This window comes from Salvelinus sp. IW2-2015, linkage group LG1 (assembly GCF_002910315.2).
Source record: "Salvelinus sp. IW2-2015 linkage group LG1, ASM291031v2, whole genome shotgun sequence".
Classification (NCBI taxonomy): Eukaryota; Metazoa; Chordata; class Actinopteri; order Salmoniformes; family Salmonidae; genus Salvelinus; species Salvelinus sp. IW2-2015.
The window spans coordinates 47,660,195-47,732,283 of NC_036838.1; the positions used below are offsets into that span (position 1 = coordinate 47,660,195).

At 42.3% G+C, this 72,089-nt stretch overlaps 1 protein-coding gene across 1 annotated transcript; it reads right to left on the bottom strand.

Moving 5' to 3' along the window:
* Positions 1 to 3,406: 3,406 nt before the first annotated feature.
* Positions 3,407 to 52,691, bottom strand: LOC111971592 (cadherin-4-like). Its single transcript, XM_023998473.3, has 3 exons — positions 52,604 to 52,691; positions 51,527 to 51,638; positions 3,407 to 5,781 (listed from the first exon to the last, which is right to left on the bottom strand). Exons 1-3 carry the CDS (start codon positions 52,658 to 52,660, stop codon positions 5,717 to 5,719), a joined length of 234 nt encoding a protein of 77 aa, XP_023854241.1. The 5' UTR covers positions 52,661 to 52,691; the 3' UTR covers positions 3,407 to 5,716.
* Between the last annotated feature and the right edge of the window lie 19,398 nt (positions 52,692 to 72,089).

Genomic DNA, 72,089 nt, shown 5'->3' on the forward strand with positions numbered 1-72,089 from the left:
CCAATATTGCTGATGCGCGTGACGAGGGAAGGCAGGTGTGCGTAATGGATGATAGGAGTGCGTGATGCAGGGCAGCCTGGCGCGGAAGAGCGGGAGCAGACGTGACAGTACCCCCCCTCTAATGTGCCACCTGGCATCCCACCATGGCGAACCGGCAGAGACATGAGCGCTGGGCAAGCCGGTTGGAGCGTGGAAGCCCAACGAACCGGCAGGAGCGTGAGAGCCTGGCGAGCCGGCTGAGGCATGGAAGCCCGACAATCCGGCTGAGGCAAGACGCCTGTCGATCTCGCTGCAGAGAGGGACACCGAAGATCCGGTGGAGTGTGACGTGGGATGGGAAGCCGCAGAGCCAACCGAGGCAAGGAAACCTCTCGAGCCAGCCAGGGCGTGGAAGCCCGACGAGCTGGCTAGGCACCCCCGGTTCCATCGGTGGCGACCCAGAGCCGATGCCACCATACCAACCGGGAACGCCGGGTACTCCCCGATGCTTCGTGTGTTGGCTTCTGCATTCTGTCACATGGATGACGCTGGAGAAACGAAGCAGGTACGGGGAGTCAAACATTTAATAAAGAACGGACATGGAACGAGACAAGAACAGCGTCAGCAAACTAATAATACAGACAAAAAACAATCAATGCAGAAGCGGGGAACAGAACTGGGGAACTGACAAATATAGGGGAGGTAATAACAGGTGATGAGTGAGTCCAGGTGAGTCCAATATTGCTGATGTGCGTGACGAGGGAAGGCAGGTGTGCGTAATGGATGATAGGAGTGCGTGATTCAGGACAGCCTGGCGCCCTCAAGCGCCAGGGGGGGGAGAGCGGGAGCAGACGTGACAGCCAAAGGATATGTAAGAGCCATCTCTAGATTTAGCCAAGAGAGAAATATTTKTATATCCAGTTGCAATTCATTTCCAGATCCTTACTTACAATCTCTTTCTCTCAATCTCCAATTCTCTCAATCTGATCGCTATACTCTCTAAATTGGTAAATCGTCTCACCCAAAAGCAATTTAAAAGTATAACTCATGCCCCTATAGTCTGTCTTTGGGAAAATGAGAGGCATTGCATGGTGAGGAGTCCATTCACCTGGCGGTGCATAAGGGGGACAGGTGCTGTTAGGTAATTACAAACACAGCAAGCTATTAATTACCTTCTCTACTATCAACTGTTAATTAATGTAAACCCCCTGCAAATGGCACTGTGGCACCATTACACACACACACATACATGCACACACACACACACACACACAAAATACACAGTCTATTAAAAGAGTTAGAGTGGCATCAAGAGTTAGAGTGGAATCAACTAACCGCAGTGCAGAGAACCCCCATGGCTCAGCTACTCTACCTCTCCCATCTTAATCCCTCCTGCTGCTAATGACAGAAAGGCTAGTTACTACAGAGGGCAATAACCTGCGCTGAGCTTTCACACAAAGCCTGACCTGAAGAGCCTAATTTAATCTACTGTTATCAACTAAACCACCAGTGGTACACACCATAGGACCTAATGGGGCTTTAAATGCAACACTGATTGAAGGAGAGTTCTATCTGTGACAAGGGGCCTGAATATTGGTGATGTTCCTTCCCTGTCTGTGACTTATCTCTTAACATCCCTCTTTTCACTCTGTCTTGTTCCACGCCACGGAGCGTAATCCCTCTATCCCTCTAGCTCACCTGCACAATAAGGCCTGAAAGCTGTGAGTGCACTGGAACGGAGGATAATTGATTTGATGGAAAATCCCTGGTATGTTTTTTGTGTGTTGTGTGGTATTGTTTGTTGTAGAGTTTTGCTTCATCGCCACAGAGCAGAGAGAGCAGTGGCTGAAAGGACAGAAATTAGTGGAGTGAGCTAAGCCAGCCATAAACATGTTGGAATAATGTAGTTGAGAGGATGACTGGGTTGAGGAGACTCAGTAGAGCCCGTCTCTCTGTTGGTCTGTCTCCGTCAGTCCACTGATCTCATCTCCTGGTCCCACAGATCCACTCTGAATGGAGGGATACCCAACTAATCATGTCAAACAGCAGCCTTAAAACTTTTATAAAGACACATAAATAGGCTGTAAATCGGATTAGGGTGGAGTAACTCTTTCCTTGGTGATAACACATCGGGGATATGGTGAACATTGTGTGTGCAACAGTAAAGAGGCACTGTGTGAAGAGAATACTGATACCTGAAAGGAGATACATTTCAATTTGCAGAGAAAGAGAGAAATACACACACAGACAGACAGACATACAGAGATACTAAATACATGCAGACATTCATTTAGCCAAGGAAGTGGCTGTGTCTGTGTCTGATTGTCCTCTGCAGGTACAGAGGGAGCCAATAGAGCCGTCCTGTGCACCACACACTTCTCATCAGAACCCCCATAGGTCAATGAGAAAGAAACCCTGCATGGCCTCTGTCTGACTCAGTCTCGGCCCTGTCTTTGTAGCTATGAAAGGTATTATACTAACAGAAAGGGATACAATGACATACAGTATGTGGGCAGACTGGACAGAAAATCATGATGTGTCAGACCGACTATGACTGACATATTATATGCCAAACTAGGAGAGAACATAAGGTTGGAGCCAGCAGGGGATCTGTATACAGATGTCGGATTTTAATATGACCCATTTTGTCGCAGGAGGAAAATAATCCTGCAGCAGGAGGATTTGAATAAATATTTCAAATGTGTAATCACCGCCAGGGAGCAGCTGGAAGCAGTTTGTAGGCTATACAACATAGTACCGTACCCAGGGGGCTATGGTTTGGGGAAGGCTCTGCAAACCATCTGACCTCATACCATCAAGCGTCATCAAGTATTGTCACAGCTTTCTAGTGCATTGTGAAATGCCGTAGTGCAGTGGTCTGCAMGGCACGCTTTGGCTTTGAGCATCACAAGTTCGCTGAGCAATCATTTTTACCCTTTCTATGAATGGAAACTAATGTTGTTGTAGCATTCTGTTATTACTTAACCAATCTATTGAGTGTGAAAAATCCAGCAGCGTTGCAATTCTTGATACACTCAAACTCAAGGCTACTACCATACCCCGTTCAAAGGCACTTAAATATTTTGTCTTACCCATTCATCCTCTGAATGGCCACATACACAATCCATCCATGTCTCAATTGTCTCAAGACTTAAAAATCCTTCTTTAACCTGTCTCCTCCTCTTCATCTAGACTGAATKAAGTGGATTTAACAGGTGACATCAATAAGGGATCATAGCTTTTACCTGGATTCATCTGGTCAGTCTATGTCATGGAAAGAGCAGGCGTCCCTAATGTTTGGTACACTCAGTGTATATTCAATGAAATGAATACAGCATTGTAATAATATTGATGCCTCAAAACCAGAAACATGTGGAGACATCAACACTTGTAATTTTGAGTAAATGTTAAAATTTGTATTGGTTTTCTTGTATCTGTGCATGAGTCCTTAAAACACAGTCCATTGTACAAAATAAGTCATTCATAATTGAGGGACATCTCAAGGAGATTAACCTCCAACATTCAAATCAAATCARATGTTAATGCGAGYRTAGCGAAATGCTTGTGCTTCTAGTTCCGACAATGCAGTARTATCTAACAAGTCATCTAACCTAACAATTTCACAACAACTACCTTATACACACGAGTGTAAAGGAATTAATAAGAATATGTACATAAAAATATATGAATGAGTGATGGCCGAACGGCATAGGCAAGATGCAGTAGATGGTATAGAGTACAGTATATACATATGAGATGAGTAATGTAGGGTAWGTAAACATTATATAAAGTGGCATTGTTTAAAGTAGCTAGTGATACATTTATTACATCAATTTTTCCATTATTAAAGTGGCTAGAGTTGAGTAAGTATGTTGGCAGCAGCCACTCAATGTTAGTGATGGCTGTTTAACAGTCTGCTGGCCTTGAGATAGAAGCTGTTTTTCAGTCTCTCGGTCCCCGCGTTGATGCACCTGTACTGACCTCATGAACAGGCAGTGGCTCGGGTGGTTGTTGTCCTTGATGATCTTTTTGGCCTTCCTGTGACATCGGGTGGTGTAGGTGTAAGCTTGTTCAGTACATGAGGGCACATTTAGTCATGACAGCCACAGGTTTTTTTTATACACAGGACAGAAGTTTACAGGTTTTTGTTCCAGCCCATCACTAACACCTAATTCAACTAATTGTGGTCTAAWTTGAAGACTTGCACACAATGCTATTCCCTGGGACAGATATCATGTCTGTATTTTAGAATGAGCTTCATAAGTTACAATGTCCTGACAAATCTGCATGATAAACAATAACATGGGTGAATCTATTTCTATCTATCACCAGGATACGGTGATTAGCCTGGTGGTGTCCTTTTTATCCATGCCAAACTTGGTGCAAAACCACGCCCACGAGAAACCTAGCAACATTCAAAGCCACGCTGATTGGTCAGAGTTCGTTTGTTCCCTGTGATAAGTAAAGGCGCGCGAGAGAAGGAAGAACGATAGAGATGGAATCCTCACCAAAACAAAACATTCCCATCCATAACGTGCATTTTCCAGAATTTGGATATGAAGTTGCATTAAACTGTGTAGCTTTTTAGTGAGTGACATGATGGATAGTTGCATTATTTTTGGAGATAAATTAAGCTGTGAATTTTATCAAGTGTTATGGTCTTACAACGCCAATTGGGCTGAAGCTGTCTAGTAGTGTGCGTTGTCTAGCGTTAGCTTAATGTGGTTATCTAAGTGTAACACAAAAATGACTATTGAGATACTTAGCTACATGACATTTGTTCTAGTTGCCAACTAAAAGAGATGCTGCATAGCGAGCTCTTGCTGAATGGGCAAAGCTATCTCAATTGATTCACTATTACTGACAATCATGTAACGTTAGCTATCTACAGAGTCACTTGTTGCTTGCCTTTCGTTTAGCTCATTACAAATGAGCGGTCCAAGGCAAGCAGGCATGAGCACTGGTGGCTAGGAGGTTCACAACAAGTGATTTACATATTTTTTTATTTTACCTTTATTTAACTAGGCAGGTCAGTTAAGAACAGATTCTTATTTACAATGTTGGCCTACCAAAAGGCAAAAGGCCTCCTGCGGGGACGGGGGCCTGGGATTTAAATAAATAAATAAATAAATACAATATAAATATAGGACAAAACACACATCACAACAAGAGACAACACAACACTACATAAAGAGAGACCTAAGACAACAACATATCAAGGCAGTAACACATGACAACACAGTATGTTAGCAACACAACATGGTAGCAGCACAAAACATGGTACAAACATTATTGGGCACAGTCAACAGCACAAAGGGCAAGAAAGTAGAGACAACAATACATCACAAAAGCAGCCACAACTGTCAGTAAGAGTGTCCATGACTGAGTCTTTGAATGAAGAGATTGAGATAAAACTGTCCAGTCTGAGTGTTTGTTGCAGCTCGTTCCAGTTGCTAGCTGCAGCGAACTGAAAAGAGGAGCGACCCAGGATGTGTGTGCTTTGGGGACCTTTAACAGAATGTGACTGGCAGAACGGGTGTTGTATGTGGAGGATGAGGATGAGWTGATATCTCAGATAGGGGGGAGTGAGGCCTAAGAGGGTTTATAAATAAGCATCAACCAGTGGGTCTTGCGACAGGTATACAGAGATGACCAGTTTACAGAGGAGTATAGAGTGCAGTGATGTGTCCTATAAGGAGCATTAGTGGCAAATCTGATGGCCGAATGGTAAAGAACATCTAGCCGCTGGAGAGCAGGGTGTCAGGGTGGGATGTCCTTGTGTCGGGGTGGGATGTCCTCCAACCTGGAGCAAGAAGAGACAAGGAGGGAGACATTAACCTCACTGCTCAAATTTCAGTGCTGGATCAAGTTGCTGAAGCCACAACTACCTTTATTAATGTGCAATTGTTTTGTAACAGTTTTGCATATTTGTAGGCTTGATCAAGTTGTTTACACTAAGAGTAGAATAACAGCCTCTAATTTTAACTAGTAACACCAACCTCAATGGTGCAACACAATAGGGGAAGGAGTGGCTAAATAAAGTTAGCTAACGTTAGCTAGGTAAACAGACACTTCATGCAGCTAGCTAGCAAAAGAGACTCATCCCACAGAATGCACAAATAACTTGGCAAGCTAGCAAGCCTAGATTGACCAGAACACAGCTGGTACCATTTCCTACATTTTTCATTAGATGTTGTTAAAATACCTTACCTCSAAACAAGTCGGCAGGACTATTTTGTCCTGCCAAGTCAATGCAATGGAGTGAAACACGATCAGGTGGCCACTTTAGCATTTCGCTACACTCTCATTAACATCTGCTAACCATTTGTATGTGACAAATAAAATTTGATTTGATTTAGTCCCTGAAAACAAATGAGGAAAAACAATTTGCTATATGTCTCTCGCTGGCTAACAAGTTCACCAAATCATGATTTAAAAACTGTSCGGGTCTTCACAATTGACACATTGCTGAATCTATGATTAGTTGTTAATCTCTAAACAGCCGATAAGCAGGAAGAGATCGCATGCTAGCTAGTTTTCGCATCTGACGTGTTAGCTAGCTAGCTTGGCAACGGGCTGATAAACACCAGTTACAAAAAATTTGAATTCACAATTCATATGAAAGTAATTTGTTGAACATTTTAACATAATTTGTTGAATATATAAATGTTATACTTGCATTTTGAAGTTATTCCTTATTCTTCTGGAAATCTTACCCCAAGCGGGGACTTCTGTCGGCCATTAATTCATTTTTTTTTTTTTTTATTCGCTGTGCTATGGGATAGCCTCCATGGGATTGGGACATGCCAATTTTGATGTCCTGCCTAGAAATTCTCGTAATGATGATGTCTCGTAAAAAAAAAAATCGATACACACTAAATTCACGCACACTGTTGATCTCAATTGCAACCATTATTGGTCACCTCATTACCGCCCCCTAAAAGATTATGTCGGTGTCCTTCTTGCGACCAAAGTCTTTCAAGATATATTCRCCCTCTGGTTGGTATTGTCACAACAACTTTGTCTTCTTTTTTTTTACTTAAAAAAAAATTGAATATCCAAAACATACAATATACTTGCAGTGAAGTCGCTCAACAACTACACCACATCAGTCATCCAACAGACTCCCATTCAAAGCGACACACAAAAGCATCCAGGGTCCTTTTTTTAACAGACTAGGGGTAATGTATCTATTTGACAAGCATTCCGTACAATAAAAATAAAGTATTTCCTCATTTACCACAGCAAATCTATTGTGGCAACTTACCCGACATTTTGTATGTGTAAGGACCGATGCTGGAGAAGAGAAGCAGGTACGGGGAGTAGAACATTTCATATGGAACAGACATCAAACAGGACAGAGACAGCGTCAGAACCGGGTATGCAAAGACAAACAAACATTAATCCTGAAGCAGGGAACAGAGCTTGAAACAGACAGATATAGGTGAGGTAAAGACACAGGTGATACCACCAATACCAATACCACCAATAATTGCTGATGCGTGTGACGGGGAAGGCAGGTGTGCGTACTGATGGTGGCAGGAGTGAGTAATGCTGGGGAGCCTGGCGCCATTGAGCGCCAGGGAGGGGGAACGGGAGCAGGCATGACAGTACCCCCCCCCCCCTCTTGGGGGTCCACCCGGCGTCCCACCTGAGCGAGCCTGGCGGGCTGGCCGAGGCCTGGGTGCTGGACCAGCCGGCTGGGGCGTGATAGCCTGATGGACCGGCAGGGGCGTGGGAGCCTGGCGAACCGGCTGAGGCGTGACAACCTGATGATCCCGCTGGAACGTGGGAACCTGATGAGACGGCTGAAGCGTAGACACCTGGCGAGCCGGCTGAGGCGTAAAACCCTRGCGATCCGGCTGAGGGGTGGGATGGGCGCMTGCCGAGCCAACCGGTACAAGAAAACCTCTTGAGCCAGCTAGGGTGTGGAAGCCCGACGAGCTGGCTTAGGCACCCCCGGTTCCATCGGCGGCGGCCCCCGGACCACCAACCGGAAAGCCAGCACTCCMCGATGCTTTGCATGATGGCTTTATTTAACCATTATTTAACTAGGCACGTCAGTTAAGAACAGATTCTTATTTACAATGACGGCCTACCAAAAGGCAAAAGGCCTCCTGCGGGGACGGGGGCTGGGATTAAAAAATATATATATTTAAATATATAAATATAGGACAAAACACACATCATGACAAGAGAGACAACACTACATAAAGAGAGACCTAAGACATGGATTCAGGATTCTGTAAGGACCGATGCTGGAGAAGAGACACAGGTACAGGGAGTAGAACATTTAATATGGAACAGACATCAAACAGGACAGAGACAGCGTCAGAACCAGGTATGCAAAGACAAACTAACTTTAATCCTGAAGCAGGGAACAGAGCTTGGGAACAGACAGATAAAGGGGAGGTAATGACCCAGGTGATTGAGTCCAGGTGAGTCCAATAATTGCTGATGCGCATGACGGGGGAAGGCAGGTGGGCGTACTGATGGTGGCAGGAGTGAGTAATGCTGGGGAGCCTGGCGCCTTCGAGCGCCAGCGAGGGGGAGCGGGAGCAGGCGTGACAGTATGAATGAAAACGAATGTTGCCTACTGACTGTTATTATTTTATTTGTTTCCTATTTATGTTATCCAAAATTGTCTGGTATGGTCATTTCTTATCATGATTGGGGGTAATTAACACTGAACTGTCCACATTTGAAATGTGTAACTACATCAAGTCAATTTAGTTATTTGTGCCAGAAGGGCGTGGGCCAGAATCAAACCCACATCAACACTTTAGGCCTATTTGTGAGCACTAAAGGCAGCAACCGTAAATGCTAGGCCACCACCCCAGGCCACGATTGAACTCAATTTTGAGTTAATTTGTAACCTTAGGATAAACTAGAAACGTACTGTATGTCGCAGGCTTGTGTTATTAAGCTATATAAAACAATGGTTGTTGATGTGTATGACTGCATTTCAGATATTTGTTTTACATTTGAATGTTGCGGTAATAGGACCTAGGCCTAGCGTTTGAGCATGCCATGATCCCAATGAGAACTGCTCACAACACTCATTTGAATTTCCTGATGCATCAGGAACATTCTCCACGACAAAAGAGTGATCAACTACTCTTAACTTTATTCTTTCAAATTGTTGACATTTTGTAAAGTCCGGAGATGGATGGTTGTGCCAATGAAGTGGAACAGCAGAGCAAACTCCATTTGATAATCAACTGATTTGTGGCGAGGGAAGTCGGAGACACTGAGCAGATTTTAGTGTACATAGTTTAGCTGTGAATACTTTCACTGAATAAGGAACGCTCTACTGAATGCCGAGCTCCACGGGAGAGGAGGCAAATTGATGGCCTCCTGCTCCGAGCTCGTCTGGGACAGGCCATTGTTGTGTGCATGCTCCAATTCCAGAGTGACAGGCGAATTCCGCTCACTCATTAACGCTCCGAGTGGGAGACAAGCGGTGCTGGAATTCCATTCACTCACTCAATGGTCGACATACCCAGGCTGATGTGAAGTGATTCAGTTTTTTSAGCAAAAATAACCCAGAGAAAGAGTACAACTCAAATCCAATTAAAGTGTAATGATTTAGAGTTGCAGTTACCCAATATATTCTGTCTCTGTGCACAGTGTAATTGCGATTCCACACATAGCAGTAGTGTGCTGATGTGATGCTTCTAGCTTAGGTAGAGGTCAATATGAGAAATAGATAGCATCAACATGTGCAGTGAGGGTCCTGAGAATTACTGTTGCAGTTGAAGCAAATCACAACCCATGCCAGTTAAGCCATAATTGACACACTGTGTGGCTTAACTGCTAGATTACTAGGCAATTTAAATTGGAAAACACTGCTCTAGGCAGATTAAATCATAAACAAACAATAGCACTGTATAGTACTTAATACTTAAAATAAGGAAACTTAAATATAACATACTATTCAAAGAGAAATGGTACCGTACCGAAGGAGCATAATGCAAACCCAACTGTTGACCCTCCTGCCAGGATGAATCTATTAACCCACTTTCACTATAACGTGTTTATTCTAAATATCTAAACGGAGGCCAGTGGGGAACAATGCATAGTAATGCAGAGAAAGAGAGAGTGAAAGAGAGTGAAAGAGAGAGAAAGAGAGAGGGAAAGGAAGAAAGGAGAGGTCGAGGGAAAGAGACAGATGGAGAGAGAGAGCGGTCATGACAGGCCCAGTGCTCTCAGAGGAGGGAGCAGTAATCCGCAGCAATATACAGTTGAAGTCAGAAGTTTACATACACCTTAGCCAAATACATTAAAACTCAGTTTTACACAATTCCCGACATTTAATACTAGTAAAAATTCCCTGTCTTAGGTCAGTTAGGATCACCACTTTATTTTAAAAATGTGAAATGTCAGAATAATATATTTATTTATTTCAGCATTTATTTCTTTCATCACATTCCCAGTGAGTCAGAAGTTTACATACACTCAAATAGTATTTGGTAGCATTGCCTTTAAATTGTTTAACTTGGGTCAAACATTTCGGGTAGCCTTCCACAAGCTTCCCACAATATGTTGGGTGAATTTTGGCCCATTCCTCCTGACAGAGCTGGTGTAACKGAATAAGGTTTGTAGACCTCCTTGCTCGCACATGCTTTTTCAGTTCTGCCCACAAATTTTCTATAGGATTGAGGTCAGGGCTTTGTGATTGCCACTCCAATACCTTGACTTTGTTGTCCTTAAGCCATTTTGCCACAACTTTGGAAGTATACTTGGGGTCATTGTCCATTTGGAAGACCCATTTGCGACCAAGCTTTAACTTCCTGCCTGATGTCTTGAGGTGTCGCTTCAATATATCCATATCATTTTCCTACCTCATGATGCAATCTATTTTGTGAAGTGGACCAGTCCCTCCTGCAGCAAGGCACCCCCACAACATGATGCTGCCACACCCGTGCTTCATCATGGTGTTCTTTGGCTTGCAAGCCTCCCCCTTTTTCCTCCAAACATAACAATGGTCATTATGGTCAAACAGTTCTAATTTTGTTTCATCAGACCAGAGGACATTTCCCCAAAAAGTACGATCTTTGTCCCCATGTGCAGTTGCAAACCGTAGTCTAGCTTTTTTATGGCGGTTTTGGAGCAGTGGCTTCTTCCTTGCTGAGCGGCCTTTCAGGTTATGTCGATATAGGACTCGTTTTAATGTGGATATAGATACTTTTGTACCTGTTTCCTCCAGCATCTTCACAAGGTCCTTTGCTGTTGTTCTGGGATTGATTTGCACTTTTCGCACCAAAGTACGTTCATCTCCAGGAGACAGAATGCGTCTCCTTCCTGAGCGGTATGACGGCTGCGTGGTCCCATGGTGTTTATACTTGCGTACTATTGTTTATACAGATGAACGTGGTACCTTCAGGCGTTTGGAAATTGCTCCCAAGGATGAACCAGACCTTGTGGAGGTCTGCAATTTTTTTTCTGAGGTCTTGGCTGATTTCTTTTGATTTTCCCATGATGTCAAGCAGAGGCACTGAGTTTGAAGGTAGACCTTCAAATACATCCACAGGTACACCTCCAATACACACTCTCTACCTCTATCTTTCCTTCTAACGTCACTTTACCAGGTTAATTTTATTTTTTAATTACAGTCAAAACAAACATGATAACTTCTGTTCACAGGGAGGCCACTGTCCTCCCTCCCACTCATTAATCGTTTTATAAAAAGGTTATTTTAGGTTTGGCAACCCCAATCCAGTCGCCTAACACAATTGCTTTTCAAAACTATACAAACAATTACTCACAATATTAACTCCAATCTAATTTCTTGTCACCCCTCCTCCCTTTCGTCAATTCTATAAATCTATTTCAGAATAAGACCAAACAAAATGTCTCACGAGATTAAAAACCCCTAGGGTTTTCCTGCATCTGCGAGGAGTGTTTGGTTGTGCCAAAGAACATATTGTTCCTACTTGATCACGTGTAATGTGCTTCGTGACTTCCAAAATCGAAACCCCCAAATATGTAATCGCTTGTTTCGCTGGTTGTACTTTCCCATATGATGCCTTGTGACCCTGCTCTGTCAAATAGTTTACTAATGTGGTGATGTCTGGCATATGAGTTTCTTTGTCTTTTTACGGCAAAAAAAATTCACTACATACTGTCCCAACACAGAACCCTCATATTTACGCCCTTTAGCGATTATTTAAATGCAGCGTGATACAAAGTTGGATTATTTGTAAACATAATTTGTGCTCTCGCCCATATATCATGCCAATTTGAATATGTTACCTAATATACACGGTCTTTGATTCTCACAAGGATTATTCAACCCCAAAATCGTAGTCTGCCCGTTTCCCCACTAAATATAATACTTTTCCTGTCATAAATGTAAACAATTTCGAACACTATTGCCCCACTAAACTCACTTTTCCAATGACCAACAGCCTCACACCTCAAACAGGGTGGCTTTCACTGTGACCATATTAACCACACGCACGGCTGCAAAGTGAGCGGAATTGGATTCCACTCTCAAAACCTCCTTTACTATTTCTTCCCAATGAAAAATGTTGGCCCACTACCCCAACAATATCCATTTTGATAACAGGTTTCCAACCTGCCATCAAAGCATACGTACACATTTTATCAACATACTCACATACCCAAGCTGTGTTTGAATACCCATACCGTTTACTACATACTTAATGAGTATATACTACATACTATATACTATCAGCTGAGACAAAACGCTGGTTGATTTGACAAACAAGACGATCTGGCAACAGACAAACAGAACACAGGTATAAATACACAGGGGATAATGGGGAAGATGGGAGATACCTGAGGTGGGGGGTGGAGACAATCACAAAGACAGGGGAAACAGATCAGGGCGTGACACTACACCCCCCCCCCGGGACACCACCTGGCGTCCTACCTGGACGGATACCTGGTTGAGCGGTATACCTCATTCCGTCAGCAGAGGATGCCTGGTTATTCTTTAAAAGTGCTTTCCTCACCATCTTAAATAAGTATGCCCCATTCAAAAAATGTAGAACAAGGAACAGATATAGCCCATAGTTCACTCCAGACTTGACTGCCCTTGACCAGCACAAAAACATCCTGTGGCATACTGCATTAGTATCGAATAACCCCCGCGATATGCAACTATTCAGGGAAGTTAGGAACCAATATAAACAGACAGTTAGGAAAGCAAAGGCTAGCTCTTTCAAGCAGAATGTTGCATTCTGTAGGATAACTCCAAAAAGTTCTGGGACACTGTAAAGTCCATGGAGAATAAGAGCACCTACTCCCAGATGCCCACTACACTGAGTCAAGCAAACACTGTCACCACCGATAAATCCACGATAATTGAGAATTTCAATAAGCATTTTTCTACGGCTGGCCATGCTTTCCACCTGGCTACCCCTACCCCGGTCAACAGCCCTGCACCCCTCACAGCTACTTGCCCAAGCCTCCCCCATTTCTCATTCACCCAAATCCAGATAGCTGATTTTCTGAAAGAGCTGCAAAATCTGGACCCCTACAAATCAGCCGGACTAGACAATCTGGACCCTCTCTTTCTAAAATTATCCGCCGAAATTATTGCAACCCCTATTACTAGCCTGTTCAACTTCTCTTTCGTATCGACTGAGATCCTCAAAGATTGGAAAGCTGCCGCGGTCATCCCCCTCTTCAAAGGGGGAGACACTCTAGATCCAAACTGCTACAGACCTATATCTATCCTACCCAGACTTTCTAAGGTCTTCGAAAGCCAAGTTAACAAACAGATCACAGACCATTTCGAATCCCACCGTACCATCTCTGCTGTGCAATCTGGTTTCCGAGCTGGTCATGGGTGCACCTCAGCCACGCTTAAGGTCCTAAACAATATCATAACCGCCATCGATAAGAGACAATACTGTGCAGCTGAATTCATCGACCTGGCCAAGGCTTCGACTCTGTCAATCACCACATTCTTATCGGCAGACTCAACAGTTTCTCAAATGACTGCTTCGCCTGGTTCACCAACTACTTCTCAGACAGAGTTCAGTGTGTGAAATCGGAGGGCCTGTTGTTCGGACCTCTGGCAGTCTCTATGGGGGTGCCACAGGGTTCAATTCTCCGGACTACTTTTTTCTCTATCTACATCAATGATGTCGCTCTGGCTGCTGGTGATTCTCTGATCCACCTCTACGCAGAAGACACCATTCTGTATACTTCTGGCCCTTCTTTGGACACTGTGTTAACTAACCTCCAGACAAGCTTCAATGCCATACAACTCTCCATCCGTGGCCTCCAACTGCACTTAAATGCAAGTAAAACTAAATGCATGCTCTCCATCCGATCGCTGCCCGCACCTGCCCGCAAATCCAGCATCACTACTCTGGACGGTTCTGACTTAGAATATGTGGACAACTACAAATACCTAGGTGTCTGGCTAGACTGTAAACTCTCCTTCCAGACTCACATTAAGCATCTCCAATCCGAAATTAAATATAGAATCGGCTTCCGAGTTCGCAACAAAGCATCCTTCACTCATGCTGCCAAACATACCCTCGTAAAACTGACTATTCTGCCGATCCTTGACTTTGGCGATGTCATTTGCAAAATAGCCTCCAACACTCTACTCAGCAATTTGGATGAAGTCTATAACAGTGCCATCCGTTTTGTCACCAAAGCCCCATATACTACCCACCACTGCGACCTGTATGCTCTCGTTGGCTGGCCCTCGCTACATATTCGTCACCAAACCCACTGGCTCCAGGTCATCTATAAGTCTTTGCTAGGTAAAGCCCCGCCTTATCTCAGCTCACTGGTCACCATAGCAGCACCCACCCGTAGCACGCGCTCCAGCAGGTATATTTCACTGGTCACCCCCAAAGCCAATTCCTCCTTTGTCCGCCTTTCCTTCCAGTTCTCTGCTGCCAATGACTGGAACGAATTGCAAAAATCACTGAAGCTGGAGACTCATATCTCCCTCACTAACTTTAAACACCAGCTGTCAGAGCAGCTCACAGATCACTGCACCTGTAAATAGCCCATCTGTAAATAGCCCATCCAACTACCTCATCCCCATACTGTTATTTAAAGAAATATATAATAATTCTCTCCGTTGCACCCCAGTATCTCTACTTGCACATTCATCTTCTGCACATCTATCACTCCAGTGTATAATTGCTCAATTTTAATTATTTCGCCACTATGGCCTATTTATTGCCTTACCTCCCTTATCTTACCTCATTTGCACACACTGTATATAGACTTTTTCTATTGTGTTATTGACTGTATGTTTGTTTATTCCATGTGTAACTCTGTGTTGTTGTTTGTGTCGCACTGCTTTGCTTTGTCTTGGCCAGGTCGCAGTTGTAAATGAGAACTTGTTCTCAACTAGCCTACCTGGTTAAATAAAGGTGAAATAAAAAATAAATAAAAATAAAATTGCCTTCCCTGTTGGCCAGCTTCCTGGCTGATCCTCGAGGGACACCCCTTCAAGCTAATTAATTCTGACTCAACATTCTAACAGTGTAATTAATCAATTTCATATATACTATTGCAAAAATTATAATTTGGTTGTGTTTATGAAGGCCTTTGTTAACTTTACAATAAAAAAAAAATAGTTTGGTACAAATTTTTTTTTTTAACAATACAAAACGACAGCTTACCTGCCCAGACCCACCTGCTCACATCCCCATCTCCCGCATCACTCTCTGCCACATGGCCTCAAACGGCACCATTTTGTTTCTCTCTGTCGCCCACGCACATTCAACATTTAGATAATTAAGCATTTGATCTTTCCATTGTGTTAATGATGGAGGATCGGTTAATTTCCAGTTTTTAAGTATCCATTTTTCAAGATGATTGACGAGAAAAGTATCATCCAAACCATTGGGTATCTCACTGCACCCGTCATATACCATGTCTTGAAATATGCAGGCAGATGCATTAAAAGTACGTTTATATTGTAATTCTTCTGACATCCAACTTTCTAACTCCGCCCATAACTTTTGGAATTTATAGCATTCCCAGAAGGCATAGATTATTGAGTCATTGTTAGTTTCACACTTCAGACATGACTCTGCCGTTGTGCTGTAGAATTTGTATAATACATTTTAAACATTAGCTTATACTGGATTAAACATACATTTCAGTTAACTGTAATTTCGTTAGTTCCCCATCATCTGAGTTGTTTTCATTCAGATTTTGTTAACGCAGCATGTGCATTCATACGTCTTCTTGCCATTTAAGGAAAACCACAAATAACATGGCCTCCTAAAACTGGTTATAATTCCAGTTCTGTTTGTAATATTAAGATTCTAAAAATGACAGTGTGTTATATAGACTAATTTCAGGAAAAGTCAAGGACAGAGGGGGACATGACTTTAAAAATGCCAGAGTAATATATATTTTTTTTATTCAAGAACAGTCCAATTGACTGCTTTAGCGGTTCTAGTGTTAAGCCTCCTTGAAGCTTAAACAAGCCAACTGAGCCGATCTGAGATCAATCACAGGCCCAAGCATGATGGAGAGGGCTGTCAGCACAGGCTGCTGTGGCCTTGACTCAATAAAACAAATAAAACTAACAGGCAGAAACAACACATGGATGGCCTCCAAAGCCTAGACATGAGACCACACTGCAGAGCATGAGAGAGAGGGAAAAACAGTGAGAGAGAAAGTCAGAGAGATAGAGACAGAGGCAGACAGAGAGAAAGAGAAGCACGAGAGATTGGGAGGTGAGAGGAAAGCCAAAGAGACACAGCACTGCTCTGTTGTCTGAGTAAGTTTAACTTTACGGAGATCCTCTCTCCTCTCGTCTCCTGGTGAGCCCCTGCTGGTGAGCCCCTTCCTGGGGTCCAAACAAAAAAATTATATAATACACCCATTCCAAAACGTACTGCAACTCCTTGTTAAGGGTTTCATTGACTTCATTAGCTGTGGTTGCTGGCACGTATATGGTTAAATCAGCAGCATACATGGACACACAGGCTTTATTTAATCCCAGTGTCAGTTCATTGGTAAAAATAGAAAAGAGTAGAGGGCTGTTGTGTCTTTGGCTATGCCGGATTAAGTGACATGACATGCTATTCTATAAAATCCTTTCTCTGTAATTAATATTACCTGATTGAGCTAATCATGTAAATGTAATTACTAGAAAGTCGGGGCAACACAAAATAATATTTATAGAGCAGTTATCTTCCGAATAAACTCTTAAAGACCTAGTAATATTTTACGTCAGTAGCAGTCAATATTAATCGTCACCCTATTTCAGTCTCATCTGAAAGTTGTAAATTCTTGGTTATCTTCACGAACCCTGGCTAACAAGTTGAATCAGCAATACAAAATTGGGTTTAATTATTTATTTACTAAATACCTAACTAATCACACAGAATTACATATACACAGAATGAATCACACCTTGATTACAAATTGTCATAAAGGAAAACGTCCCTAGCGGACGGAGCAGATATGACAGCTGGTTACACAAAGGAAAGTGGGCTGGGTTTGAGTGAAAGAGCGGGAAGACTGAGGGACAAAGGGAGAAGCTATGCTATCGTAAATACAGTATCTTATGCATTCTAAATTACCGCCCATTTGGAAAAGGAAAGTGCAATAAATATTTACTCTGAGCTGCGCTTCGGTAGGTTGGTGGTAGATGGAAGGCCGTGTTGCCCAACAGAGTCCTTTGTCCTTTGAAGAATGTGTCTGGTGGTAAAGTGGATACRTCGTAGTAACGTCATTGTGTGGTAGACGGGATACTATGTCTGTTCTTTCCTAGCCCACGTTTGCAGCTGCTGTTGCTAACTCAACGGCTAGGAGGTATCACTTCTGTAGTGAATAAGAGTTCAAAGTTCATATCATTCGCAACCAAAGCTCACGCTGAGGTTGGCTTAGTTCTGTAGTTTACGTGTTAGTCCTTTTAACGCAGAGGCTGCAGATCTTACGTACTTGGAACAGGAGATTATATTGTCGTCAAGGCTTTATATAGGAAGGGAGAGGAGGGCGTGTTTGAAAAGTTTTATAACCCATGTCTCTTCACAGGGGCGTGCCACTGATTGAGCAGAGCCCTAACCTTATGAAAACCCAAATCTCTCATTTGGAAGCTAAAATTACATTTCATCTCTTCACCAATAATTTTATATTCAAACATTTAAAATTTAACGACAATTCCATGTGACTCCAATAACTACAATGTGCAGACTTTCCACTGTAGAGTTTATGTCATCCTATCATTGATGAGAATGTCTCAGATGACAACCGAACTGACATCATATTCATGAAGTACCACCGCATATGTTCAATTGGTCGGATTACCAGAATATAGTTCATTTCCCCCCACCTTCTGATGTCCCCAGAATCTCTATGTTAACCAAAGGATGTCACATCAGTAGGGTAGAGAGAGGAAAAAGGGGGGGGGGGGGGTATTTATGACTGTCATAAACCTACCCCCAGGCCAACGTCATGACAGGGCCTAAAGAGCTGCCCTGCGGTACACCACACCCTAAATGTTTTACATTAGAAAAGCTTCCATTAATGGAACCCCTCTGAGTCCTATTAGATAGATAGCTCTGAATCCATAATATGGCAGAGGTTTAAAATCCATAAAACATATGTTTTCTCAACAGGTTATGGTCAATAATATCAAAAGGCTGCACTGACATCAAATGGCACCATTTCACAGAATTGACAGAATCTTCTTATTCTCAATTTCTGTCAACCAATAATCATCCATTTAAGTCAGTGCAGTACATGTTAAGTGTCCTTCTCAAAGCATGCTGAGAGTATGTTGTCAATTTGTTTACAAAGAAATAGCATTGTATTTGGTCAAACACAATTATTTCCAACAGTTTTCTAATGGATGGCAACAAGCTGATAGGTCTGCTGTTAGAACCAGTGAAGGCCGCTTTACCACTCTTGGGTAGCGAAATTACTTTGGCTTCCCTCCAGGCCTGAGGACAAACACCTTCCTCTCGACTCAGATTAAAGATATGACAGATAGGAGTTGCTATAGAGTMATCTATCATCCTCAGTAGCTTTCCATCTAATGCCAGGAGATTTGTCATTATTGATCGATAACAAACAAAAAATCCACCTCTCCCATGATAACTTTACATATTTCAAACTTACACTGCTTTTCTTTCAATATTTGTTTTTTAATACATGAATATGATGGCTCACTGTTCATTGTTGGCATTTCCTGCCTACGTTTGCCCACTTTGCCAATGACGTAATCATTAAAATAATTGGAAACATCAAATGGTTTTGTGATGAATAAGCCATCTGAATCAATGAAAGATGGAGTTGAATTTGTCTTTCTGCCCATAATTGAATTTAAAGTACTCCAAAGTTTTGTTCCATCATTCTTTATATAATTGATCTTGGCTTCAAAATACAATTTCTTCTTCTTTTTATTGAGTTTAGTGACATAATTTCTCAATTTGCATTAACTCAGCCAGTCAGATGTGCAGCCAGACTTATTAGCCACTCCCTTTTCCCCCATCTTTTTCAACCAAACATATTTTTAATTCCTCATCAATCCATGGAACCTTAACAGTTCTAACAGCAAATTCTTAACAGGTGCATGTTTAACAATAATTGGAAGAAGAAATTTCATAAATTCATCAAGTGCAGCGTCTGCATGCTCCTTATTCATCACATCAGACCAACAAATATATTTGACATCATCCACATAGGAGTTACAGCAAAATATTTTGTATGATCTCTTATACACTATTTTAGAACCATATTTTGGAACTTTGGCTTTCCTGGCTATAGCCACAATATTGTGATCACTGCATCCAATCGGTATGGATACAGCTCTAGAACAACATTTTACAGTATTATTAAAATGTGATCAATACATGTGGATGATCTTGTTCCTGTAGTTTTTGTAAACACCCTGGTAGGTTCCTCTTGAGCGGACAGATTTATGAAAACCATTCAATATTCAGGTCCCCAAGAAAGTGGACTCTCTGTTTACATCACATACACTATCAAGCATTTCACACACATTTAGATACTGACTGTTAGCACTTCGTTGCCTATAGCAACACCCCAAAAGAATAGAATAGGCTTTAGATGAGGCAAGTGAACCTGCAACCACAGTACTTAAATAACAGTTGACATGAGATATTCTCTAAACAGGGATATGGCTCTGAATATGTATAGCAACACCTTCCCCATAAGCATTCCTGTTTCTTCTACAGATGTTAYATCCTTGTATTGTTGCTGCTGTATTAAATGAATTACCTAAGTGAGTCTCAGAAATGGCAAATGTATGAATGCCATCTGATGTTAGCAAGCTATTGATTTCATGAACCTTATTTTTAAGGCTGCATTTATCAACATGGGTTATTTTCAGCTGTTTCCTGGGTAGCGTCTCAGAGAAAGACAAACTCAGCAAAAAAAGAAACGTACTCTCACTGTCAACTGCGTTAATTTTCAGCAAACTTAACATGTGTAAATATTTGTATGAACATAACAAGATTCAACAACGGAGACATAAACTGAACAAGTTCCACAGACATGTGACTAACAGAAATGGAATAATGTGTCCCTGAACAAAGGGGGGGTCAAAATCAAAAGTAACAGTCAGTATCTGGTGTGGCCACCAGCTGCATTAAGTACTGCAGTGCATCTCCTCATGAACTGCAACAGATTTTCCAGTTCTTGCTGTGAGATGTTACCCCACTCTTCCTCCAAGGCACCTGCAAGTTCCCAGACATTTCTGGAGGGAATGAACCTAGCCCTCACCCTCCGATCCAACAGGTCCCAGACGCGCTCAATAGTATTGAGATTGGGGCTCTACGCTGGCCATGGCAGAACACTGACATTCCTGTCTTGCAGGAAATCAGCCATACTGCTCGTTCTGTGCGTGGTGGCATTGTCATGCAGGAGGGTCATGTCAGGATGAGCTTGCAGCAAGGGTACCACATGAGGGAGGAGGATGTCTTCCCTGTAACGCACAGCGTTGAGATTGCCTGCAATGACAACAAGCTCAGTCCGATGATGCTGTGACACAACGCCCCAGACCATGACTCCACCTTCAAATCGATCCTGCTCCAGGGTACATGCKTCGGTGTAATGCTCATTCCTTCGATGATAAACGCGAATCCGACCATCACCCCTGATGAGACAAAACCGTGACTCATCAGTGAAGAGCACTTTTTGCCAGTCCTGTCTGGTCCAGCGACGATGGGTTTGTGCTCATAGGCGACGTTGTTGCTGGTGATGTCTGGTGAGGACCTGCCTTACAACAGGCCTACGAACCCTCAGTCCAGCCTCTCTCAGCCTATTGCGAACAGTCTGAGCACTGATGCAGGGATTGTGCGTTCCTGGTGTAACTCGGGCAGTTGTTGTTGCCATCCTGTACCTGTCCCGCAGGTGTGATGTTCGGATGTACCAATCCTGTGCAGGTGTTGTTACACGTGGTCTGCCACTGCGAGGACGATCAGCTGTCTGTCCTGTCTTTTTGTAGCGCTGTCTTAGGCGTCTCACAGTACTGCCATTGAATTTATTGCCCTGGCCACATCTGCAGTCCTCATGCCTCCTTGCAGCATGCCTAAGGCACATTCACGCAGATGAGCAGGGACCCTGGGCATCTTTTTTTTCAGTAGAAAGGCCTCTTTAGTGTCCTAAGTTTTCATAACTGTGACCTTAATTGCCTACTGTCTGTAAGCTGTTAGTGTCTTAACGACCGTTCCACAGGTGCATGTTCATTAATTGTTTATGGTTCATTGAACAAGCATGAGAAACAGTGTTTAAACCCTTAACCTCTCTGCGCTACGGATCCCTTTAGCGGGATCATTTTTCTAAACAACCGCTGAATTGCAGGGCGCAAAATATTACAAAAAATATTTATAATTATGCAATCACAAGTGAAATATACCAAAACACAGTTTAGCTTGTTGTTAATCCACCTATCGTGTCAGATTTTGAAAATATGCTTTGCAGCGAAAGCAATCCAAGCTTTTGTGAGTGTATCAATCAATGCTAGAACAGCTAGCCCCAAATTAGCATGGTCACGAAAGTCAGAAAAGCAATAAAATTAACCGCTTACCTTTGATAATCTTCGGATGTTTGCACTCACGAGACTCCCAGTTACACAATAAATGTTATTTTTGTTCGATAAATATTACTTTTATAACAAGAAAACGCCATTTGGGTTGCGCGTTATGTTCAGAAAACCAAAGCCTCGTTCCGTTTGACGAAAATACCAAAAAGTATCCGTAATGTTTGTAGAAACATGTCAAATGTTTTTTATAATCAATCCTCAGGTTGTTTTTAACAAACATAATCRATAATATTTCAACCGGACCGTAACCTATTCAATAAAAGAGAGAAAGAAAATGGAGAGCTACCCCTCTCGCGCGCAGGAACTAATCAAAGGACACCTGACTAGTTTTGAGAAATCTCGCTCATTTTTCAAAATAAAAGCCTGAAACTATGTCTAAAGCCTGGTCACAGCCTGACGAAGCCATTGGGAAAGGAATCTGGTTGATACCCCTTTAAATGGAAGAAAGACGGGCAAGGAAACACAGATTAAAAAAAAGAATCACTTCCGGGTTAGATTTCCTCAGGTTTTCGCCTGCAGAATCAGTTTTGTTATACTCACAGACAATATTTTGACAGTTTTGGAAACTTTGGAGTGTTTTCTATCCTAATCTGTAAATTATATGCATATTCTACGATCTGGACCTGAGAAATAGTCAGTTTACCCTAGGAACGTTATTTAAAAATAAAATAAAAATCTGACCCCCAGCGTCAAGAAGTTAACAAGGTTTAGATTTTGACAAATTTTCATTGAAAGACAGGGTCCTGAAAAAGGAACGTTTCTTTTTTTGCTGAGTTCAGTATGGGAAAAAACCAACAGAGCAAGAAAAAACAAACCATTAATCAGTTGGTGTGTGTCAGTGTGTGTGCGTGTGTGTGCTCTCTCATCCCTTCYAGGCTTTTGGGAAGGAAGGTGGACAATGAGCCATAGCTAATGTAAGCAATTTTCCCRCACGCTCTGGCAGCTTTCATGGCCGGGATAAGTTATTTTATCTTCTGGCACACAGCTTCAGGATAGTCCTCTTTGATTAAGATGTACGTTCCTCTCAAGTTCTTGTCTCTTTCCAGAACATCAACATTGTCCTTGAACTAGTTAAATAAAGGTTAAATAAAAAAATATCAGGAACTTGACCAATATCAGCCTTCAGTTTCTCCAAGATCATTTCCCTCACTTTATCCTCAGACTGTCCATGTCTCGTGTGGAGATTCTGCAATTCCGTTCACAACAATGTTGTTCCGCCTTGATTGTCCCTTGAGATTCTCCATAATTGTTATAATGTATTCACATACAGAACTGATGTCCTCACTCAATGACTTACAGATTACTGTCATGCCATTTTCCTGTTTAAACTCATCGAGCTGACCCTGGGAGAACTGCAAACTGTTCTTCAGGTCCTGGACCTCTCTGGTCAGGCTGTCCATTATTTTATTAGTTGACTCCACCAGTATTTGGACACAACACTTGAAGCTATTTTGCTGTTGTAAGAACCACTTGTAGAAATATTTTTGTTAGTTTAAAAGATCCTTCACCTGTGACAGAGAGACACCACTGTCCTCAACGGTACTCCCACCAGCTTCGGTGTTTGTCATGGTAGCAAAGTAGGTTACAATGTTACGACTCACAGTTCTAGACAAGGCAGGTCGCAGGGAAGATGACAGCAGCAAACAGCAGGGATCTAGACAGTCACAAGCCCGGGACAATCCAAGGTCCCAGCCACAAGGGCTAACTGGGTCGCGGGTTGCGTTCAAGCCCTCAAGGAAACCCAGATAGCTTGATAGGCATCTAACAGTGGCAGCTAGGGTAGCTGCTACGCCAAGCAGCTCATCAGACCCTTGATGCCAACCGCGTCCTGGATCCAAAATTTAAAAGTAACAACACTTTTTCAATAGAATACTTTTTCAGAGACTTTCAAAACTTTCCAAAACAACAAACCGAGCTCTCCCTCATTCCATGTGATAAATGTGTAGGGCCATGTGATAACTGTGTAGGGCCGTGTGATAACTGTGTAGGGCCATGTGTTAACTGTGTTGGGCCATGTGATAACTGTGTTGGGCCATGTGATAACTATGGGGGCATGTGGGAACCACCATTTCCCTCACCTCTCCTCGTACAGTACAGTACTCATCACCTAGCCATGCCAGAGCTGAGGCCTCCTTCTTTCTCCACATAGCCTCGGGAACATATTACACGCTCCTGTCAGCACTTAACCTTCCCATCCATTTCAAAGGCCATCCAGGAGCTCACTGCTTTGAGACAGAGCCGCCGAGGGAGTCAGTGCCGGAACACACCCTGCATTCATCAGAGATCTGTACAGGGCCAGGGGGCCAAGCAGCCAAGTGAACAACTTCCCATGGTTTCATTTTACCTGATGCACTACAATATATGGAGGCGGTGATGGATGGAAAATGCCTGGTTTACTGAGGTGGGTAAAGAAAGGGTAAAGGTTTGTGACACATAAGCTGTTGAAAGCTGAAAACCCCACGTGAAACATGTCTCTAGTTGGTACCAGTCGAACACCCGGTTTGTTCAGCTCCAGACAAAGTGAAGTGAACCCAGAGCATCTGTTGTTCTCTGTCTTTCATGTGGGTGGGCCTCCTTGATTTCTGACCTGAGACACATTCTCACTAAGATACTCCTATTGCTTAAATCATGTGTATTTTCCTCAATCGGGATTGGGAATTCCAGTTTGTTTTTAATTTGACCAAATAAATAAATGCTTCACAGAGTACAAGTAACAGACACATCTCAACATCAACTGTTCAGAGGAGACTGTGTGAGTCAGGCCTTCGTGCACGAATTGCTGCAAAGAAACCACTACTAAAGGACACCATTAAGAAGAAGARACTTGCTTGGGCCAAGAAACATGAGCAATGGACATTAGACTGGTGGAAATTTGTCATTTGGTCTGGAGTCCAAATTGGAARGTTTTGGTTCCAACCACTGTGTCTTTGTGAAACGTGGTGTGGGTGAACGGATGATCTCCGCATGTGTGGTTCCCACCGTAAAGCATGGAGGAGGAGGTGTTATGGTGTGGGGGTGCTTTGCTGGTGACACTGTCTGTGATTTATTTAGAATTCAAGGCACACTTAAAAAGCACGGCTACCKCAGAATTCTGCAGAGATAYGCCATCCCATGTGGTTTGGGATTAGTGGGACTATAATTTGTTTTTCAACAGGACAATGACCCAACACACCTCCAGGCTGTGTAAGGGCTATTTTACCAAGAAGGAGAGTGATGGAGTGCTGCATGAGATGACCTGGCCTCCACAATCCCCCGACCTCAACCAAATTGAGATGGTTTGGGATGAGTCAGACCGCAGAGTGAAGAAAAAGCAGCCAACAAGTGCTCAGCATATGTGGGAACTCCTTCAAGACTGTTGAAAAAGCATTCCAGGTGAAGCTGGTTGAGAGAATGCCAAGCTGTCGTCAAGGCAAATGGTGGCTTTTGAAGAATCTCGAATATAAAATTGGGCCTGAGGGGTCCGGAAAAATTAAGGCAGTTACAATTTTAAAAACATTACAATACATTCACTACAGATCTAACAACACACTAAGTGTGTGCCCTCAGGCCCATACTCCACTACCACATATCTACAACACAAAATCCATGCGTACGTGTGTGTATAGTGCGTATGTTATCATGTGTGTGTATGCATGTGTCTGTGCCTATGTTTGTGTTACTTCACAGTCCCCGCTGTTCCACAAGGTGTATTTTTCACCTGCTTTTAAAATCTGATTCTACTGCTTGCATCATCTACCTGATGTGGAATAGAGTTCCATGTAGTCATGGCTCTATGTAGTACTGTGCATCACCAATAGTCTGTTCTGGATTTGGGGACTGTGAAGAGACCTCTGGTGGCATGTCTTGTGGGGTATGCATGGGTGTCCGAGCTGTGTGCTAGTATTTTAAACAGACAGCTTGGTACCTTCAGCTTGGTACCTTCAGCTTCACCTCTTACGAAAACAAGTAATGATGACGTCAATCTCTCTTCCACTTTGAGCCATGAGAGGTTGACATGCATATCATTAATGTTAGCTCTCCATGTATTTTTAAGGGCCAGCCGTGCTGCCCTGTTCTGAGCCAACCCATTTTCCCAAGTCCCTCTTTGTGGTACCTGACCACACTACTGAACAATAGTCCAGGTGTGACAAAACCATATCCAGTCAGGAGCGAAGGAGAGGAGAAAATGTGCGTCTTAAAATATAATACATTTTTAAAAACGGTTTGAACGGTTATAATGGTGAACGCGGTCATTTGGCTGACCAATAACCATCATCCAAAATGTTCTGACCGTCATAGCCTTCCATCTGATTGAAAATTCACACCACCACTGAAAAAGGCACAAACATGTCAGGAATAAAATCACAGCATTGACAAAGAAACACACAAGCACACACATCATGTCTGTGCCAAAAGTAACTTGACTTTTGTAGGGCCAAAAGGCCCTACACCCAAACAAGGGCACTGCGTTCATCCACCTCTGGCCTGCTCGCCTCCCTACCTCTGAGGAAGTACAGTTCCCGCTCAGCCCAGTCAAAACTGTTCGCTGCTCTGGCACCCCAATGGTGGAACAAACTCCCCCACGACGCCAGGTCAGCGGAATCAATCACCACCTTCCGGAGACACCTGAAACCCCACCTCTTTAAGGAATACCTAGGATAGGATAAAGTAATCCTTCTAACCCCCCCCCCCCCCTTAGAGTTAGATGCACTATTGTAAAGTGGTTGTTCCACTGGACATCATAAGGTGAATGCACCAACTTGTAAGTCGCTCTGGATAAGAGCGTCTGCTAAATGACTTAAATGTAAATGTTGATACAATACTTTATGTAATTCTCAAACAGCCTTAAACATCTCACATACACAGTTTACCTTTATAGAAATGTTCACTGTTTTGACAGCCACTGCAGTATTGAGGTGGTGAGATACAATGCATTGAGTAAAATAATTAGCATGTGATAAAAAAAAACTTCATGAGTACACAGAGCCATACTCTCAGCAATCTGCCTGGGATAGTCCTAGTTGGTATTAAATAGAACATTGTGGGGAAAACAACCTGTGCTTACCTTGGTTACCCCATTGGCTCACAACAAAAACTTGACCTTTTCCAAACACAATTTTGTTCTTGTCTGCTTGTTTTAGTCAATTACAAAACTACATTTAAGAAATGTACAACATGTCTAGAGATTACTTTCAACATTTCCTGCTCCACAAGTGTTCTCACTACTTAAAAAAACGTAATATTGTAGGGCTTCCCTCATGCACCTTCTGACGACGGCACTAATGTTAGCTAGGTGAGTAAGTGCTAGCTAGCTACCAACCAGATCATTAAGCTAGCCAAGACCAACAACAAACAAACGGACTATAATTCTACAAGTAATGAGTGGAGTTACAAACAGACAATACCACACAAGTTAAATATCTTATCTGTGACGAAATGAGTTCCACTATACAGTACAGTTAATCCATTTTAAATGCAGGCTGTAACACAACAAAATGTGGTAAAAGGGGTGTGAATACTTTCTGAAGGCACTACTACGTGTAGCCTACTTCGACACCGGGAGCCAAAAATTCCCACTCTTCCACACTGAATAGCCTTAAGTCACAGGGCTCTTCTTGCAGGCTCTATTTCCCTACATGGGAGCATTGCAAACCGTAGGTCGGGAATTTTGACCAGGTTACCTGCACATTGAACACAGCAGCTTTTCGGCATTTTTTTACAACGAAGTTGGCTCTTTTACAATGGGGGTCAATGGGAAATAATGTTTCTTTTCCACAATTTTGGGGTGTGGTCGAGGGCAATTCCTTCTTATGACACAAATACCGTCTAGGAGTATCCTAGAACATAATTTACAGCACAATGTTCTTCATTTGAATGGACAGACGGCTCATCTGCAGTGCATCGTCGTCTCACGGCCTGGCAGGGAGCAAAACCTCTCCTATCTTATTCRTCCCATTCTCCCACAGCCAACACACCACAAATGCAGTCGGACACACGCACACACAGTGATACGACCTTGGTGAATCATGTACAGGTTCCACTCTGCACAATGTCATCAACTACAACTGCCTTTTGGTTTCATTGGTTATTTAAGCAATAAGGCCCGAGGGGATGTGGTATATGGCCAATATACCACAGCTAAGGGCTGTTCTAAAGCACGACGCAACGCAGAGTGCCTGGATACAGCCCTTAGCCGTGGTATATTGGCCATATACCACAAACCCCCGAGGTACCTTATTGCTATTATAAACTGGTTACAAATGTAATTAGAACAGTAAAAAAAAAAGATTTTGTCATACCCGTGGTATACGGTCTCATATACCATGGCTTTCAGCCAATCAGCATTCAGGGCTCGAACCAACCAGTGCTCATAACATAAAGGTAATACCGGAATGAATTCACACAGTGTAAAACCTCAAAATAAAATGGTCTAGTCTGAGATTGATATACAGTACTAAACTCTTATCACCCGTCAGTGGGGAATAGCATTTGAATTCAGAGGACTGCCAGTTTGATTCCCCAAGGTTTTCGATTTAAAAATAATAGTCTAAACCTGACATGCTTATGAACATACTCTGCAATATAAGTAAATGTGCTACAAGTTCAAGAAATGCAATGTAGATTTGCCAGTTTGGTGGTTGAGGGTGCTGAGTAGGTAAATAAATAATCCTGATAAATAATAATTAAATAATAAATATAAATTCATGTTGCTTTGCTTCCAGCCTYGAGTGTGTTTATAATTCAGATTGTGATTCAGATTGTGAGGTCAACGCATCTTTGAGTTATGTGTTTGAGCTACAATAGGAAGGATTTCTCAGAAGAAAAAAAACATTTCAACATAACAAATCTGCATGAAAACACGATAGAAAAGAGCAGACGTATTTTTCCCCATGCTCACTGAACACCAGACAAAGTCTACAGAGAGTGAAAATAAGTTCACACACAGCCACAGGCTGCCAGATCCACAGAGAGAGAGACCGGAGAGGACTGCAAATTGGATCTAAAAGTCTTGCAAAGGGAAAAAAAGGACCAAAATAAAATCAGAGGATGAGAGGGTGCCCAGGGGCCTGGAGAGGAGAGGAGAGGAGAGAGCTCAAGGCCAGTGATCCGTGTGACCCCATCCTGACGATGCCTTCCTTTATAGCATTACACCAACAAATGGAATGATCTCTCCTGTATAGGCCAATACAGCCCTGTGACTCACAGTCTACTGCCTACATGTGTGTGGGTGCGTGCATGCATGTGTGTGTTTTGGAGGAGAGCTGGAATGTGGGTGTAGGCGTGGGTGTACAAACAGGTATCCTATGGTGGGGGCCAATTAAACAAAAGACTCTCAAACTGTAAAATGTTCAGATATATGCAGCGTGACAGTACATGTAAAAAGGCTTAGAATTTGGAGGAATATTTGAATATCACACTATAAATTTGGATAATTTTCACACACATGAACAAGAATAACCATGGGTTATAGCATCATGAGAGGAGAACATCTGCATAGCTGGAGGAAAGACAGACTGACAATACTGTATAGCACATAGCAGCTGTGATCACGGAACACATTCACTTCCCATGTGAACTTCATGAATCAATTCAGTGTTGTGATAAAAATATAACAATTACAACCAAACTCTCTGGCAAATAGCCTGTTTTTTTGTGACTTAATAATTCACTTGGGCAATTTATTATAGGGAAAATATACACAGAGAGTACAAAACATTAAGAACACCTTCCTTTTGCGCTCAGAACCGCTTCAATTCTTCAGGGCACGGACTCTACAAGGTGTTGAAAGCGTTCTACAGGGATGCTGGCCCATGTTGACTCCAATGCTTCCCAAGGTTGTGTCAAGTTGGCTAGATGTCCTTTCGGTRGTGGGCCATTCTTGATACACATGGGAAACTGCTGAGTGTGAAAAACCCAGCATCTACTACCCCGTTCAAAGGCACTTATTTTGTCTTGCCCATTCACCCTCTGAAAGGCAAACACACACAATCCATGTCTCAATTGTCTCAAAGCTTAAAAATCATTATTTAACCTGTCTCCTCCCCTTCATCTACACTGATTGAAGTGGATTTAACAAGTGACATAAATAAGGGATCCTAGTTTTCACATGGATTCACCTGGTCAGTCTGTTATGGAAAGAGCAGGTGTTCTTAATGTTTTGCACACTCAGTGTATACAGTATAAACTAAACATAGAAACATATACATTGCCAGTCAAAAGTTTGGACACCTACTCATTCAAGTGTTTGTCTTTATTTTTACAATTTTCTACATTGTTCAATAATAGTGAAGACATCAGAACTATGAAATAACACATATGGAATCATGTAGTAACAAAAAAGGTGTTAAACAAATCAAAATATATTTTAGATTTTAGATTCTTCAAAGTAGACACCCTAGGAGAGGCATTTGATCATTATATTTTTTTATCAAAATTCTAATTTTGGTGGAAATACCTTCTGGAACATGTGAACTTTCATATCCCTTAATAAGAAACATTTATGCCATCTGTAAATACGAATTAAGAGCCTAGTTGGTTTAGCCAAGGAAAAAGTTGGGAACCTTCCCGCTAGCCATGATTGGCTGAGATAATGGATGGGCTGGACATGCCATGTACTGTAGCATGCTTCCGTCTATAACGTGAGCTGCTCAGTATGTGTGGGTAATCCTTTCTAATGCGTCTTTTTTTAAAGATATCACGAAGAACTGCAAAAAAGTKTTGCTAATGCTCTCCACTTTCTGGAGGACCATGTTTTGAAATCAGTGGAATGCCCGGTTGAAGCAGTGTGATAGCTAAGTAGATGGAGAACATTCTGGTGTTTTATTGCAAATATGCAGAGATGAAAAGATAACACACAAAAGGCTGTTGCATAAAACACCTGTCTCCAGTGTTCAAACTAATGGCAACCATGACAGAGAGGGAGGAGTGTTGAGCCATGTATACGGGTAAGAGAGTTTAGCTAGTTACAGTTAAAGATAATATACGTTTCTAATTTTGTCAGAAAGTTGTTTTAATTTCAAGTTAAAGCGTACTGGCTGGCTAAAGTTAGGTGTATGATCTCTGTAGTAATATTATTTGTATCTCAGAAAGAAATTTGCATTAGCTAACATTGAACCTAGTTGGTTAACTTTAGCTACCTGCAGATTCATGCATGTTAGTAACGTTATAAATTGGGATTATGGTTCATTGTTTAGCTAGCTAGCTACATGTCTAAAYAAAAGACTCCACTATGCAAGTAACCATTTCAGTGTACCGTTTACACCTTCTGTATACTGTGCATGTGACAAATAAACTTTGATTTGATATATTGTGTGTTTAGCAGAGACGGTAATATGAAGAACATCATGACTTGTACCAAAGACAAATTAGGATATAATGTTAGGCCAAAGAGACAGTGTTCAAGTTCTAGAATTCTCCAGTAGAATGCCCTGCTTTTATTTCGTCAACTCACAACCGTAAACTATTTTCTGAAGTTAGCTGACCATTAACTTGTATATAATGATCTTGTTGTGAGTTTATTTTCCTTTAATAATGAATACAAATTAGCTGAAGTTAAGACGTTGTCAGCTATGATATGGTCATTATTTGAACTGGCTAGCCAGCTAACTTAACATTAGCTAGCTAGCTAACAAGCTAGAAACAAACCAAAACATTGTTTAGAAAGTTCCTTGTAGTTGCCTGGTTTGCTAGATTGACATATACTACATTCATTTTTAAACGGATGGCTTTATTAGAGTTAAAATACACCAGGTTTGCTATTTTGGACCACCAGGCTGCTGATGTCATGCAGCCTGTCGTTTTTGTGTTGATACTCTTTCATAACGACAGCGAGAAGTTTGAAAGTTTGATGTTGGATGGTAATAGAATGTTCATGATGTCACTGCGACAACTGTCTACAGACATGTCGATAGACGTAGTATAAACTAGCCTTTAGTCTTGAAATCTTTGGTTGTTTAGTACACTAACATACTCACTCTGTTTAGCACATGGATTCACATGTGAACCCTTAAAGAGATGGGTGGGGCTAAGTGTTAAGAGGGTGTGAACGGTGCTGAATGGGTGTAGACAAAGAAGGTTCTCCAGTAGGTGTASCAAAACATTCAAGGGACATTTTCTCAAAAGTGGTGTTACAAGTTTAGAATTACTTTCCCATTGTTCCTCAACTGTAGTGTATGATATACAATTTTCTAGCTCTGAGTCTCTACTTTTATCCAATGTAAAAAACACCATTTCAAATTTTGCTACATAAGATCSAGCCGGCCGATCACAAATAGTATACAAAAAATAGAAAACTTCAGCATAAACTCTTATAGTTAGACACAGCACTATGCAAAGTTGTTTGAAGGGTACGTTCAGTTTCGATTGACGCAACAGTCAGCGTTTGAGCTGGCCACATTGTTTTTTAACATAAACATTTTGCACAAACACATACCTTACAACATTATGTCCTAAATGTGACCAATTTATTTTTGGATACAATGTTAAGACATTCACAGAAGTAGCGACAGCATAACKGGGCTCCTGAGTGGAGCAGCGGTCTAAGGCACTGCATCTCAGTGCTAGAGGTGTCAATACAGACACCCTGGTTCAATTCCARGCTGTATCACAACCTGCCTTGATTGGGAGTCCCATAGGGCGGCGCACATTTGGCCCAGCGTCGTCCGGGTTTGGCCGGTGTAGGCCGTCATTGTAAATAAGAATTTGTTCTTAACTGACTTGCCTAGTTAAATAAAGGTTCAATAAAATAAAAAATTATAACACAATCATCCAAACCGGAAACTGTAGGCTACTTGAGGAAAGATTGACTTAACACAAGTGGTCATATTTGGCTAACTCTCGGCTGACAGAAATCATAATATGAATTACCTATTAGCAATTACTATTTACAATTCATCACATCATGGGTGAGCTCACCATTGATCTAAGTAATTGAGTAAAACACTTTCTAAAAATGTAAACAATGGATAGTTTGACGATGGATAGTTTGTGCGTGCCACCATGTTTGTTTGCATCAACCAAATATAAGAAGAGGAGACAAGATGAGTTTGGTCTGTTTGCAGTATGCATGTGGAAGGGGGTGTGTCGTATACCATCATTCGCTTCCCTTCATTCCCTTCCAGAAGTTTACTCGAAAGATGAGTGTACCATCCCGTCACCTCATTTTGTTATAACATCTTTGGTCTGACAGACGTTTACATGACACCCAGAATGCATTGTATAATGTCAACAAACATGRCGCCACACATAGCTGGCAAATAGCTTAGCATTAGCTCATCATAATCAGCACAACCTTCATATGTGTCCAATAGAATCTATGCAAGAATCGGAATGCATAATTTGTTACCAGTACTTGAAAACTTGTTAATAAAACTGTAAATACATTATGCTCCATAGCTGGGGAAGTGCTTGGGCTCTCCTGCTTGGGCTCTCCTCGAAGAGAGAAGTTTGTCCGGCTCAGCAAAGCTGCAAACATAAATTGTCCACAACAGCTGTGAATTACTTCCAAACTGTTGTTAGGAAACAAAACTTGTTATTAAATTATTTGAAATTGACAAGTTGAAACTGTYSTGTTGCGTAACAGAWCACATTTTGGAACAGTGAGTGCATTCTGACATCACGCGCATTAAAAAAACTCACACTGGGGAGACCAGTAGAGATATTTGGAACTCGCACGTGAAAAGTTTAAGTGAAAAAGTCCATTGCGTGCACTACGTCATCACGCACTGATTTTTGTGGAAAGTCCATTTTGTGGAAACACCACTGGTGGGAAAATTCACATAAATCTGTTGCCAATTGGATGGAAAACAAGCTAAAGTCACTATATGATATGAAACTGACTATGCATTTGCCACACACAGAAATGTGAGAACACAGATCCATTCTCTCCTCTTCACATAATAGACAAGCAGCACCTCCAGGCCTGTGAGGCTGTGGAGATGTTTGTGTGGTTGCCAAGATCATCTTTAGCGCTAGAGTAATGAGCAGAGGCCCTGACCCTGGCTCATCATGAAGACCCATCAGTTCACAATAACAGTCCAACACAAAAAGAAGGTCAAGGGATCACAGAATATCTCCACAGTATAAATAGAGGACCAGTAGAATAGCAAATTACTGTAACACACACGTCAATTTGTGAATCACAATAGTAGAACATCACAAACCCATTAGGTTGTCAGGAAGGAGTAGTTGGTTATTAATATTCAGAACAGGTGAATGCTGCACAACAGGCCTATAAGCCTGAGGGCAGGAGGCATCATTCAACTAGCAAGATAAACTATTTTCTTCATAATGAAATACTAAGACTCCCCATTCCCTCTGGTGAGAATAACAGTTGATGCATACCAAATCACGAGAAAKCTGCCTGAAAGCAGACTTCAACTGGAAACAATATGGCAAACCTGAGGACTAGTGTGTCAATCACTCAGTTTCTCTTCCCTACCATATACAGGTGACATTTCTATGTTGTGCTTCGAAAAACATGCTTCACATGCTAAACCGAGGTGTTGATCACATGCAATCATATGAAAAGAGGTTACACATAAAATCACTCTCCATTTCAGTACTCAAATACACTACACAACAACTATACCTCTCTTCACCACTGCCCTGTGGTTCAGTAGCTGTAATTATGGTGAAACAAGGACATGACCGCCTGTGGGTATTTTTTCACTGACCAAATAGCTGTTTATGGCAATAAGAATGGTTGTATTCCCAGAGGCAACACAAACCCAGACTGCCCCCTCTCATTGTTGGGTTGCTACACAGAGAGCAAACAGTGCCAGACCCCCCCCCTACGTGCCCCTCAGATYCCCTGAGCTATCATGGTTATACAATGTTGAGAGAGAGAGGGAGAATGGGAGAGTGAGAGAAAAAGAGGGGGTGAGAGGGAGAGAGGATTGAAGCAGTGCTTGAAGCAGAAAATAAAAACGTATGTGATTCTTCTGAAGATGTGATCGATGCAACCAGTCAGTGTCGGTCTGTGTTGTAGTGCCAGCATTGTGGAGGGTTGTATTGATTTTCTCCAATATTTCTGTCATGGGGTAGCTACCATACCCTAGAAACATGTGTATGTTTGTCTGTGTGTATAACAATTGACAGGATTTACTAAATAAAGACGTGAATGCCAAAAGTCAAGCCTAAGAACATTAAAGAAAGCTTCTACCTACCTTCTAGCACATCCGATAAATACATGTACCTCAGTGGGAATGGGGGCATCTTTGGCATGGTAATGATGTTTTTGGAGGATATCTGTCTGGCCTTAGCCCATTGCTAGAATCAGCTCATGGGTGTTTGCGGTAACTGTATGCCTACCAAATGCAAATATGTGACTTGTTTCAGGAAACGAGACGAAGTCATGGGTCACTACTTCACAGGAGAGCCATTTGAAAGTTAATATTTTTTCTTCATCAAAATGCGTTTTTGTGAACTTTCATGTGCCTTAATAACAAACTTATATCTGTAAATTATGAGCCTAGTTGGTTAAAACACTGAAATAAACAGCAACCTTCCCACTAGCCRTGATTGGCTGAGATAATGAGTGCACCTTAGCCAAATACATTTAAACTCAGTTTCACAATTCCTGACATTTAATCCTCGTAAAAATTCCCTGTTTTAGGTCAGTTAGGATTACCACTTTATTTTGAGAATGTGAAATGTCAGAATAATAGTAGAGAGAATTATTTATTTCAGCTTTTAATTCTTTCATCACATTCCCAGTGGGTCAGAAGTTTACATACACTCAATTAGTATTTGGTAGCATTTCCTTTAAATTGTTTAACTTGGGTCAAACGTTTTAGGTAGCCTTCCACAAGCTTCCCACGATAAATTGGGTGCATTTTGGCCCATTCCTCCTGACAGGGCTGGTGTAACGGAGTCAGGTTTGTAGGCCTCCTTGCTCGCACACACTTTTTCAGTTCTGCCCAGAAATTTTCAATAGGATGAGATCAGGGCTTTGTGATGGCCACTCCAATACCTTGACTTTATTGTACTTTAGCCATTTTGCCACAACTTTGGAAGTATGCTTGGGGTCATTGTCCATTTGGAAGACCCATTTGCGACCAAGCTTTAACTTCCTGACTGATGTCTTGAGATGTTGCTTCAATAAATCCACATCATTTCCCCTCCTCATTATGCCATCTATTTTGGGAAGTGCACTAGTCCCTCCTGCAGCAAATCACCCACACAACATGATGCTACCACCCCTGTGCTTCACGGTTGGGATGGTGTTCTTTGGCTTGCAAGGCTCCCCCTTTTTCCTCCAAACATAACGATGGTCATTGGATATAGATACCTTTGTACCTGTTTCCTCCAGCATCTTCACAAGGTCCTTTGCTGTTGTTCTGGGATTGATTTGCACTTTTCGCACCAAAGTACGTTCATCTCTAGGAGACAGAACGCGTCTCCTTCCTGAGCGGTATGACGGCTGCGTGGTCCCATGGTGTTAATATTTACATACTATTGTTTGTACAGATGAACGTGGTACCTTCAGGCGTTTGGAAATTATATATTTTTCTGATTTCTTTTGATTTTCCCATGATGTCAAGTAAAGAGGCACTGAGTTTGAAGGTAGGCCTTGAAATACATCCACAGGTACACCTCCAATTGACTCAAATGATGTCAATTAGCCTATCAGAAGCTTCTGAAGCCATGACATAATTTTCTGGAATTTTCCTAGCTGTTTAAAGGCACAGTCAACTTAGTGTATGTAAACTTCTGACCCACTGGAATTGTGATATAATTCACTGTAAGTGAAATAATCTGTCTGTAAACAATTGTTGGAAAAGTTACTTGTGTCATGCACAAAGTAGATGTCTTAACCGACTTGCCAAAACTATAGTTTGTTAACAAGAAATTTGTGGAGTGGTTGAAAAACAAGTTTTAATGACCTCGACCTAAGTGTATGTAAACTTCCGACTTCAACTGTAAAGCTTATTAAAGAGCAGCGATACTATCAAGAGCAGTGTGCGGGTTTCTTCTTTTTTCTCAAGCTTTGGCGTCAACATGGGCCCGCATTCCTGTGGAACGCTTTCGACACCTTGTRGAGTTTATACCCCGAATGGGCCCCGAATGGAGGCTGTTCTGGGGGAAAAAGTGGGTGCAACTCAATATTAGAAAGGTGTTCCTAATGTGTTGTACACTCAGTGTATATGTATTTCGATCCGATACTGTGATTTTATTGTGATGTGATTTTCCAAACATATTGCTTATTATATGTCTGCTGCAGAATGACAAGAGGGAGCCATTTGGAAATAAGTGCTGGGAAAAAATGGTCTCCCTATTTAAAAAGAAGATGGAGAACAAACTATGAATGAAAATTAATGGAGTTTGGGTACAAAGTACAGCCAACTAGCGCAAAAATATTATTGCGATTGTCACGTTCTGACCATAGTTCTTGTGTGTTTTGCTTGTTTTAGTGTTGGTCAGGGCGTGAGCTGGGTGGGCATTCTATGTTGTGTGTCTAGTTTGTCTGTTTCTATGTTTGGCCTAATATGGTTCTCAATCAGAGGCAGGTGTTTTGTGTTGTCTCTGATTGGGAATCATATATAGGTGGCTTGTTTTGTGTTGGGGTTTGTGGGTGGTTGTTTCCTGTCTTTGTGTTTTCTCTGCACCAGCTAGGACTGTATCGGTTTGCCACATTTTGTATCGTGTTCACTGTTTTATCGTTTTATTAAACATGTTGAGCACTGGCTACGCTGCGTGTTGGTCCGATCCCTGTTACACCCTCTCTTCTCATGAAGAGAGGGAAGGCTGCCGTTACAGCGATATTGTCAAAACGATACAATACCATATATCGTCAAAAATAATATCCCGATATGTAACTGTATCGATTTTTACCCCCCCCCATCACTGATTTGCATGCAGTATTGATCTAGCAAAGAGAAATCATTGGGTCTCTAAGTTGGCATCAGCCATCTCGTATCGTAAAGCCCAGTCATAGTGTAGTGAGCATTATACCAATGAGCTACATCTTCCTGAAGCTGCAGGTTTACCATAATAACATTGTTTAAAAAAAATACGCTTGAAGAAAAGTCCATTTTTGTCAATTATGCTTTTAACAGGTAGATAGATCAATGTTCCATTTAAGTGTTTTATATAATTACTGTACTTTCATGGACTCATACTGCTGGAAAGCAAAATACAGCTCGAGGCAACTTCAATTAAATTAACTAATCGTTGGTGTTAATTAATATGGGAATTGCAAAGGACCTTGAAACAGGTTTGCTGTTTGATTGACAAGCTTGTGATTTCTTTCTCCCACGCCAAAGCCCAGGAAGTAAAAGCTTAATAAGGTAATCTCAAAGCCCACACAGAAAAGCCACCAAATCAATCAATCAATCAATCAATATCCCCCCCCCCCCTCTCTTGGTAACGAGCCATGAGATTGACAGCTGGATTACTTGGCTGGCTTGTAATCCTTTAATTTCTGCACTTAAAATAATCACCCTCTGGGTGGAGCAGTGCCTCCTCATCCTGTGGCTAATGTTACTCAGCCACCCCACCACAGACCCCAGGCTATAGTAGAAAAGTTACTTAACACTACAGATAAACACCATGACAGACATACAAACAACCCAGCTAACGTTAGCGCATAACTTTCTGAGAGCGTGGTTGTTCTATGGTTATTTTGCATACAACTTTCCCACAACTTTCTGTTAATGGTGCAGGATAGTTGGTTGGTTTTTGGAACATCTCAGCTCATTGACAAAAAAACCCAATATTTTCTTGGTATTTTCATTACTTTAACAGAATGTTTCCTAAAACTTCAACCATSGTTACATTTCATTTCAATTTTGGTAATGTTCTAGGAATGYTTTACAACTGGTTTGACATTGGGAATGTTTTCAAATAGTTTAGAGAACGTTAAGAAACAACATTCTTCTGTGGGAATTAGAATATTTCAGCATAATGTTTCCTACTTGTTTCCTCATGGTTCTTTTTAAAGTCATGTTCTCAAATTGTTCCAAGAACATTAAGAAACAACGTTCTTCTGTGGGAATTTCAGTACTTCGTCATAACGATTTCTGCAGGTTTCCTCATGGTTCTATTTAAAGTAATGTTCTCAAAACATTAAGAAAGCTGTCCTTAAAAAATACAATAAAACGTTAGAAACGTTCTAAGAATGTTATAAAGAAAAACATACATTCCGTTCTCAGAGTCAACAAAGCTCTCTCTATCCTCTGTCTCGTTAAGGTGTGTTGGCCCCGCTCCTAATTGGCCACACCTGATCTTAATGTGTGCTTGTTTAATTTGAATGTTTGAATAGACTAAAATGCCATTCCACAATAATAATAAAAAATGTGTTTGCATGATTAATGCCTAAGCAAATTATTTTCCATGTGTCCTATCTGTGCTTGGAGTTCAAAACAGCTAACCTAGCAGTGTTATTAAAAGTCTTATTGAAACACCCAGTGACAGTTTTAAGGAAGTTATTAAAAAACCTCCAAATAACCCTTACATTTCGTTCAAAACATTCTCAACATTTAGAGATTGTTCTCAGAACGTTATTTATTTCCCTTCAAATAACTTCCATTCTCATAATGTTAATAAAACTTCCCCAGTAAAACGTTATCAGAACCTCCCTGCAACCTAAAAATGAATGTCCACAGAACAAGTGAAATTGTTGTTTAAAAAAACAGTCAGGAAACTTGTGGCTTTGTTCCCAGAACCAATGGGAAATCAAAAAACGTATGTTCCCACAACTTCCAAAGAACCAAATGTGCTAGCTGGGAAACACACAGACACACATAACAAACACACCAAAACAGACATAACATAAAACACACAGACACACACAGTCAGTTATACTGTACACCAACAAACACAGAATACAGTCTGATTGCCAGGATTTGGGAGAACAAACAAAAAAATTAAAGAGATAAGAGCATAGGAACATAAATACCATGACTAGAGATACAGAAGAACATGGTTGAATGAGAAAACAACAAACACAGCTATTTCTGTGGCTAGGGACCTCTGTGATGTTCGACTTTAGAGCACACAGTGAAGCCTTTTAATTACGAAGATACAAACCCTGTGGTTACAAAAATAGATGTAGCCTACAGTACACAGTGGCCCTAGAGATGTGTGTAGCTGCGGCTTTGAGGAATATAGAAGTTGGGCGCACCATGGCGTAAATCACTTCGATTGTACTATGTTTTTCAGCTCTTCCAGTGATGGTGACTTGGGATATGAATGTTGGGGAACCTGGCGGTAAAGTGGCAGCACAAGGTTAAAATGCTTCACTATAACTCATCGATGAAGTGAGACGCCGCCTAAAGTCCCTGACTCAGGAGAGAGGAAGTAAGAGGAAGAGAGGGAAAAGATAAGGATGGAAGAAGCGTGAGGAGAAGTGAAATGGTCCCAATCCATAAGCAGGGGTGGAAAAAGTACCCAATTGTCATACTTGAGTAAAAGTAAAGATACCTTAAAAGAAAATGACTCAAGTAGAGGTGAAAGTCACACAGTATAATACTACTTGAGTAAAAGTCTAAAAGTATTTGGTTTTAAATATACTTAAGTATCAAAAGTAAAATATATAAATTCCTTATATTAAGCATCCCAGACAGCACGATTTTCTAGTTTTTTTTTCTAATTTAGCCAGGGACACACTTCAACAGTCAGAGACATAATTTACAAACAAAGCATTTGTGTTTAGTGAGTCTGCCAGATCAGAGGCAGTAAGGATGACCAGGGATGTTCTCTTGACAAGTACGTGAATTAGACCATTTTCCTATCCTACTAAGCATTCAAAATGTAATGACTACTTTTGGGTGTCATGGAAAATGTAACGAGTTAAAAGTACATTATTTGCTTTAGGAATGTAGTTGGAGTAAAAGTAAAAGTTGTCAAAAATATAAATAGTAAAGTACAGATACTCCAAAAAACTACTTAAGTAGTACTTAAGTATTGTTACTTAAGTACTTTACACCACGGTTTATAAGCTCCTTAATGTAACAACGTCATTCAGACTAACTGCTTCAGACAATGATTATTCATGGTGAGTAATGACGAGGATGATGATGTGCCTATATACTAAATGGACGGGCTGACTGACATTTATGTAGGAGGGCATATATTTTGCCCATTACTCATTGAACAGATGTAGCTCTCCAAAAAAAAAAACGTTTACATGAATGTACAGATGCTAGCATATTTTAGAATCATAATATGTGATAACATACACAGACAGTATGCACTATGCATCTATAGCACCATAGTGAGTGAGTCAAACTAATGCACATTGGAACATTGTGATGATGTAGAGAAACGACAAAGAGGGAAAAGCTTTCAGAAATGAGCCATGTACTGTATGTAGTCCATGGTATTTGTGTTCGAGAATAAACACTATTTCTGTTTGGCAAAGGAAAACAGCATTTCCTCATGAATACCAACAAAGCCCACTACTTTGTCATCTTCATCCCTCCTCCTCCCCCTCCCCTCCCTGTTTTCTTGAGGAGAGGAGGTGAGTGAATGGAGCCACTTTGGGCTGAATCACATCCCTCCTCCCCCAGGCTGAGACGGACCTACAGAACTAATCCACTCCACTCAGTCCACACAGTAATTAAAGCACTACCAGAGGGCTTGTAACCATGAAGGCTGCAGCTGAGAGAGGTCAGGGTTAACACACTGGCACAATCACGCAGGTAGGTGGGAGGAAGACAAGAAGAAAAGCATGCAGATTTCATTTGTTGTCATATTTAATCTCAAAGCTTGAGAGGATACTCAAACCATGCAAATAAGTATCATTGAAAGACTACTGCTATAAAAGGTGAAAGTGAGCGTAAAACATAATCCAAATGTTTTTTCAAGAGGTATCTCAAGCAACAGGCTCCCAGGATACACATTTCACCCTGTATTATGCTGGGTTATGATGGTAGACTTCTAGTACTACTTAATGTGTTGCTCCTATTAATAATTTAAATCATAATCCACTTAATAACCTAACAAATCTAACTATAGGAAAGATCCAACCAAATAAGATAACAAGTGAATGAATCGTCTAAAGTCAGCTAAACCTCACTTGAACACAAAACCCTAATTTGTATTCAGATGCATGTAAATCCTGGGGCTTAGGGGAGGGGGAAAACCTTGGTAATGAACTGGTTGATGTCGGTTTACACATACGGTTAAGAGGTGAAACTGAGGTTTCCTACAAGGAAAATCAGTTGTTTCTGTAACACACATCATTAGAGAGCACGAAAATGTAATGCACTAAAGCATATTGATTAAGAGGGTGGCTGATTAAGAAAATATATTGATTAATGATGCAAACTGCACAAATGGCTCTCTCTGGAAGAGACCAGGGGTTACATGGGGATTATATGGCTGTGTGCAACTATCCTTGACATTGGTTGCTTTTCCATAGCGTTTTAACAGAAATTCCCACTCTATGCTGTATCGCACACTAAACCAGTGAACTTCAACCACCTCTGTCCCCCAAAATGAATATCCTGGCTGGGACTATGTTGAGAAGAACATATTATGTGCTCTCTCCCTTTCCTTTTCCTTTCTTATCTAACATCTGATAATATCATTCTGAAGGTCAGATTTTGGGACAYCTTTGGCTTATCTACTAATTTTATATACATGTAGATCTATTGCAGAACCTTCCCCGGTCGACTACTGAGGCACAGGGCTTGGAAATGGATTGCAGCAAGAGTYCATGATAAAACAAAGCAACACTTTTTTACTCTTCAGCTAAGGCTCCTGCTGACCTAGCTATATGAATGGAGAGTAGTTGGGTCGAAACATACTCTTAACTTTAATCTGCTTGTAAATGATGGGAAAACCCAGAGAATAAGGGTAGTAAAGGGAGGGTATATTACTTGAAGCTTTTGACGTTTACCAGTAAGCTATCGGAATTTTGGTATCTTTCAAGAATTTTATGTAATCTATCACAAGACATCAAGTGGCCCTTTTGGGTACTATAGATTATCACAGGTGTCTGTATTTACACTGTATACAGTGCATTCGGAAAGTATTCAGAACCATTCCCTTTTTCGACATTTTGTTACGTTACATCCTTATTCTAAAATTGATTAAATCATTTTTCCCTCATCAATCTAGACACAATACACCATAATGACAAAGTGAAAACAGGGTTTTAGAAATGTTTTGAAATTTATAAAAAATAAAAAACAGAAATACTTTATTTACATAGGTATTCAGACCCTTTGCTATGAGACTCGAAATTGAGCTCAGGTGCATCCTGTTTCCATTGGTCATCCTTGAGATGTTTCTACAACTTGATTGGAGAAACATCTCTCCACCTGTGGTAAATTAAATTGATTGGACATGATTTGGAAAGGCATACATCTGTCTATATAAGGTCCCACAGTTGACAGTGCATGTCAGAGCAAAAACCAAGTCATGAGGTCGAAGGAATTGTCCGTAGAGCTCCGAGACAGTACTGTGTCGAGGCACAGATCTGGGGAAGGGTACCAAAACATTTCTGCAGCATTGAAGGTCCCAAAAACACAGGCCTCCATCATTCTTAAATGGAAGAAGTTTGGAACCACCAAGACTCTTCCTAGAGCTGGCCGCCCAGCCAACTTGAGCAATCGGGGGAGAAGAGCCTTGGTCAGGGAGGTGACCAAGAACCCGATGGTCACTGACAGAGCTCAAGAGGTCCTCTGCGTAGATGGGATAACCTTCCAGAAGGACAACCATCTCTGCAGCACTCTACCAATCAGGCCTTTATGGTAGAGTGGCCAGACGGAAGCCACTCCTCAGTAAAAGGCGAATGACAGCCCGTTTGGAGTTTGCCAAAAGGAACCTAAAGGACTCTCAGACCATGAGAAACGAGATTCTTTGGTCTGATGAAACCAAGATTGAATTTTCCACACGTCTGGTGGCAGCATCATGTGGGATTGTTTTTCAGCTGCAGGGACTGGGAGATTAGTTAGGATCAAGGGAAAGATGAACAGAGCAAAGTACAGTAAAAGAGTGGCTTCAGGACAATTCTCTGAATGCCCTTGAGTGGCCCAGCCAGAGCCCGGACTTGAACCGATCTAACATCTCTGGAGAGACCTGAAAATAGCTGTGCAGCAACGCTCCCCATCCAACCTGACAGAGCTTTAGAGGATCTGCAGAGATGAATGAGAGAAACGTGTAGTGTCATACCCAAGAAGACTCAAGGCTGCCAAAGGTGCTTCAACAAAGTACTGAATAAAGGGTCTGAATACTTATGTAAATGTGATTTGCAAACGTGTAGATTGAGGATTTTATTTTTTTGAATCGTCTGTCCTCGGTTGCAACACTCACTACTGAGTTCCAAACTGCTTCTGGAATAAACGTCAGCACAATAACTGTTTAATCGGGAGTTTCAAGAAATGGATTTCCATGGCACACGAGCCTAAGATCACCATGCGCAATGCCAAGCGTCAGCTAGAGTGGTGTAAAACTCGCCTCCATTGTACTCTGGAGCAGTGGAAACCCATCCTCTGGAGTGATGAATCACGCTTCACCATCTGGCAGTCCAACGAATCTGGGTTTAGCGGATGCCAGGAGAACGCTACCTGCTTGAAGGCATAGTGCCAAATGTCAAGTTTGGTGGAGGAAGAATAATGGTCTGGGGCTGTTTTTCCTGGTTCGGGCTAAGACCCTTAGTTCCAGTGAAGGGAAATCTTAATGCTACAGCATACATAACGATTCTGTGCTTCCAACTTTGTGGCAACAGTTTGAGGTAGGCATTTTTCTGTTTCAGCATGACAATGCCCCCGTGCACAAAGGAAGGTCCATACAGAAATGGTTTATCGAGATTGGTGTGGAAGAACTTGAATGGCCTGCACTTGAACCGATCCAACTCCATATTGATACCCATGATTTAGGAATGAGATGTTTGACGAGCAGGTGTCTACATACTTCTGGTCATGTAGTGTATCTCTGGCCCTCTGTGTGACTTTATCACATGTAAAATATATTAAATAATTAATTGATTTTTAGATGCTTTTTAAATAAAAAATGGAATGCCAAAGCGGCAAAACATTATCCTAAATATAAACCATCAACTTAGTGTTTGGTGTTTAATGAGGGTTCGAGCATGAAATATCCTTTATATTTTTTACACACTTTTTATTTAATTTTTTATATGTCAATATATATTTACTGTTATTGTTTTGGCGTCAAACTGGTGGCAGTTGTGAAAAAGGTAAATAGTTGAAAAAGTTGCAGAGTTCATTGAAAATAATACCATTGTTGATTAGATGCTTTTTTCATTAATTAGGCTATTTTCTCTTGAACGATATGGTCTATCTACTAGAAACTCATGGACAATATGAGCACAATTATATATTTTTTTATACATTTTATATACAAGTTATTCAAGTATAAATTGCCAGTTACGATAGATTGCCATATATTTTCTGTTTAGGCCAAATTACCAAAATTACTGAAGATACCGGTAAATTACTGGTAGCTTTGCAACCCTACAGAGAAGAGGCTTCTGTATTTTAGAGCAACTACTACCTGCTGAACTGAGCAATCGATTCATGTTTTTTTTAATCTACTGAGAAAAAGATTGGCAGTCGTACACAGATTGATTTTGAATCTATCATTTTATCATTCATACACTACAGAGCAGTGACGAATTCCATATATGACTATGGTGATTCGCAAGATCAATCGCACTAGTCACTGTATCATTTTTGGTATATAGTTCTCGTGACAACATCCACTATTTCTGCTGAAAGTTAGCTATCCTTCCAACAACACTTTGCAGTACCTCAACCACTATAGCGGGGGACGACCGACATTAAATGGAAAGCATTTTACTGTACCTTATGTATCTTGGGTGGCTGGGGTAATGGAACGGGCTGGCGGTGGATGTCATCTTCTAGGGGCTTTGAGGGATATAGGGCCATTCTTCGTGTTGTGTGTGAAGGGAAGAGGAGATAAAGAGAAACGATGTAGCTCATCTTCACTACTTGTATTCTATCAGCTCACCACAGACTCTGTGTCCTGTGTGGAGAGATGAAAGGCTCTCCGGAGGACAAGAGAGACAGGGAAAATGGTATCCTGCTTATCAAACACCTGAAATCATAATCCCTTTCCCTGTGTTTGGACATACTTATGAGAGCAGCGCTTCCTGACTTGGAGTGGAGCTAGGCGAGGTGTCTGAGGTTCTGTCAAGCAGAGCAGACACCAGACAGGCTGTTTTAACCAAGATATTACTTTGTGTCAGATATTTTTAAATGTTGTCTGATTGGGAACACGTGTCATTTCACATAAGCCACTTCTAAAGTTGTGGGTTGACAGTTGAAGGCATCTGGTTTATGGTAAAGTTAATATACAGTTGAAGTCGGAAGTTTGCATACACTTAGGTTGGAATCATTAAAACTTGTTTTTCAACCACTCCACAAATTTCCTGTTAACAAACTATAGTTTTGGCAAGTCGGTTAGGACATCTACTTTGTGCATGACACAAGTAATTTTTACAACAATTGTTTACAGACAGATTATTGCACTTATAAATCACTGTATCACAATTCCAGTTGGTCAGAAGTTTACATACACTAAGTTGACTTTGCCTTTAAACAGCTTGGAAAATTCCAGAAAATTATGTCATGGCTTTAGAAGCTTCACTTTGGCTTTGGTTYTGACATCATGGGAAAATTAAAAGAAATCAGACAAGACCTCAGAAAAAAATGTAGACCTCCACAAGTCTGGTTCATCCTTGGGAGCAATTTCCAAACGCCTGAAGGTACCACGTTCATCTGTACAAACAATAGTACGCAAGTATAAACACCATGGGACCACACAGCCGTCATACCGCTCAGGAAGGAGTCGCGTTCTGTCTCCTAGAGATGAACGTACTTTGGTGCGAAAAGTGCAAATCAATCCCAGAACAACAGCAAAGGACCTTGTGAAGATGCTGGAGGAAACAGGTACAAAAGTATCTGTATCCACAGTAAAACGAGTCCTATATCGACATAACCTGAAAGGCCGCTCAGCAAGGAAGAAGCCACTGCTCCAAAACCGCCATAAAAAAGCCAGACTACTGTAACGCTCGTCTTCCTCCTCGCCTGAGGAGCATGGATTGGACCAAAACGTAGCGTGGGTTGAATAGATATCTTTTAATAAAGCAACGAAGACGAAAAACACACTTGACAAAATACAAAACAAATAAACGAACGAACGAACGAACGAACGAAAACAGTACCGTGTGGCGCACAAACACAGACACGGCAACAATCACCCACAAACAAACAGTGAGAACAGCCTACCTTAATATGGTTCTCAATCAGAGGAAACGTAAAACACCTGCCCCTGATTGAGAACCATATCAGGCTAGTTGACAACCCAACATAGAAACACATAACATAGAATGCCCACCCAGCTCACGTCCTGACCAACTAAACAAGACTAAACAAAGGAAATAAGGTCAGGAACGTGACAACTACGGTTTGCAACTGCACATGGGGACAAAGATCGTACTTTTTGGAGAAATGTCCTCTGGTCTGATGAAACAAAAATAGAACTGTTTGGCCATAATGACCATCATTATGTTTGGAGGAAAAAGGGGAATGCTTGCAAGCTGAAGAACACCATCCCAAAGGTGAAGCACAGGGGTGGAGGCATCATGTTGCGGGGGTGCTTTGCTGCAGGAGGGACTGGTGCACTTCMCAAAATAGATGGCATCATGAGGAGGGGAAATGATGTGGATATATTGAAGCAACATCTCAAGACATCAGTCAGGAAGTTAAAGCTTGGTMGCAAATGGGTCTTCCAAATGGACAATGACCCCAAGCATACTTCCAAAGTTGTGGCAAAATGGCTTAAGGAAAACAAAATCAAGGTATTGGAGTGGCCATCACAAAGCCCTGACCTCAATCCTATAGAAAATGTGTGGGCAGAACTGAAAAAGCATGTGCGAGCAAGGAGGCCTACAAACTTGACTCAGTTACACCAGCTCTGTCAGGAGTAATGGGCCAAAATTCACCCAACTTATTGTGGGAAGCTTGTGGAAGGCTACCCGAAACGTTTGACCCAAGTTAAACAATTTAAAGGCAATGCTACCAAATACTAATTGAGTGTATGTAAACTTCTGACCCACTGGGAATGTGATGAAAGAAATAAAAGCTGAAATAAATCATTCCCTCTACTATTATTCTGACATTTCACATTCTTAAAATAAAGTGTTGATCCTAACTGAACTAAGACAGGGAACTTTTACTTGGATTAAATGTCAGGAATTCAGAAAACTGAGTTTAAATGTATTTGGCTAAGGTGTATGTAAACTTCCAACTTCAACTGTAAACACATTTTGCCTAACTCCCAATAATATGAATGAGTTGTAATACTGATAGTGTCTATCGACATCTAACAAAGAGTAAATTCAGGAGAAGTCGTCAAACCACCTGTTTATCTTCTGCTGGACTGCAAAGAGCAAATATTGAAAGAAAATGAGGGGAGTGAAAAAAAAAGCAAAAAAAAGCAAGAAGGGTAGAGGTAACACACGTAAGAAAAAAAGGGAGGGATCAAATCCTATGTTTCTCACCAGATAGGGCAGTGAGGGTTCAGATTAATTGAAGATACAAAGAAAGAATACATAAAGTTTAGACATCAAAACAAGTCCATTCTGTTTGAAAGGGGATTGAAGTATGTTTTGCAGTTCACAAAGCAAAAGCATCAATGAAAGATTCACTTGTCCACAAAACTGACACTTCACTTGTGGTACTGTCACCCTGAAGACCAAGTTGTCATTGTATTATTTCCCTCCTGAACCTCTATGTTGTATACTTTTATTAGGTGCCTGGATTCCATTACTTTAGAGAGAATCAAAAGCATCCCAAAGCAACATTACTATTCAGTTTAAAGTTACATTGTACCTTTGATTGACACATTTAGCCATAACAGAAAACAAACATTTGCACTCAACCAACTCCCCCATGGTACAGGAGATAAATTCTGTTGCTTTTGGATGGTGGTGGATGGTGAAGGGCGAGGGATGAAACTCATCACAGATGTTTTTTTGAATATGTACTGACAGTGACTTTAAGGGCCACAACCCTGAAGGAACTGCAGTTCAAATCAATTTATTTTGTACTCTGCCCCTCCTCCCTGCCTACGTTCCTAGGTGTCTGTTCCGGCTCTTAGACTGAGGTGATGGTTTACACTGTGATGTGCAATCACCGGAATATCTCTTTTCATGGCTTATCTGGCCACAGCAGGGATCTGGATGGAATGAGCGCCATGCCTCTCTAGGCACACTGCCATATAATCTCCAACTCTTCCCATACAAAGACAATCAGATCCATAGAAGCATGTGTTAATTCACTCTGTTAAACTTAGGGCAGCCAATAAATGTATGTGATGATAAACAATAAAGGTATTTAGTGTTACCATAAAACCAATAAAAACCTGTTTAATAACGTATAGGGATATATTTGGAAGGAGGAGCTGTGACTGGATAATCCCAGCTAGAACAGTACTGTCATCACTATATTGTTGGGAGAACATAATGATCATCTTTGCATCCATAAACATTTTTATGTAAACTAAACAGATGTGGGTGTACAAGCACCTACCCATTAAGGCCAGCGATGTGAAAAGGCACTGAGGTTGGTGCTAACAAGATAAAAGTACCATTTGTGCCATTAGGCTATGGTCTAACATCCACCCACACTCCATCCAAACAGTCAATATGACAAACATTGTCTAACAGCTCTTCCTCCCCACCACCTTAAAGACTGGATGAATGGTGTGGGATTATAACATGGAAATGGCTGAGGTTTACTGTCCAGCGAACAGCATAGAAGCCAATGTCAGGCTGCACCTGGCTGGGATGCTGGGATGCTGGGCCTATCACTACTATAGCTTCAATTGTCCAGCAACCATACAAATGTAGCACCTCAGCCCCTCCCTCTTCTCTAACTCACCAATTAATTTTCTTGAAAGTTCTGGGTTACATACTGTACACAGAATTGTTAGTATTCCTCCATTTTTCCCTGTTGCCTTGTGTCATGGAGAAAACAAACCCTCAGTCAGGCCAGCCGCGGTGCATTAATCATAGCAGGAGGAATTAAGCTCCTCCAGCCGATATTCCTGAGTGGCCAGTAGGGAGCACAGCATGGCACAAAGATTGGTGTTCACGGAGCAACAGAGTGAGAGGATACAGAGTTAATATTGGTATCGAAGCAATGGATGCTGTACAATATAGACCAAATAATCAAAATGATCTAGAACTGGAGTGGTGTATGATTTTTGTTGAAAGGTGCAGGCAGCAGTGTTTCTCTCTCAAACACACACACACACGCACACACTCTCACACACACCACACAAACACCATGGCCCTCTATGTCGTACCTGTCCAAATGCATCAGATTCTGTCAACATTGTTTTTGGCATGGGTCACTGTGGACACCTCAGCCAATTTCCAGACAGGCAGGTCCCTTCAACCCCAAGCCTCCAGGCAAAGTATTGACAGGATGTGATGTCCTTGTCTGCCTCCTAAATAACCTCYGCAATAATTAAATTGCTTTTGTTTAAAGCAGGTGACATGTCACAACAAACATTAAAACAAGAGCATTGTTTCCACCTAGAAAATAAAGTTTCAATCAACAATAAATAGCCTGTAGAAAGGATAAGTGTCAGGGGAAAGTTGTGCTCATCTTTCTGTAGTGTTGAGCCACTGTTAAGAGTCATAGTGGATAAGGTCTGTTTTAGGAGTACCTTAACCCTGCCCTCATCCCTAAAGCCTGCTGAGTTCATAAAGCTCTTACTGTACTACACCTAACCAGGATGTTTTAATTTAATCAAAGTAAAATGTACTATTCTAAGATGAATATGCAATGCATGCAAATAGAATGATCAATTATACAAGAATGATAAAAGAATCTGCCAGTGAGGTTTGTTCACGCAATTTTACAAGCGACTTCAAGACAAACATATGAGCCAAGCTCTACAAATTCTACGTTGCTGGAGAGGAACCTCACAATATATGTGATGCGCTGAAAAGAAATGGAGTGCATGAAAAGAGAATTGAATTCCTCTGAAAAATAGAGAGAATAAAAGGGAAAATGTATTACATTGAATACAGGGAATAAAATTAAAGCTGTGAGCTTCCAGAAGCAAACACAGAAAGGAGATAGATTTGTGATTTAAATGAGCCTGCTTTGGTAAGTCTGCTGTTTAAGTGATCCTTTATGAAAGGAGAAATTCAATCTGTTCAATGGGAACACTTTTATGTTGGCTTGAAAATGCAGTTCATGTGATACGAATATATTTTTATATTTCAAAAAGAGCCTCTTATCAAATCAGACACAATTATTATGTAGATTCAAAACACAGTGTAAATTCCATCCAACTTTAAATGCATCAACACATGGATAATTGTTCTGCGTGTTCCACCAGATCTGCGTTGTTCTACCACAGAGTGTGCACTGACCTTCTTAAGTCATGATGGAATACCGCATACCATAATATATTTCCTCCCACACACACTCAATCACCCTCTGGTTGGGATGTATCTCCGGAGAAGAGGGGGAAACACCAGTCAATAAATGAGATCCAGGGCCCCCACAGCCACAGTGCTTACCTTTGAGAATGCTCTGGCCTCGCAGTAGATCCCTCGAGACAAACACAGTGTAGAAGCTCTCAGAGAAGCCTGGTCTGCATGTGGGTGTAGGAGGTTGGCCTGCCTTGGTCCCCTGGGTAGAAAACAAGACAGCCTATAAGCATTGGAAAATTGACTTGTGGCCAGAGGGTCACAGGATGATCTTGCAGGCTTTGAAACTGATATTGAACCTTCGACAGACAGACTAGAGACTGATGTTGCTGATTTACTTCAGTCCACCACTTGCTGTTTAAATGGATGACATTATTTACAATGGAATCACAAACACCAGATACCAGTGGTCACCTTTTTAAAGTGTTGTATATGATAATGATGGGCAACAAAAAAATACTCAGATCATGTTCATAGCCTTAATAATGTATAGTAAAAATAAACAATCTATTCAAAATGTCACATTTGTTTATTCTACCACAAAAACAAAGATGCTATCCAGGAGACAAATGAATATGTTTACTTCAGGCATGAGTAGACTATTTCAGAAAAAAAATCTTATCCCTTTTTCAATTAAATCAAATGATGAGATATAGTGAATTTGATATCATGTCGAGGCTCTAACATGCTAGCAATAGGCTAGTGGTGATTTCATCAAAGGGAATATGGCAGTCCGTAAACGTGCATGAAGTTCGTAGCCTCCTATAGCCTACTATACAGTTTATGAAACCAAAGGCTTCGGCATGCTCTGCAATGCTATAACTCACTAATAGGCTACTGCAGTTCAGTAGGCTAAAGTAAATGATTAGAAAATGGACTCAAAATGAATAGTTGGTTGGTTTATTCAGGCACCTGTCATTCAACAGGAATGTAGCTTTTTTTGTGACCAAACCCGAAATGAGTGGTGACTACAAAATCATTTTGAAGTATCGTCTGAAATTATCACGACATTATACGCTCTTTAAACGCAGCATGTTACTGTAGGGAAAAGTCGCTGACCACAATTCAGCACCACATGCAAAGCGCTGCAAAAGCTCGTGCATGCCAAGCAGGCACAGCAGTGCAGTAGGCTACTTCCACCGTATTTCTAAAATAAATATATCTTACCAAAGATGTTCCCACAAGTAAGGTGCACGTCAGTATAACAACCGATACAAAATTCATCTTTGCCAGAGCGCTGTAAGATCAAGGGACAGCGTTTTGACCGACTCGCCTTCCTCGAATAAATGGTATTAATTCCCGGAGCTCTCTTCTTAGATGCAAAGTTGTGAGTGCAATAAGAAGCTACGTGTGAGAAATTGTTCTGACTTGTCTAGCGCAAAACTGCGGCTGAGATGAGAGCGATGCTGATGCTGCTCTGTACCAAGGAGCCAGCGCACTTATTGAGTGCCAACGTCACTAGAACCCCTCCTACCGCACAGAATGCACTGTGTTGTCACTGTAAAAGCTTGACCATTTTTCTCAGTTGATTAATTATAACTTGATTCGTTTATAGGCAAGTTGAAGGCTACATTTGTACAAGGACGAGATGTCCACGTACTGTGTAACAAAGAATAGTGTTTCGTAAAAGGCTATATTATTCTTACTTGAAACTGGCACACTTTGAGTGAAACCGTCGACCCTTATACTTTCATGTGTCCATCACCACGTGGGAGTCTGTTTCACACCTCAGTTACCTCCTATTCTCTTGATCTATAGTGAGACTTGCATTTGAAGAAAAAAATGTAGTGACGTTTTTGTACCAGTAGTACAAACCACTGCAGTACAGAATTTGCATTAAAATAATCATACTTATATTCTCTCAAAACAGCATGGGTCAGCATGAAGGTAAACCTTGCCATTTAACGTTTTGCAAGTTTTCCCGAAACGTTTGGTTTAGAATAGGCTGGCCATAGAGATCCTATTCAATTACTAAGTATTCTAATTAATAATTCTATAGGGCAGGCATATGAATACAGGTTACTGAATATTCCAGAGACAGCTGTTTGTAGAAAGACTGAATTGTAGGGTAAACAACCCTTTTCTAAAAACAACATTTCATTAAATCATTTTAAAAAGTGTAAACTGTAGCCACTTATTACCCTTCCTAGTTTGTTTTCCTAAGCATGACCATCATCCATATACCTAGTATTTACCAAACATACCTTTTTTTTGCTATTCATTGACCACAGCTTAGCGTTCAACACCATAGTACCCTCAAAGCTCAATGTACATACTACCTCATTTGGGCCGACCAACCAGTGCTCCCGCACAGTGGCTAACCGGGCTATCTGCATTGTGTCCCACCCGCCAACCCCTGTTTTACGCTACTGCTACTCTCTGTTCATCACATATGCATAGTCACTTTAACCATATCTACATGTACATACTACCTCAATCAGCCTGACTAACCAGTGTCTGTATGTAGCCTTGCTACTGTATATAGCCTGTCTTTTTACTGTTTATTTATTTATTTATTTATTTACTTACCTATTGTTCACCTAATACATTTTTTACACTATTGGTTAGAGCCTGTAAGTAAGCATTTCACTGTATTACTGTTGTATTCAAATAAACTTTGATTCGATTTTTGTGTCTGCAATTTGATGCATTGTTCTTAGGCGGATGTGGGGTGTATAGGTACCCTACAGAGTAACCTGTAACAATCAGGGTTCTTTGACTAGGGCAGGGTAAATAAATACTCAGAACACTAACCTTAAAGAATTACAAGCAATGGACAGAAAACGAGCCACAACCGATGTCCCTGGGAGATTCACCCAGGTTTTGCTAAATCCTCTCCTCACCTCCTTTTGAAAAAGGTCATTGTAACGATCGTCGTAATGTGGAAGAGAGGCACAAATGCAGCGTGTATGTATCCATATTATTTAAATACTCTCAATACGAACAAAACAATGAAACAGAACGAAAGCAACGACGCTACAGTCCTGAACTATGAAATAGGAAAAAAAACCAATGAACGCGACGAACAGGAACAAATCACCCACAACAAACAGTGAAAACAGCCTACCTTAATATGGTTCCCAATCAAGAGACAACGTAAAACACCTGCCTCTGATTGAGAACCATATCAGCCCAATAAGACACACCTAAACCAATGAAACAACAAAAACATACATCATACCCACCCAGCTCACGTCTGACCAACTAAACAAAAGACTAAACAAAGGAAATAATGTCCAGGAACGTGACAGTACCCCCCGACCCCCCCCCCCCCCCCCCAACGTGCGGACTCCGGCCGCAAAACCTGAACCTATAGGGAGGGTCTGGGTGGGACATCTGTCCAAGGTGGCGGCTCTGGCGCTGGACGGGCCCCCCACCCCACCATAGTTAATCCCCGCTTCCGTGGCTCCTCCTATTGACGACCCACTACAAATACCCCACTGTACTGATGGGCGCCTCTGGACAGAGGGGCAGCTCCGGACAGAGGGGCAGCTCCGGACTGAGGGGCAGCTACGGACTGAGGGGGCAGCTACGGACTGAGGGCAGCTCCGGACTGGGACAGCTCGACTAGGAGCAATTCCGGCATCGCCGCGTGACAGGCAAGCTCTGGCAGCTCCTGCTGACTGAAGACTCTGGCAGGTCCTGGTGACTGCCGGCTTGGACAGCTCCTGGGCTGGCTTGACGGCTCTGGCAGCTCCTGGCTGGCTGGCGGCTCCTGGCTGAGCTGGCGGCTTCTGGCAGCTCCTGGCTGACTGACGGCTTCTGGGCAGCTCCTGGCCTAACTGATCGGCTCTGGCGCAGGTCCTGGCTGACTGACGGCTCTGGCACTCCTGGCTGGCTGACGGCTCTGGCAGCTCCTGGCTGGCTGACGCTCTGGCAGCTCCTGGCTAACTGACGGCTCTGGCAGGTCCTGGCTGACTGATGGCTCTGGTGGCTCCGACTGACGGACGGCTCTGGCGGCTTCCTGACTGACGGACGGCTCTAGCGGCTCCTGACTGACGGACGGCTCTGAAGGCTCAGGACAGACGGGCGGCTTTGAAGGCTTCAGGACAGACGCAGCTCAGTGGCGCTGGGCAGACGGGCAGCGTCAGCACAGCGCTGGGCAGACGGCGCGAGGGCAGAACGGCAAGCGCAGGGCAGACGGACAGCTCAGACACGGCGGGCAGACGGGCAGCGCAGACGCGCTGGGCAGACGGCAGAACTCTGACCTCGTGAGACGCAGCAGGAGGCTTGGTGCGTGTGCCGGAACTTGGGTACCGAGGCTGGAGATCACGCACCACAGGGCGAGTGCGTGGAGGAGAACAGGGTCTGAAGACGCAACAGGAAGCCTGGTGCGTGGTGTTGGCACTGGTGGTACGTTGGGCTGGGGCGAGGAGGTGGCACCGGATATACCGGACCGTGAAGGCGTACAGGAGCTCTTAAGCTACGAGCCTGCCCAACCTTACCTGGTTGAATGCCTAAAACCCCGTAGCCAGCCAGATGCGGCGAGGTGGAATAGCCCGCACGGGCCTGTGCTGGCGAATCGGGGACACCATGCATAAGGCCTGGTGGCCATGTACACCAGCCCGAGGAGGACGCACTGGAGACCAGATATTTTGAGCTGCTCTTCATGGCACCTGGCTCGGCCCACTCTAGCCCGACCGATACGTGGAGCTGGAATGTACCGCACCGGGCTAAGCACAGTACAGGAGACACCGTGCGCTTTTCCGCATAACACGGTGTCTGCCCGTACTCTCGCTCTCCACGGTAAGCACGGAGTTGGCGCAGGTCTTCTACCTGACTTCGCCACCACTCCCCTTTAAGCCCCCTCCCAATAAATTTTTGGGCTGACTCTCGGGCTTCCAGCTCGCTTCCGTGCTGCCTCCTCCATACACCACTCTCGGCTTTAGTCCTCATCTCTTCACAAGGGCGGCGATACTCTCCAGCTTGAAACCCAGGGGTCCCTGACCGTCCAGTTTCGTCTTCCCAAGTCCATTCCTCGCTGAGCATCGCTGCTCCTGCAGCTGCTTGCTGCTGCTCTGCGCGCCGCTTACCACGCTGCTTGGTCCGAGTTGGTGGGTGATCTGTAACGATCGTCGTAATGTGAAGAGAGGCAGGACCAAATCGCAGCGTGGTATGTATCCATATTTATTTGAATACTCTTCAATACGAACAAAACAATAAACAGAATGAAACCAACGACGCTACAGTCCTGAACTAGTGAACATAGAAAAAACAATGAACGCACGAACAGGAACCCACAAACAAACAGTGAAAACAGCCTACTTTAATATGGTTCCCAATCAGAGACAACGTAAAACACCTGCCTCTGATTGAGAACCATATCAGGCCAATAAGACACACATAAACCAATGAAACACAAAACATAGAATATACCCACCCAGCTCACGTCCTGACCAACTAAACAAAGGAAATAAGGTCAGGAACGTGACAGTCATGTGGAAACAAATATGCTTCTTCTCGTTGTCAACTAGTGCGTCATCAGGCAAATTATCTTTACAGGGGAGGAATCTCAAAATATTAGCAAAGTGGTAAAAATACATTTCTCTAGTTGTGGCAGACATTTTATATATAAAATATGTACCATATAGTTTTTAAACATGTACATTCTTTTCTCTTCGGACAAAAACAACAGCTGATTTCAAGGGGGTGTGGCAGATATCAAAGCTTTTCTGCGAAGAACTCAGGTAAGATACACATGACTATCCTCGACGAAAAGTGTCTATCGAGGGGGGGGACACTCTTCCGTTCACCTACTAACAAATTGACACTCCTCAACCACTTATTGGTTTCCAGGTCTTGGAGGATTCAAGTCGAGACCGTTTTTTGAGAATCTCCCCATCTTTCCCTCCTCCTTGTTCCAGGAAATACATCACCATTTTAAAGTCATAGAAACAATTAATTCAAACAGACCAATAGGAGAGCATATGCAGTTAACATGATTACTGTAATTACTATATTAAGGGCACCTCCATCCTGTAACAAACCACCACAGTAATCTGTAAACTGTTTGTCCATTGACATGCCAATCTACAAGGCTAATTTATTTTTTAATAACCATTGAATCGCAAATGGTTGTGGCCTAAAATGTTAAAATGCAGATTATTCTATAAAATGCAGATTTTTCTTTTTCATCATTATTGAGATGTGTTAGATGTGGATATCTCTTATTACTTGATGTGATAATGGTATTATGTTGTCTGAATGCATTTCTCTTACTTAACCCTACCTTTTCTCTATTTTCTCTTGTCTCCATTTCTAACCTGATGTAAATAGTGTATCCTTCCACCCATGCATCCTCTCCCCCTCTCTCTCTCTCTCTCCTCACGCTCTCTCTCCTTACTCTACCAGGAAAAAGCTGTAGCCTACTGCTCTTCCTTATCAGTCTTCACTCCCCACAGAAAGGGTGTGTAGCTGCAGCAAACCACCTCTCACTTCCCTTTAATTTCTGTTAGATATTTGTTGTGATTCCTGCAGCGTAAGACATTGATACCGAAAATACCATGTCTCGTCAAAATCAACCTGTACAATGTCCCTCTAAATAAACAACTAGGCTGTGAATTTGGATCTCTAAGGAATAGACAATTCTGTAGCACCTTCAGAAAGTATCCACATTATGTTGTGTTACAGCCTGAATTTAAAATTGATTAAATGTAGACTTTTTTTGCAACTGACCTACACCCAATACCCCATAATGTCAACATGGAATTATGTAATACTGAAAAAATGTGACAAAGCAATTCACTTGTCCTGAATATAAAGTGTTATGTTTGGGGCAAATCCAATACAACACATTACTGAGTAGCACTCTCCATATTTTCAATCGTAGTGGTGGCTGCATCATGTTATGGGTATGCTTGTAATCATTAAGGACTGGGTAGTTTTTCAGGATAAAAAATAATCCTAGAGGAAATCCARATTCGGTCTACTTTCCACCAGACACTGGGAGATTAATTCACCTTTCAGCAGGACAATAACCTAAAACACAAGGCCACATCTACACTGGAGTTGCTTACCAAGAAGAAAGTGAACGTTCCTGATTGGCCGAATTACAGTTTTGACTTAAATCTACTTGAAAATCTATGTCAAGACCTGAAAACGGTTGTCTAGCAATGGATCAACAACCAATTTGACAGAGCCTGAAGAATTTTGAAAGGAATAACGGGGAAATTGTGCACAATCCACGTGTGGAAAGCTCTTAGAGATTTACCCAGAAAGACGCACAGATGTAATCTCTGCCCAAGGTGCTTCTACAAATAATTGACTCGGGTGTGTGAATACTTATGTAAATTAGATATTTCTGTATTTAATTTTCTATAAATTGCAAACATTTCTAAAAACGTTTTTTAACTTTGTCATTATAGGGTATTGTGTGTAGATTTCTGAGAAAAAATATACTTAATACATTTTGAATTCAGACTGTAACACAACAAAATGTGGAATAAGTCAAGGGATATGAATACTTTTTGATGGCACTGTATCCTTCATAGTATTATTGAGACTCATAATATAACACTGGAGACTATAGAAGGTGTTGCCAAGCTGAGTCTTAGCTCGGTCCACATTTTAATAATGCTGACATTTCGTAAAGCCTCTGTTGTGTGCCTGGATTTCCATATCCAAGAGGTCGTGACAATTTAATCCCATCAAAAGGTATATGACAGTGCATCTGCGTCAATCATTGCAGGGCAGTTTCTGGCCCTGACACTGCCGTTCACTTCGTTTCTTTATTTATGTTATCAATGAGCATCCCAAAATGTGTCAAAAAAGTCCTCCAGTAATTTTGTCCCTTGGCTATGTAAGTATAATGATAATCTGCTGTTTGCATAGCTAGCAAAACTGTAGTTGCACTTGGTCTTTATGTTAAAACAAACAAGTTAGAACCATACCTTTATGGCTGTCTAGTGGGAGGGGGTTTTGGTCCCATATATTATTCCATGTCTCTATAGGGCATTGTGACTGTGTTTTCATTATGCCCAGCCAGGCCTGGCAGGAAGGCTGCTCAATAACTGTTGAAGGACTTAAAATCCACTGGCTTGTTCTTTAAACAATGATTTTAATAAGTAACGTCACCTCATAGTTTCCCTGCTTCCACTTCCTGGACAGAACAGGACTGTTGACAGGAAACAATACTTTCTGTGAATAGACAATGCTAACCTCTCCTCTGAATTAGAATATAATAAATTCAGTGTTACTCCTAGGATGTTTTTCAGCAGCGGTGGCAAGTTAGTTTTAGTTGGCTGCAGAGACAAATTAATGCTGTCATGGGGGTGAGTGTTACGTCCGTCGTTAGAAGGAGACCAAGGTGCAGCGTGGTAGGCGTGCATTATACTTTCATTTTAAATGACACCAAAAAACAACAAAATACAAAACGAACGTAAAGCTATATGCGGTACAGAAAGCAACTACACACAAACAAGATCCCACAACTGAAGGTGGGAAAAAGGGCTGCCTAAGTATGATCCCCATTCAGAGACAACGATAGACAGCTGCCTCTGATTGGGAACCATACCCGGCCAACAAAGAAATAGACAAACTAAAATGCCCACCCAAATCACACCCTGACCTAACCAAATAGAGAAATAAAAAGGCTCTCTAAGGTCAGGGCATGACAGTGAGAGAGACATTTAAATTTCAAAGCTATTTTCCTGCAATTCTTCAAATTTTGCCATTGGGCTGAAGGAATGTTTATGTTTAAAGCAAATTAACTGCAATCATATACATTTTGTCATGGCTTATTTCTTGTTCTTATGCTATCTGAGTGACTCAAACATTACAACAAAATCAATGGGGGCACCATGTCATGACATTTTTGGAATTGCAGATTCTCCCTGACTGTCTAGTTTTTATTTTGGTGATTGTTAGTTCTCAAAGTGTCACACCCTGATTAGTTTCACCTGTCCTCGTTATTGTCTCCACCCCCTCCAGGTGTCGCTTGTTTTCCACAGTGTATTTATCCCTGTGTTTCCTGTCTCTCTGTGCCACTTCGTCTTGTATGTTTCCAAGTCAACCGCATTTTTCCCGTTCTCCTGCTTTTTGCATTCTCCTTTTTCTAGTCCTCCCGGTTTTGACCCTTGCCTGTTTCTGGACTTTGTACCTGCCTGCCTGACCATTCTGCCTGCCTTGACCACGAGCCTGTCTGCCACTCTGTACCTCCTGGACTGATCTGGTTTAGACCTCTTTGCCTGTCCACAACCATTCTCTTGCCTACCCCTTTGGATTAATAAACATTGTAAGACTCCAATAATACGCCTCCTGTGTCTGCATTTGGGTCTCAACTTGTGCCTTGATACAAAGACGGTCTTAATAATATATTGCTCCATTATCTTTTCTACATACTTTATATCTGGTTTTGGTTTTAGTTTACATTGAAAATGTTTTAAAATCCCAGAAATGATTTTTGGTGCTATGAGGAAGGAGGCAGGATGCAGTCGCAGGTTTATTACTACTGAATGTATTACAGCACTAATTATATAAAAGCGTGACGAAACCCAAAGTGGAAAATAAAGTACTCAGGAAATAAATGTATGTCTTTCTCTGAGACGCTACCCAGGAAAGGGCTGAAAATAGCCCATGTTAATATATGCAGCCTTAGAAATAAGGTTCATGAAATCAATAGCTTGCTAACATCAGATGACATTCATACATTAGCCATTTCTGAGACTCACTTAGGTAATTCCTTTGATGCAGCAACAATACAAGGATATAACATCTGTAGACGAAACAGGAATGCTTATGGTGAATTTATGAAATTGCTTCTTCCGATTATTGATAAACATGCACCTGTTAAGAAACTGACTGTTAGAACTGTTAAAGCTCCATGGATTGATGAGGAATTGAGTTTAGTAGGAGAGATTCCTCTCAGGAAAACAAGCAACATTTACAATGACTGACAAAGCCAAATGACAGAGGGAGTATATATACAGTGATAGAGTGGGGATTGGAACCAGGTGTGTGTAAAGACAAGTCCGGGGTTGATGAGTGAAGGGTGAGGCTGGTGTGACAGCCAGTTCTGGRTTTACACTTTCCACCTGTCCATTTGATTGGGGACGATACCTGGAGGTGAGGTTGACCATGACTCCTAGTCGTTCCATGAAGGCCTTCCAGACACGAGAGGGGAATTGAGGACCACGGTCAGACATGATGTTCTCCAGGATCCCGTAGTGCCGGAAGACGTGAGAGAAGAGAGCCTCCGCGGTCTGCATGGCCGTAGGGAGACCAGGCAGAGGAATCAAATGACAGGCTTTGAAAAACCGGTCCACAATGACCAGGATGGTGGTGTGCCCCTCCGAGGGGGGAAGGGACCAGGGTCGTTGTGGAACCGGCAGCGGGTGGAGTTTGCCATAGGGGAGGTTTCTCGGTGTCTTGCTCTGTGCGCAGGTGGAGCAGGAAGAGACGTAAACCCGGACGTCCTGTGCAAAGGTGGGCCACCAGTACTTGGCGGAGAGACAGTCGATAGTACGGGCTATACCCAGGTGCCCGGAGACAGGTGCTGTGTGTGCCCAGGCGAGGAGACGGTCCCGCACATCAGAGGGCACATAGGTACTCCCCTCGGAACAGTGGGCAGGTAAGGGCTCCTGTCGCAGGGCTCGACAGATGTCCACGTCCACATTCCTTACGACAGGAGCCATAATGTGGGACAGGGGAATAATGGGTGTCACTTCCTCCCTCCGGTCCTATGTCACGCACCCGGGACAACGCATCATCCTTGACCTTCTTAGAACCCGGCCTGGTAGGAGAGGGTAATGTCAAACCTGGCGAAGAATAGGGCCCACCTGGCCTRACGTGTGTTCAGCCTCTTCACTGCTCGAATATACTTTAGGTTCCGGTGGTCCGTCCAAACAAGGAATGGGTGTTGAGCACCCTCCAGCCAGGGCCTGCATGTTTTCAGTGCCTTCTTGACGGCCAGCAACTCACAATCCCCCACGTCGTAATTCCGCTCCGTGGGAGACAGCTTCCGTGAGTAGAAGATGCATGGATGGAGTTTAGGCAGCAATACAGTGCATTGGGAGAGAACAGCCCAGCGACGGGTCAGGATGAGCAAGAACAGGTGCGTTCGTAAAACGTTCCTTGAGCTCACGGAAGGCTTCGTTGGCCTCCTCAGTCCAGCACAGCTGTCTAGGACCTCCCTTCAGGAGGGAGATGAGAGGGGTCACCATTGTGCTGAAATCCCTAATGAAGCGCCTGAAATAGTTAGCAAAACCTAGGAAGGGCCGCACTGCCTTTATATTGAATGAAACAGGCCACGACCATACTGCAATGATCCTCTGCTCTTCCATCTCCACTTCCGCGGTGGATATCCGATAGCTCAGGAAGGAGACCGCCTGCTGTAAGAAAAGGCACTTCTCCGCCTTGATGTACAGGTGATGCCTTATCAGCCTCTCCAAAATGGACCTGCATTACCCTGTATTCGTAGTGTCCGGTGCTGGTGCTGAAGGCGGTCTTCCATGCATCTCCCTCTCTGATGCGCACCAGGTTGTAGGCACTGCGTAAATCCCATTTGGTAAAGTACTGAGCACCGTGCATCTGTTCGATCACAGTGGGTATGAGAGGCAGGGGATAACTGAATTTAACAGTTGCCTTATTCAGTGTCTGGTAATCGATACAGGGGAGGAGACCACAGTAGAACCAGGCAATATGTTGATAGTGCAGTCCCATGGGCGATGAGGGGGCAGGCACGTGGCACGAGTCTTCGAAAAAGCCACCGGTAGGCCCCAGTATTCCTCYGGGATAGGGATATGGGTGGCCTGGTCCGAACTTTCCACGGAGGTGGCACAGATAGACACAGAGAGACACCTCCCCTGATACTCCTGCAACCATCCAAACAACCTCCTCTTTGTCCACGATTTCCTGGGGTTATGCAACTGTAACCAGGGGAAACCAAAAACTACGGGGTGTGCAGGAAAGTCTAAGATGAGGAAAGTGATGTGTTCATGGTGGTTGTGAGCAACTGTGAGGAAATGGGAATTGTGGTCTGGCACACCAGTCCTGTTCCTAGGGTACGGTTGTCTAGGGCATGGACTGGGATAGGGGGTTGTAAAGGGACTAGAGGAATGTGTAATGATAAGGCCACTGACCGGTCTAGGAAATTGCCACTAGGGCAGGACTCAGTGGGGGGCCAGGATAGTCCGGGAAGTTGACAGGAAGGAGGACGGGCTGGGTGGACAGAGGAGCAAGGCACGTCCACGCCTACCTGGGAAGGTGCAGGAGCGTTCCTTGGCCTGTCACTTCCTCACCTGGTTCTCCTTCTAGGATAGGTGTTCCAGGGGTGGTCCGACTCCCTGCAGTAGGAGCAGAGACCCTGTTGACAGCGGCGTTGATGTTCCTCTGGGGGAAGGTGCGTCTTGCCCACCTCCAATTGGCTCAGTCTCRCTGGAGGTTCCTGGGAGAGACCAAATCCCCGTGATGGGCGACGATGGGCACGCAGGAGATTATCCAGGTGGATTGCCATGGCCAATCAGCTGGTCCAGCATGAGGTCCTCTTCACGACAGGCCAGTTCGGTCTGGACGTCCACCTGTAGCCCGCTGCGGAAAACCGTCAACAGCGCCTGGTCGTTCCAGCCAGTGAACGCAGCCACCGTCTGGAAATCCAGAGCATACGCAGACGCTGTCCTGGAACCCTGGCGTAGATGCTCACCTCCCTCTCGGTCCTCTGTAGGGTGGTCAAAAACGCCACAGAAGAGTTGGATGAGGCGCTCATAGGACTGCACTTCTGGACCGTCCCTCTCCCAGATGGCGTGTGACCACTCCAGAGCCCGGCCTGTCAGCACCGAGATCACCAAGGCCACCTTGTCCCTCTCGGAGGCCGTCCCGGCATGACGGGCAAGGTGGAGGTCACACTGCAGGAGAAACCCCCTACAGTGAGCTGGGGTGCCGTCAAACTGCTGATTGGACCGGTGATGTAGATGGTGGTGGGGTGGCTGGAATGACCGCGGGAGCTGGGAAGGTGGTGGTGTAGCATGCAGCTGGCGTACGGTCCAGAGCACGTTGTCCATGGCAGTCCCGAGGTGCTCCAGACACGAGTCGTGGTAATTGCTCCTATAGCGCAGAGGTCGGGATGTCCCGCTGCTTCCTGTTCTCTTGGGTCGGTCATTCTGTCAAAAGTGTAGAGAGGAGTAGGCAGGAGGCAGTCGCAGGTTTAGAACTACTGAGTTTATTAAACAGTCCCTCCAGGATTTCGCAACATTTTTTGGTGATTTCTGCAGCCAAAAATGCTTGATTTTGAAGTAGCTTTCTGAAATTTCGCTATGTTTTTCCCCCACGTTAATTTCATATAAAGCAATAAAAGTCATATGTGCTCCGTTTTAGGACGATTTTAAGCAGAATACATAATACAAAAACAATTAGAAACATCTAAAGTGCTCAATTCTGTTTATTTTCCTGAACAAACAGTTCTGTCATAATTCAATCACACACCTCACCTCACCTCTCCTCTCCATCAGGCTCAGGGCTTGCTATCAACACGAGATGCACCTCTCTCGCTCTTAAAAAAAACAAATAGATTCAAAGCGTATCAATCACTTTCAATTTGAGGATCGATATTTCTTTCTAATAAGTTGTTTTCAAAATTCTTGAGATTATGATTTTTTCTGAAAGGGGCGAAAGGGAAATAAAGAACAGAAAAATCCAGAACGATTGTGCTTTCGTGATCCGTATTAAGGTTTACAGAGAGTTTAAAACGGCAATGCTGACAAATTGCACTCAGTGCTTAGAGCAGTGCTTTCCATAGACAGACTGCGGAGAGCAGAGTGCCGACCACCCTACTAAAGCCAAGTTTAGCTAAAGCCAAGTTTAGCGGAGTAAAAAGCCATTCTTTCAGCGCTTGCCACAGTCTTCCATGCTACCATTTCAGTCATGGTGATCTGCCGCTGCTGTGGGAACTGTTCTGGCATTCTCATATGCTTTGCTGATTCGAAGTGACTGTTGACTTTCTCTAGTTTCCAAAAACATTTGGAAATTGTTTTGCATGTTAGCTGTCATTTTTGTTGGCAAATGAGATTGTTGATGGCTGACAGGCAGTAAAAATCAATCACCCATCTTCACACGTGAATACGCTGACAGGCCAGGGGGGAAAAACTTTGTTGACGTGTGGTTGGATTGGGCCATTTTCCACGGTAGCAGTGCAGTAATTGGTCAAAATTACAAACCCGCTTTTGATTGGACCCTTTTATGCGCTAAAAGTGCGGGAATTGGTCAAAATTGCGAGCTCTCACATAATACGCGCTGATTAGTTGATTTAGCACTGAATTATGCGATCGCGGAATCCTGGAGGGCCTGATTAAAGCACTACTTATATAATAGCGGGACAAAACCCAAAGTGCTAAATAATAAAGTACTCAGGAAATAGTAGGAGAGATTCCTCTCAGGAAAACAAGCAACATTTACAATGACTGACAAAGCCAAATGACAGAGGGAGTATATATACAGTGATAGAGTGGGGATTGGAACCAGGTGTGTGTAATGATGACGAGACAAGTCCGGGGTTGATGAGTGAAGGGCATTTGCCAGCAGCAGGTTCGGCAGCAGCTAGAAGGCCGGCAACGCCGAACGCCTGAGCTGGACAGTAGGGGGAGCCAAAGCGAAGGCTGGTGTGACAGAAGCAGTTGAATTCAAGGCTTGACTACCCTTGTGTCTATTATACCCATTTCAAAAAGAAGATGTGATGTGGTTTGCAGTGGTGGAAAAAGTACTCAATTCTCATACTTGAGTAAAAGTAAAGATACCTTAATAGAAAATGGCTCAAGTAAAAGTGAAAGTCACCCAGTAAAATAAAAAAAGTATTTGGTTTTAAATATACTTAAGTATTTAAAGTAAATGTAGTTGCTAAAATATACTTAAGTAGTAAAACAATTTTGTCGTTTTTTATTTATTTACGGATAGCCAGGGTCACACTCCAACACTCAGATAACATAGCATTTGTGTTTAGTTAGTCCACCAGATGAGAGGCATAGGGATGACCAGGGATGCGAATTGGACCATTTTCTATCCTGCTAACCATTCAAAATGTTCTCTTGGGTGTCAGGGAAAATGTATGTAAAAAGTACAGAATTTTCTTTAGGAATGTAGTGAAGTAAAAGTTGTCAAAAATATAAATAGTAAAATAATTAGTAAAGTAAAGGAAGTACTTAAGAAGTACTTTAAAGTATTTTTACTTAAATACTTTACACCACTGGTAGTATGTTACCTGTAAAAAATATGAAGCAATGTTTATGACCCCTTTCAAACAGCCCCTTATTTACCAACTTATTAGCAGGTATAACTCTTGGTGCGGTGGTCTAAGGCACTGCATCTCAGTGCAAGGGGCATCACTACAGTCTCTGGTTCGAATTCAGGCTGTATCACACGTGATTGGGATTGATAGGGATTGATAGGGCGGCGCACAATTGGCCAAGCGTCGTCCGGGTTAGGCCAACATTGTAAATAAAAATGTGTTCTTAACTGACTTGCCTAGTTAAGTAAAGGCTACATTTAAATAACTATTTTATACTTATCAATGGGTAACTGGCAAATTGGGAGGTGTGGGGGTGTTGTTAAACAATGGGGGCTGTTTGCAGTTCAAATTAGGGAGGTGTTAAACAATGGAAGTGTTAAAGAAGTTACCTGCAAAAGTGCAGAGAACCATTCCCACAGACCTGATACTTGTATTTTGGTTACAGGATCTGTGAAAATGCAGGAATCATGACTAGGCCTTTAGGTGGCTTTTATTTTTCCATGTTGTTTACCTACACCTTTCAGATATACCAAAAATCTGGAATAAAAATGCAGGCATGGTAAATTAGTGGGATTTCGGTCTGTGTGTGAAAGGGATATTAGGCTCTAATTTTCTAGATCCTCACCGCCGTCTTGATGAGCAAGTATTGAGAGTCTGACATTCTCAGTGTTAAGGAACCCCAGTGGTACACCTCCCTGTCAGCCCTTCTGCTGTGCCCACGATGATCTAATGGCTCTAACACAGGCCTACAGAGCTGCCAGTCTCACCCCACAGAACAAACACAATAATATTCATGAAAATTATTGTTTTTCTGAATTACTACCCCAAAGCAGGGACTGACTGATTCTCTACTCAGTAAATTCTGTGGCTTGGAGGTACTCTGCCAGTTTTGGAACACAATTAAATTATTCCACTTGAGTATCGAGCATTTGCCTAATAAAAATACCATCTGGGCACTTGAAGTGAATCGGTTTAAGGCCATGCTGAATTATTAAACAAATCTCACCAAATGGGTCCCAGTTCTCTTTTAAAATGGGAAATAAGTTATGAGCACCATACCATAGACTCTACAGACTGCGGCTGTCTCAAACAAATTTGATTCTCCATATTTTTTTTATTTTATTGCTTCTCTGCAGAGCCTTTTCTGTTACAGTGCAGTGAGTTTCTCCCCTTTATCTCTGAGCATGAACCTAAAACGTACATTTCTTTACTGACACCGGTATGACTCCAATAGAATGAAGTTTTAGGGAATACTGTGATCTAACAATTTACAGTTTGTCATATTAAATCACTTCTCTTGATCCCACCCTGCATATTAACATTTGTTCTTATAGGTGAATAGAAACACTTATTACTGTCGCATTTACATGCTGTTACATAGTCACTGAGTAGTTACATTATTATTGCATAGTAATGGAGCTGAGTTGTATTGGTTATTACACAAGAGGAATGTCAAATTACCAATAACACAAACATATTGGATTGAGATATTTTGGCACAAATAGTCAGATTATCCAGTGATTGATTAAACTAAAATAAACAAACACATTCCCTCTTAATAGACAAGAAAGATATTATGAACAAAGCAATTTCACCCATGATCCAATTCTTTCATCTAACACTGATTAGATAATGTGAAATATTGTTGTGCACCATTCCGATATTCTCTGCACATATTTCAACACAACAGAGCAACAGAATCCTCTCTGTGCATAAGACTGTCTTCTACACTCAAACACCCAGAAGAAATCATTGGGTAATAGGTCAGCTTTTATCTCAGGGTAGCCATGACTGTGGGACATAAATAATGATCTGTGTCTGCGGGATGTACTCCATATAGAAGGTGGGGGATGAGGACCAGGAGCCGCCTGTATCTCCCTGACCTTTTGACTGCACTTTCCATATACAATGATTGCATGACAGGTGCCTAGAGCCCCTGACTGTGATGGATGACTGTTGATATCATTTTATTTTCATTTGAACTGTAACGTCAGAATCTACTCCGCTTAATTAACCTCTCTAGTAAGTTTCCACTTCACAGCGTCTCCAAGTCACGTGGAGGAAATAGCTAGCGCGGCTACGGATCCAATGTATTTCACACACAATTTACTGTAACGTCTATGGGAGGCAAATGTCAGTGGAATTTATACTTGTTTAATAGAGGCCCCTTGAGAGGACGTTGAACATATGAGTGTGCATGTACAGTAGTCATTCCATTTATGCAGACTTTCCTGAAAATAAATTAATAACATTGTGTTTCTTGTGATGGTCCTTTTGTTCTTTGGTATGAACAGTGAGTGCTGAGAAGCTTTACAGAAGCCTTCAGGGCATTTGGGTATTGGTCTAGCGAGCGAGGACAGGTTGTACTGAACAAGGCCGTGTGTGTGTGTGTGTGTGTGTGTGTGTGTGTGTGTGTGTGTGTGTGTGTGTGTGTGTGTGTGTGTGTGTGTGTGTGTGTGTGTGTGTGTGTGTGTGTGTGTGTGTGTGTGTGTGTGTGTGTGTGTGTGTGTGTGTGTGTGTGTGTGTGTGTGTGTGTGTGTGCTTCTGTGCATGTGTGTGTGTGTGTGTGAGCTTCTGTGCATGTGTCTGTGTGTGTGAGCTTCTGTGCATGTGTCTGTGTGTGTGAGCTTCTGTGCATGTGTGTGTTTTAATAGTCATTTCTAAAGAATGCTATGTTCCTTAAACTTTTCATAAAAATGTATTGTAATATGTTCTCTGGAGGCAGGATACTGTAATTGTACTCATTATGCAATTGATGTTTGAATTATATGAATTCCTAGTTGTTTAAACAAAAATGCAAACACAGCATTTACATGAATGCATTGTGTACTCTTGTATGGGGCTATATTAATGAATAAAATATGTCATCTTGAGGGGGGTTCTGTTCAATAACGGCAGCCTCACAACTTCTTACTGACTCTACAAAAATGCAATAACGCACAAAACTGCAGTGTGAATAATTCAGAGGCACAATGCATAAATAGTGGATTAGGCTTGATTTAATTATGTCTATGCGAAAGCCAAGCGTGGCATTATACAAACAAATGCAGGCAACCGGAATGAAACGACTCTGTGCCCAACTGTAGAGGCCCGACAGAGGAGCCAAAAGAATGTCTCTGCAGAGATCAAACACTGCTCAAACAGCCAACAGCTACCACCTCACCCAGGGCCTCGCGGCTGGTACTGAAATTGAGTTTTATAACTATATAATGTTGTATTGCCATGTTGTTATTGGAAACAGTCGGGGGGGCAGGCATGTACAGTATGGTGTAGGCGTACAGTACAATATCTAACACCAAGCTCCAAATGTGTTGATCCACATTGTTGCATGGACTCACTATGTGTGCAACAACAGTGCTTAACATGATTTTTGAATGACTACCTCATCTATGTACAATTATCTGTAAGGTCCCTCAGTTGAGCAGTGAATTTCAAACACAGATTCAACCACGAAGACCAGGGAGGTTTTCCAATGCCTCGCAAAGTAGGTCACCAATTGGTAGATAGGTAAAAAAAGAAAAAAAGAAGACATGGTGAAGTTATAAATTACACTTTGGATGGTGTATCAATACACCCAGTCACTACAAAGATGCAGGTGTCCTTAACTCAGTTGCAGGAGAGGAAGGAAACCGCTCAGTGATTTCACCATGAGGTCAATGGTGACTTTAAAACGGAGTTTAATGGCTGTGATAGGAGAAAACCGAGAATACATCAACAAAATTGTAATTACTCCTAAATACTAACCTAAGTGGCAAAGTGAAAAGAAGGAAGCCTATACGGAATAAAACTATTCCAAAACATGCATCCTGTTTGCAACAAGGCACTAAAGTAATACTGCAAATAATGTGGCAAAGCAATTCACTTTTGGTCCTGAATATAAGGTGTTTGTGTTTGGCGCAATTCCAGTACAACACATTACCGGGTACCACTCTCCATATTTTCAAGCATAGTGGTGGCTGAATCATGTTATGCGTATGCTTGTAATTGTTAAGGACTGGGGAGTTTATCAGGATACAAAAAATGGAATGGAGCTAAGCACAGTCAAAATCCTAGAGGAAAACCTGGTTCAGTCTGCCTTCCACCAGACACTGGTAGATGAATTAACTTTTCAGCAGGACAATAACCTAAAACACATGGCCAAATCTACACTGGAGTTGTTTACCAAGAAGACAGTGAATGTGCCTGAGTGGTCAAATTATAGTTTATGGCAAAACCTGAAAATGGCTGTCTAGCAATGATCAACAACCAATTTGACAGAGTTTGAAGAATTTTGAAAATAATAATGGGTAATGTTGCACATTCCAGGTGTGGAAGGTTCTTAGAGACTTACCGAGAAAGACGCACAGCTGTCAAAGGTGCTTCTACAAAGTATTGACTCAGGGGTTTGAATACTTGTCCTTCTAGACAGACTAGAGAGCTTGGTTGGCCTCTCCGATCCAGTTCTAAATTGGTTTAGGACCTATTTAACCGGTCAAGAGTTTTTTGTCTTCCTTGGTGAACATAACTCAGAGAAAATAGATATTACATGTGGCGTTCCACAAGGTTCGATTTTGGGTCCGGTATTGTTCAGTTTCTGTTTCCCATTGGCAGTGTAATTAGAAAGCACAACATTGATTTTTACTGCTACGCAGACGATACATGACTTTACATTTCTGTGTTACTAGAGGATTTTAGCTCCACAGATAAATTATTAGACTGTATTAGTGATTTAAATACTTGGATGGCTCACAACTTCCTCCAATCAAGACAAGACTGAGGTACTTATTATTGGAGCCAAAGCACAGAGAGAGAATCTGGCCACACATTTTAATTTATTGGCAATAAAGAGAAAACACCAGGTTGGTGTCATTTTAGATTCTGAATTCAATTTCGAAACACATTGGGAATGTGACCAAAATAGCTTTTACCACCTGAGGAACATTGCCAAGGTGAGGCCGTTTCTCTCTCAGGCTGATACAGAGAGACTCATCCGTGCTTTAATTAGAAGCAGGCTTGACTACTGTAATGCTCTCCTGTCTGGTCTACCCAAGAAAGTCATTGGTCAACTGCAAAACATATAGAATGCTGCAGCACGGGTACTGACCAAGACCAGATGGAGAGCACACAGTACACTGGTTTTAAAGTCTCTGCACTGCCTGCCTGTGAGTTTTTTAGAATTAATTGTAAGATTCTTCTATTGGTTTTAAAATCAATCCACGATTGTGCMCCCCAATACATATCAGACATACTTTTGAGTTATGTACTCAGTTGGTCCCTCAGGTCCTCTGGCACTGGTCTTTTAACTATCCCAAAGCCTAGGACCAAGAGGCATGGAGAGGCAGCTTTTAGTTACTATGTTCCCTGCCTCTGGAATAGCCTGCCAGAGAACCTGAGGGGGGCCGAAATTGTGGACATATTTAAAAGGGATCTTAAAACAGCTTGGTTTTTCCTTAGGATGTTTTT

What these genes read in the sequence shown, in the direction of transcription:
- LOC111971592 (XM_023998473.3), bottom strand. Translation starts at nt 52,660, where the DNA reads ATGAATTTTGTATCGGTTGTTATACTGACGTGCACCTTACTTGTGGGA. An exon ending in TACTTGTGGGAACATCTTTG is followed by an intron (nt 51,639 to 52,603) that starts GTAAGATATATT and finishes TTTTCTACCCAG; the next exon opens with GGGACCAAGGCAGGCCAACC. An exon ending in AGGCCAGAGCATTCTCAAAG is followed by an intron (nt 5,782 to 51,526) that starts GTAAGCACTGTG and finishes TTCTTGCTCCAG; the next exon opens with GTTGGAGGACATCCCACCCC.